The sequence below is a fragment of the Schistocerca piceifrons genome, chromosome 2 (genome assembly GCF_021461385.2).
Source record: "Schistocerca piceifrons isolate TAMUIC-IGC-003096 chromosome 2, iqSchPice1.1, whole genome shotgun sequence".
In the NCBI taxonomy this organism is placed as follows: Eukaryota; Metazoa; Arthropoda; class Insecta; order Orthoptera; family Acrididae; genus Schistocerca; species Schistocerca piceifrons.
The window spans coordinates 510178243-510239552 of record NC_060139.1 but is presented as its reverse complement, the minus strand read 5'-3'; the positions used below and the strand labels follow the sequence as shown (position 1 = coordinate 510239552).

The window sequence follows — 61310 nt, the reverse complement described above, 5'->3', positions numbered from 1 at the left end:
ACAGAGTCCCTGTGGGAAGTACGCATGGAGGACTGCCACATATTCGTGGTCTCCTTAACGGCACGTAGTTCATTGAGCGTGCTGAGGTTATGCCATTTCGTCTCCCAAAGCCGCAAAACCTTGAGTCGTAGTACTGAACGCAGGTCAGTTGGAGAGAAGCCGATCTCCATAAGAGGTTTCCGCGTAGCCTGTTTGGCCAGCCTGTCGGAAAGTTCTTTTCTGGGATTCCGACGTGACCTTGGATCGAGACAACTGGACCGTTCCAGGGCATAAATGGACTCCTGGATGGTCGCTACCAAAGGAATACGAGGGTAGCACTGGTCGATAGCTTGTAGGCTGCTCAAGGAGTCACTACACAGAAGGAACGACTCCCCAGGGCATGAACGGATGTGCTCAAGAGCACGGAATACAGCCACCAGCTCGGCAGTGAAAACTCTGCAGCCAATGGGCAAGAAATGCTGTTCAATATGTCCTCTATGGTCATACGCGAAGCCCACGTGGGCATCAGCCGTAGAGCCGTCTGTGTAAACCACTTCGTGGCCCTGGTACATGTCAAGAATCGGGAGGAGGTGGTAGCAGAGAGCCACGGGTTTAACTGAGTCCTTAGGGCCATGTAGAAGGTTCAAGCAAAGCCGCGACCTAGGTGTGCACCCTGGAGGTGCACGTGAATGGACCTCAAGAATAGGTGGTAGAGGCAAGGATTCCAGTTCGGAAAGAAAGGATCGGACACGAACTGCAATTGGAAGCCCATACCTGAGCCGCCGATGCGGGAAATAAACCGCCGTGGGTGGGAAAAGGATACGTGGATTCTGATGTGCAGGAAAGCTACAAACATGTACAACGTAACTCGCCAGCAGTTGTGGATGCCTAACCAGCAATGGAGGGACTCTGGCCTCCACAAGGACGCTGGTCACCGGGCTCGTCCTAAAAGCACCTGCCGCTAGGCGAAAGACACAGTGATGCACTGGATCGAGTAAATGCAACGCTGAGGTCGCCACCGAACTATAAACCAGACTCCCATAGTCAAGGCGGGATTGAACAAGGGCTCTGTAGAGCTGTATCAGCGTAGAGCGAACTGCACACCAGTTGGTACTGCTCAGGCAGCGGAGGGCATTGAGATGCTGCCAGCACTTCCGCTTCAGCTGACTTAGGTGACAAAGCAACGTCATTCGGGCGTCGAAACACAGTTCTAAGCATCGATATGTCTCCGCTACTGTGAGCAGATCGTCATTAAGGTAAAGTTCTGGTTCCGGATGAACGGTATGACGCGGCAGAAGTGCGTAGCACACGACTTTTCAGCCGGAAACTGGATACCGTGCGCTAGAACCCATGAAAAGGCCTTGTGGATGCCTCCCTGTAAGCGCCACTTAGCAACACCAGTACTGGTGGAACAGTAAGAAATGCAGAAGGCGTCCGCGTACAGAGAAGGTGAGATGGACGGCCCTACAGCTGCTGCTAGACTGTTAATAACCACTAAAAATAGCAACACCAGTACTGGTGGAGCAGTACGAAATGCAGAAGGCGTCCACGTATAGAGAAGGTGAGATGGACGGCATTACAGCTGCTGCTAGACTATTAATAGCCACTAAAAATAGAGATACACTCAGTGCAGAGCCCTGCTGGACTCCATTCTACTGGATATGGGGGAAGGGGGAGGGGGGGAACTGTGGGAGGCACCAACTTGAACATGGAAAATACGAAACGACAGGAAATTCTAAATAAAAATCGTGAGCGGGCCTCACAGGCCCCAATCGTATAATGTGGCAAGGATATGAAGTGACCAGGTCGTGTCACACGCTTTTCGTATACCAAAAAGACGACAACCAGGTGTTGCGTCTGGAAAAGGCTGTTTGAATGGCAGACTCGAGGGGCAAAAGATTTTCAGTGGCAGAGCGACCGTGGCGGAAGCCGCCCTGACGTGGAACCAGTAGGCCACGTGACTCCAGGACCCAACCCAACCGCCGGCATACCATACGTTCCATCAGCTTACAAAGAAAGTTAACAGGGCTGCTGGGCCGATACCTATCCACATCAAGAGGGTTTTTACCGGGTTTGAGCATAGGAATGATTGTGCTCTCCCGTCACTGCGACGGAAAGGTGCCATCGCATCAGATCCGGTTGAAGATGATGAGGAGATATCGCTTGTAGTTAATCATCTGACTGTGGATCCGATCTGGCCCAGGCGCTGTGCCGGGGCAATGTGCAAGGGCGCTGAGGAGCTCCCACTCTGTAAATGGGGCGTTATAAGATTCACTGTGGCGTTTTGTGAACGAGAGGACTTTCCCATCCAGCCACCGTTTGAGAGTGCGAAAGGAGGGGGGGGGGGGGGGGGGGGGCGTTGGGTACTCCTCCAACGCAGAGGCTCGAGCATAGTGCTAAGCAAAGTGATCGGCAAACGCGTTTGCGTCGTTTGATAACACGGCATTCATGTTAACACTGGGAAAACCTGTAGTGGTCTGGTACCCGAAAACACGTTTTATCTTTGCCCAGACATCGGAAGGTGACGTATGGCACACAATGGTCGAGACGTATCTCTCCAAACACTCCTGCTTCTGTCGTTTGATAAGCTGGCGAACGCGGGCACTTGGCCAATTAAAGGCTATGAGGTGCTCCAGGGAAGGGGCCGCTTACGTCGGTGTAGAGATCGCCGACGCTCCTTAATTGCTTCAGCGACTTTCGGCGAGCACCAAAGGACTGCCTTTCGCCAGGGGAAACCTAAGGAGCGAGGAATCGTGTTTTATGCCACAGAAACGATTGCTGTAGTCACCTGCTCAACCATCACATCGATGTTACCGTGCGGGGAGATTCAACGGTGACAGCAAAGGTGAAAGCGTCCCAGTCCGCCTTGTTTAAAGCCCCTCTGGACAAGCGTCCATACGCATGTCGCCGGGGCAGTTACAGGAAGATGGGGAAGTGGTCACTACCACACAGTCGTCCTCTCCAGTAGATAAATGGGAGAAGCCCTGCATTGCAAATTGCTAAATCAATGGCTGAGTAACTACCATTAGCCCACTAAAATGTGTGGCGGCCCCAGTATTTAAGAGGCAGAGGACGAACCGAGACAGTAAAGTTTCGACATCTCTGCCACGGTCAGTAAACGCGGTGCCACCCCACAAAGGGTTGTGTTGTTGTTGTTGATGTTGTGGTCTTCAGTCCAGACACAGGTTTGATGTAGCACTCCATGCTGCTCTATCCTGTGCAAGCTTCTTCGTCTCCCGGCACCTACTGCAACCAAGATCCTTCTGAATCTGCATAGTATATTCATCTCTTGGTCTCCCTCTACGATTTTTACTCTCCACCCTGCCCTCCAGTACTAAATTGGCGATCCCTTGATGCCTAAGAACATGTCCTACCAACCGATCCCTTCTTGTAGTCAAGTTGTGCCACAAATTTCTCTTCTATTTTACTCAATACCTCCTCATTAGTGATCTACCGATCTAATTTCTAGCATTCTTGTGTAGCACCACATTTCGAAAGCTTCTATTCCCTTCTGTCTAAATTATTCATCGTCCACGTTTCACTTCCATACATGGCTACACTCCATACAAATACTTTCAGAAACGACTTCCTGACACTTAAATTTATACTCGACGTTAACTAACTTCTCTTCTTCAGAAAAGTTTTCCTTGCCATTGGCAGTTTACATTTAAATGTTGTCTACTTCAACCATCATCAGTTATTTTGCTCCCTAAATAGTAAAACTCGTAAGTGTCTCATTTCCTAATCTAATTCCCTCAGCATCATCCGATTTACTTTGACTACATTTCATTATCCTAGTTTTGCTTTTGTTGATTTCATCTCATATCCTCCTTTCAAGACACTGTCCACTCCGTTCAAATGTTCTTCCAGGTCCTTTACTGTCTCTTAGAGAATTACAATGACATCGGCGAACCTCCAAGTTTTTATTTCTTCTCCGTGGATTTTAATTCCCACTCCGAATTTTTCTTTTGTTTCCTTTGCTGCTTGATCAATATACACGCTGAATAACATCGGGGTTAGGCTGCAACCCTCTCTCATTCGCTTCTCAACCACTGCTTCCCTTTGATGAACTCGACTCTCATCACTGCCATCTGGTTTCTGTCCTAATTGTAAATAGCCTTTCGCTTCCTGCATTTTACCCCTGCTACCTTAAGAATTGGAAAGAGAGTATTCCACTCAACATTGTCAAAAGCTTTCTCTAAGTCTACAAATACTATGAACATACGTTTGCCTTTCTTTAACGTATCTTCTACGAGAAGTCATAGGGTCAGTATTGCCTTGCGTTTTCTTACATTTCTCCGGAATCCAAACTGATCTTCGCCGAGGTCGGCTTCTACCAGTTTTTCCTTTCTTCTGTAAAGGGTTAGTGTTAGTATTTAGCAGCTGTGACTTATTGAACTGGTAAATCGTACTTTTCACATATGTCAGCACCTGCTTTCTTTGAAATTGGGGTTATTATATTCTTGTAGAAGTCTGGGGGTATTTCACCTGTCTCATACATCTTCCTCACCAGATGAAAGCGTTTTGTCATGGCTGGTTCTTCGAAGGCTATCAGTAGCGCTAACGGAATGTTGTCTACTCCCAGGGTCTTGCTTCGACTAGAGCCTTTCAGTGCTTTGTCAGATTTTTCATGTAGTATCATATCTCCCTTCTTATCTTCCTCTTCCATTTCCATAATATTGCCCTCAAGTACATCTCTCTTGTAACGACCATCTATATACTCATTCCACTTTTCTGCTCTCCCTTCTTCGTTTAGGACAGGTGAGATCCATCTCTTGATATTCATACAGGTGTTCTCTTTTCTCCACAGGCCTCTTTAATTTTCCTGTAGGGAGTATCTATCTTACCTCTAGTGATATATATGCTTCTACATCCTTACATTTGTCCTCTTACCATTCCTGCTTAGCCATTTTGCACTTTCTGTCGATCTCATTATTTAGACGTTTGTATTCCCTTTCGCCTGCTTCATTTACTGCGTTTTTATATTTTCTCCTTTCATGGATTAAATCCCATATCTCTTGTGTTACCCGAGTATTTCTAACAGCCCTCGTCTTTTTACCTATTTGATCCTCAGCTGCCTTCACTATTTCATCTCTCAAAGCTACCCATTCTTCTTCTACTGTTTTTCTTTCCCCTGTTTTGGTCAATCGTTCCCTAATTATCTCTCTCAAACCTTCTACAACGTCTAGTTCCTTCAGTTTATCCAGGTCCCATCTCCTTAAATACCTGCCTGTTGGCCGTTTCTTCACTTTTAATCCGTCAGAGTTCGCATCTACCGTGGAAATGTTATACAATTTAAAATCTGGTTCCAAAGTCTCTTTCTAAACATTATATAATCGATCTGAAACCTTCAGGTGCCTTCTGTTCGCTTCCAAGTATTCAACCCTCTCTCTTGATTCTTAAACCAAGTGTTAGCTATAATTAAATTATGGTCTGTGCAAAATTCTCCCAGGCGGCTCTCTCATTCATTCCTTGTCACCTATCACTTTTCCGTCCCTTTCTTTTCATACTATTTAATTCCATCCACCATGACTGTTATATTTTCGGCTCCCTGAACTATCTGAATAATTCCTCTTTTCTCCTCTTATATTTCCTCAGTCTCTTCGTCATCTGCGGAGCTAGTTGATTCATAAACATGTACTACTTTGGTGGGTGTGGACTTCATGTCTATCTTGGCTACAATAATGCGTTCACTATGCTGCTCGTGCTAGTTTATCCGTGTTCCTATTTTTTAGTCATTATTAAATCTACTCCTGCTTTACCCCTATTTAATATTGTACTTATAACCCTGTATTCACCTGATTAGAAGTCCTATTCCTCCTGCCACCGAGCTTCATTAATTCCCGCTATATCTGACGTTCCACGCTCCGTTCCTTAGAACGCCAGTTTTGTTTCTCCTGATAACAATGTCCTCCTGAGTATTCCCCACCCGGAGATCCGAATGGGTGACGGTTTTACCTCCAGAACATTTTACTCAAGAGGATGCCAGCATCATTTAACCATACAGTAGAGCTGTATGCCCTCGAGAAAAATTATTTTTCCCTTGCTTTTAGCCGTTCGCAGTACCAGCAAAGCAAGGCCGTTTTGGCTGATGTTGCAAGGCCAGTTCAGTCAATCATCCAGACTGTGGCTCCTGCAACTGCTGAAAGGCCTATTGCCACTCGTCAGGAACCAAACGTTTCTCTGTCCTCTCAACAAATACCCTCTATTGTGGCTGCACCAATGTATGGCTCTCTGTACCGCTGAGACACAGCCATCTGTGAAAATCAAATCAAGGTCAGTTACATCGTGAGTGCAACGGAATTGCACTTTTGAAAACAGGGGAGAGGACGGGTGGGTGGGAAGAATACACTGAAGGCCTCTATGAGAGGTGGGACTTGTTTGACGACTTGATACAAGCTGAAACTGATGTCGCTATGAATGACATAGGAAATCCAGTAGTAGAGTTATAATTTAAAAGAGCTTTAGACGACTTAAGATCAAATAAGGTGCAAGGGATGGATAATATTCTATCGAAATTTCTAAACTCATTTGGGTAAGTGTAACAAAACGACTATTCACGTTGGTGTGTAGAATGTATGAGACTGCCGATATACCATCAGACTTTGGGAAAAACGTCATTTACACAATTCCGAAGAGAGCAATCAGTTTTCCAGATCTTGGGTTCAGGTTACCGACAAGAACAGGATATGCAGAAGAATTAAAAAGGAAATTGACAATCTGTTAGATGACGATCGGTTTGCCTTCGGATAGGCAACGGCACCTTAAGAGGGAGTTTTGAAGCTGCGCTTGTAATAGAAGCAGCACTGAATAAAAATCAAGACAATTTCATAGGACCTGTCGACTTGCAAAAAGCGTTAGACATCGAAAATTGGTGCAAGACGTTCGGAAATCTAAGAAAAATAACGGTGAGCTATATGGAACGATGGGTAATATATCGTACAATCGTAGAATATGTACAAGGACCAGGAAGGAGCAATGAGGTTGGAGGACCAAGACCAAAGTGCTCGAATTAAAAAAGAGTGCAAGACAGGGACGCAGCCATTCGCCCCTACTGTTCGATCTGAATATTCATTAAGCAAACACGGAAATAAAGGAAATAAAAGAATGGGACTGAAATACAGGGTGAAAGAATATCAGTGATAAGATTCGTTTATGATACTACTATCCTGAATGAAAGTGTTTAAGAATTGCAAGATCTGTTGAATGGAATGTACTTTTTAAAGTACCGAATATGGACTGAAAGTAAAACGGAGCAAGACGAAAATAATGAGAAGTAGTGGAAATGAGGACAGCGAGAAACTTAACATGAAAATTTGAGATCACAAAGTAGAGAAAGTTTAACAATTTTCATATCTAGTTAGCAAAATAACTATAGACATAAAAAGTACATTGATAATGGCAAATAGGACATTTCTGGCCAAGAGAAGTCTACTAGTAGCAAACACGAGTGTTAAGTTGAAGAAGAGATCTCTGACAATTTACGTCCATCTTGGAAAATGTCTTGGAGCATATTATCAGTGAGCTATGTTTCTTCGTAAGGTGACGTAACAGAAGGTGTTGCGCTCATCTGTTTATTTCGCGGCACAGCAGGTCAACAAACTCATGGAAGCAGGAAAGTATGTATCCTTCCCCTCCTCCTTCCACGGCACAAGCCCACAGGTAGTACGGTTTCTCCAATACGCTGCAATCGTTACACTTCCTATTTTGGACCGCAACTATCAGGGGTAGTCACAACGTTTTAAGTATGTTAAGTTGTAGAATAAATTTTAATTCAGTTTCCGGTACCTATGTGCAGTCTACGTACACATTAAAATCCGTGCGCCGCATTACCGTAGCAGGATGCTATAGGAGTAAAAAAAAGTGGCAACCCACTGATAAATTGGACTCCCATGCGGTAACGCGTTTACTGTATTTGAAGAGGAACAACGTTGCGACAGTGGTGCTTAAAAGGTACACGTGTACGTCCAAAACGGACCTCATATGACAGCGCTCAGGTGGTGCAGAAGCCTCAACAGTGCTCAAACAAGTGTAATCACGAAGAGCGGAGTAGCAGACCATCTCTGTGTGAAGAGCCACGTGTAGCAAAACAAGTGGAGGTCCTGGTGCTCAAAGACCGACGTATCACAAACTACGAATGGTGGAAAAAGTAAAGTCGTTTATAGATCATTCTGCAACATAATGTACGACATTTTGAAAGATTACCGCCTGCAGGGGTCCGCGATTACTCACATCCGTTCAAAATCTCGCCGAACTAAGACTGAAGTGAAAATGTTGCAGCCCTGCCCATGCCAGTCCAGATGTTTTCCTTAGCTGCTTAATCACATGGACAATCACTAGAACGCTGGGGCAAAGGAGGAAAACAAACATGCATATTCACGACCGCAGGGGGAATCGAAAACCAAACCATCAGTGGGGAATATTTTTGGGGACTACCATTGTGGTGCGATCAGATTATGCCCGAAAGAGGCAAACCGTCTCAAGAGCATACTACCTAAATCTGATGGCAGGGTTACAGGTGACAGTCAATAAGAAGCGTTGCAGAAAGCTGCCCCAAAGGGTGTTTTTGTTCCACCACAACGTACCGGCTCTCTCCGCACGGGACACAATCACAAGTACTGCTTCTTTGAGGCTTCTAATTTTGCCCCCTCCCCCAGTATTATCCTGCCATGTCAACTAGATGATTTTTCCTCTCCCAACGGATGAAAAATCCATTTAAGTACAGGCACTTCGAGGATGACGAAGAGGTGATTTCGAGATGCAACGTTTCCTGGACAGTCAGAATTCCCGCTCCACAACCAAGCTATTCGCTAAGTCATTCATCCATCGTTGGAAAACATGAGTCGTATTCAAGAGCGAAGGACGAATAGCATCATGAAATTTTATGGTCACAGCTTTATATTTTTTCGAGGTGGAGATCTCTGATTATCCCCTCGTATCATCACCATACTGCCAGTTGGATTTCTGTCCTAGAGCATCATTTCGTACTGTCTTCCTATTGATGTGTTTTCGCTGAAGTTTTGAGATGACAGCAGGACGAACTGTATAAGTTAATAAGAGGGAAAAGTAGTCATCTCATCTACCCTAGTCTCTGCGTAGCAAGAAAAGCTGTGCAAAATTGGTGAAGTACGATAACAGAATCTGAGATGATAGTGCCGTGAGCTTACGTGATGAATACTTTCAGGGTGGCACCGCTTTTATCTTGTCGCTGTTATCAACAACTGCAAGAGTCTTCAAAGGTTTCTTCTTACTGTCCAGAAGAAAGGGTTTGTTACATGTTTGTAGGCAATTTTGCAATGTTAAAGCCTTCTTCTAAGTTGTAGCTTACAACCCTCCCCCACTAAGAGGTGCTGCTTATTTATGTTTTAAACAGGCTTCCACCGTTCCCAAAGCAATTCCAACAATGTAAACAACGTCCACAGAAAATAAAATTTACACCTGTGAGTTACAACCACGTTCTCCGAAATTATTTAAATATACTTTTAGGTTACTGATCTTTCTCGTGCACTCTTTCTACGTCAACTCGTATATGTCTAAGTGGCTTATACCAAGGGTTCGCCGATGCTTTTATTTCTGGATTGAGCATAAGGTGTCACTCAATGTTAAAGGGAGTTTTAAGTGGACGTAACAGCATCATAGATTAAACTTTAATGTATAAAATCGGTAGCAAATATTTGAAGACGTCGGTTGTAAGTGCTACTCTCAGATGTAAAGCTGGCAGAAATGAGAAATTCAAACAAGCCACAATTTCGACATACCTTGTCAACAGGTGAGTACTCATATCTGGAGAATCAAATTTTTAATTACGAGTAATGATGTTTTAAATACTTATTTTTGTGTCAACCTTTAGAACTGAATTAGGTAATTGTTTTGCACCGGATTCCTTGTTGAAGCTAGATAATCGCTGTATCAAATTAGAGTTGTAATCCTTGTCATTTTAGAATTCTTATTACATCTGTCTAGCACAATTACGAGTTTCGAACATTTGAAAGAACCGCCTCCCTATAAATAATTTATAGCTATTAAAATTAAAACCTCATGAACACATGCTAATGATCCTAATATTGTCCATATCATGTGTACACAATTCTGCAAGCCCAATCTTATTTATAAATATACTGTCAGGAAGAGATTTTGCCTTTTTGTTGCAGTTTTGACCATTTCTGAATAGCTCTAACACAAATCATACTAGCCGAACTTTTTTTCTCGTTACGGATAAACCCCTGAATAAAACTCTCTGTATGTATTCAGTCTGAGAACCTTTATTTAGCTAATGAATATCTTAACTATGCGCTTTAAATCTAGTAATTATTTACCTGGAATCAGGCTCCCCCCATCCCAATCAATAAAACACGGCAAATGTAGCCTCACTGTTAGATTTTAATAATTTATACTCCAGTCAATTTAATTTTAATGATTAAAACACAGTAAAAAAGACTTGAATGAACTGTGACAGGAGCCTGAACAACAAGGGACTGACGTAGTAGGACATATATTAAAACTGTGAAGTATAGCATTGATAATGGCCAGTTGCTATCCGAAACTTATATTTGCTCTAATAAAGCCTGAATGGACAGGATGACTTACTGCTGTGCGCCATCGTTTTGAAAGAATAAGTTGATCCAAACACCCCACTCCTATTACAGTTTCCGTGCTCGGCCCACTACAGGTTTCCATATATTGCCCATATTTGCCACATTTTGGTAAAGAGCGTCAGTGGATACATTTATGACTATAAACTTTATTTCCGTCGATACTTTCTTTGGGTGGGGTGATAAATCTTCTACAATGCGACCCACCAAGGCGTCATCTCAACCCACGTCCTCGATTATTTTTGGGTATATTCCAAGCTTTGTCTTGCTCTAGAGTTTTTATCATTTACACTTAATACTAGTACCATGAAAGTTATTCCCTCATATCTTAACATGTGTCCTACCGTCCTGTTCCTTCTTCTTGTTAATTTTTGCCACATACTCCTCTCCCAATTCTACGAGGCACTTTTTTTCCTTTTTTGAGTTTCGATTCCCTCAGAAGGGGGGCGGGCTGGCAGCAGCTTAGTACGCCGCTCTTCAGCCTACAGATTTTGTTTTAAAAAGACTTAAACGGTAAAACGGCGGAAAATCGTGGAACTTGAAACATAGCCACACAAACAAACTTGTTATAGAACAAAGGGTTGATGATGCTAATAAAATACATATGAAGTAAACAGGTAAAAGAATAGACAGACAATTACAAAAACAAGGTGACCGTCTGGTTTCTGTTTGCAGAAGGTATAAAATTTACACCCAGCGACAGCATGGTTTCTGTTCGCAACACTTTGGAAAGACGAACATTACTGAACATTTACTTGAACACTGCACTAAAAAATTGACACAAATATGATAAACAACAGCTGAGGGCAGATGGAGGGAACCTGGACAGATGACGGGAAAGGAAAGGGGGGTGGGGGGAGGAGAGGAAAAAACTAAGTGGAGGGAGGGGGGGGGGGGAAAGGAGCCCCAATGGAGGACGAGGACCCATAAGAGTGGGCAGGTGCTGGGTCAACATGACAGGGGAAAGGCAAAGGAGGGGTATACAAAAGGACTTGGGGGGGGGGGAGGGGAGGCAGAGAGAGGTGAGGTGGAGAGAAAACGGGATGGAATGGGGGGGGAAAGGGAACCTGGGGAAAGGACTGAGGATCAGAGTTGATAGGAGAGATAAATGGAGGGACAGAAGGCATCATCTGGGAGGGTGAATTGATGGAAGCCACCTTGGGAAAGGAGATAAAGGGTGTAGAGATGGAGGGTAGGGGAACACAACAGTAAAAGAGTGGCAGAAGGCAGGGATTGAAGAGGAGAGGAGCAACCAGAGGGAGAGGGGGATCAAGGTGGCGGGAATTGTAGAGTATACGGATATGTTCGAGGATGAGGAGCAGATGGGGGAATGGAATGAGGTTGTAGAGGATGCGTGTGGGGGACAGGAGGCATATATGGAGGGCGAGGCGAAGTGCATGGTGCTTGAGCATCTGGAGGGACTTATATAATTTGGGGGGGGGGGGAGGGGGTCCGGATATCCAGGTGGGACTGACATAATAGAGGATGGGATGGATTAAGGATTTGTAGGTGTGGAGGGCGGTAGAGGAGTGCAACCCCCACGTCTGGCCATAGAGGAGTTTGAGGAGTCAGAGGCGGTTGTGGGCTTTGAATTGGATGGAGCTGAGATGAGGGGTTCAGGTGAGGTGACGGTCAATGCTGAGGCCAAGCTAGGTGAGGATGGGAGAGAGGTGGAGAGGTTGGGCACAGATGGTAAGGGAAAAATCCAGGAGCTGGAAGGAGTGAGTGGTACGACCTATGATGATTGTCTTGGTCTTGGAAGGATTGATTCTCAGAAGCCACTGGCTACACCATGCAGCAAGAAGGTCAAGGTGATTCTGGCGTTGGGACAGTTGGAGGGTAGGAGCGAGGGCAAGGAACGAGGTGTCATTGGCATACTGCAGAAGGTGTAATGCGGGGGGGGGGGGGGGGGGGATTGGGGCATATCTACCGAGTACAGGAGGTAGAGGTGAGGGGAGAGGACAGAACCTTGGGCACACCTGCAGAGGCAGAGGCTCTCTTTATTCCTTTTCTTATCAGTGAATTTTCCGTACCATTCTGTAGTAAGACACAGCAAACTCTTCGATTCTTTTTCTTTGTGGTTTTCCTTCGTTCCATGATTCACTTTCATATAACGTCGTGCTCCAATGTGCCGTCTCCACACCGTTGCGTCCTCATGGTAAGATCGACGTCTGAGACTAGTAGAATTCTTTTAGAAAATAACGTCCAATTACATAAGCTAGTCTGCTTTCTACGTCCTCCTTGCTTTGCCCGCCATCTGTTGTTTGTTTCAAAGATACTACAATTCCTTCATTTCGCGTAATTCGCAGTCACTAATTTTGATGTTTTATAGCTTATCTCATTTCAGCTAGTCATCATAGTTTTCATCTTCCTTTGTATCAGTCGCCGTCCAGATTTTGTGCTCAGTAGACTGTTAATTGCAGTCAGTATTTCTTGCGTCCTTCCTCACTCGCACTGAGGATTGCAATGTCGTCTGCCAAGTATGTCATCAATACTCCATCACAGTGAATTTCAACCCCAATTCTGAACCTATCCTTTATCTCCGTTATTGCTTCTTCATTGTACAAATAGAACAGCAGGGGAGAAAGAGTGCTTCCCTGCGTTACAACCTTTTTCATCCGACCACATTACTTTTGATTTTACGTCCCTCCCGGTTGTTATTCATATTGCACAGTGCACACATTTCCCAAAAGCATGCACCTACCTTTATTAAAACTTCGACAGTCGCCACCATTTTACATAGTCGAACATTTTCTCTAGGTAAACAGATCCTTTGAAAGTATGTCGATTCTTTTTAAAATTTGTTTCAGCTGTCGAGCGCAACGTCCCAACTGCCTCTGGATACCTAAAATGAATCTGATAGTCGGTTATAACAGATTTCAATTCTCTTTTGCAGTTGTTCACATATTATTAAATTAAGAAACATGTGTATGAGCTGTTAGGCTGATGTTCCCATAATTCTAACTATTTTCGGCCCTTGCTGTCGTCGGTATTGTGTGGATGATATTTTTCCAAAAGTCGTATGGTACGTCCCCAATTTCGTACGTTCCACATAATAATTTTAACCGTTGTGTGGTTTTCATTTTCCCTAGGACTTTTAATGTGTCTTCCCATCCCTGACTGTCTTCCGAATGAACTATTTCTTCTGTCATCTCCGCATACTTACTTCCGCTCGCAGAGGCCGTCAGTGTATTCTTTCTACCTAGATGCGATCTCATTAAAATTATTCCGCACTCTTAATGCTGCATCTTTCGTTCACACAAAGATAACTTCTAATGGGAATTAGAACTTTTTAACAATATGTAGAGACAATTTCATTTTTAGAATGTTCAAACGGCTCTGAGTACTATGCGACTTAACTTCTGAGGTCATCAGTCGCCTAGAACTTAGAACTAATTAATCCAAACTAACCTAAGGACATCACACACATCCATGCCTGAGGCAGGATTCGAACCTGCGACCGCAGCGGTCACGCGGTTCCAGACTGAAGCGCCTTTAACCGCACGGCCACACCGGCCGGCTCAGTTTTAGAAACTTGATGCAAACGTTCTGTTTTAACACAGGGTTATCATACATAGCGTAAAAAACTGAATAACAGTTGGTCATTGAAATGTGATTAAATGTAAATTAAAGAGATGTTAGTTTAAGGATGAGAAGTTTCAGGACGAGACACAGACAGGTTGTTGCGAAGTTACAGTTTCGGGAGCTACGGCGAGAGAAAGTTAGGTACTTCTTCTCATTGTTTGACGTTAGGACAATGGTGCTTTCCATCGCTTAAATTTCCGCTATACTTATGAACAAGGCCGGCAGGTTAACAACGCACCTTCCAGAATTTACGTCATAGCCTTTGTTCGCTTGATTGCAAGGAGCCCTGGTGGAGTTGCACAGTATCCAGCGCCCGGGCGACCTCCTAACAGCCCCTCCTTTTGTCTCGGCCATAGATCAAGGGGCCAACACTTGTGCAGCGGTTTTGTTACGGCTTACATATGAAACTAACGGTTTCTGAATCTCCTTCATCACTAGCATAATTGCATCTGATATATTTTCCCCTGGATCAATATTTTCTATTTCTTGGATACTGGGAATTTCTGGTGCACCACTTTTATGATGATTTTTTTATTCTATTCTTGACGCGTGTGAAAAATTAGTCGTAGAAAGAGAAAGAAGTACAAATGGTTCCTGAAAAATCAGTAAAATGTAGCATTTATATCCTTGAGATTGGTGGCAACACATCAGTATTAGAAGTTAAAAACGAAAAAGCGTTGCTAGTACTGATGCCCAGCTGAAGCTGCTGCTATTGTGTTCCTAGATAAAAACAGTCCATTTTCGTAGGGTAAAGTGACAGTGTGAAGAACATTTTATACAGAAGTTCTTTCCTTTAAAACTCCTATATTCGGACCATTGTAGGTTTCGTGACCTGAGGTATAGTTCTTAAAGTATCACGTAAAATAGCAAGAAGCGTTATAGGCTGTATTATACCAAGAGCAAACTGTTATCGAGTAAGGGCGAGGTTGAAAGTGAGTGTCATACTTTTCTCCAAACACATAACTTTATTTCCAAAACTCCCATTAATCGAAAATAATATTCAAACCTACATTGAATCTAAAAATAATATAGCTTTAATCCAGTGAAGTGGATACACCTCGTGCACTTCATGACCAATTACAAAATGCAACTACAATAGTAGATAGTAAGACAAGTTCAAGAAAAAAATTTATCACTTCCCGATTATCCATTCATGGAAAAATACTGCTGTGGCATGCATGACAATAAGCCTCACTAAGATTAAAATCAAGTTGTAAACACTTGTTGCCGGCCGGATTGGCCGTGCGGTTCTAGGCGCTACAGTCTGGAGCCGCGTGACCGCTACGGTCGCAGGATCGAATCCTGCCTCGGGCATGGATGTGTGTGATGTTCTTAGGTTAGTTAGGTTTAAGTAGTTCTAAGTTCAAGGGGACTGATGACCACAGCAGTTAAGTCCCATAGTGCTCAGAGCCATTTGAACCATTTTAAACACTTGTTGCTTTACATAAACACCCACATTTAAGATAAGTGTCAATAAAATTTATAATGACTTGTTCTCAAACTGAACTCCGATATGGCTGCAGGCACCACAATCGCAAATTAAAGGCAACCAACTTGCCATTGACTAGCCAAACCAACGGTTGTAAGATGACGAGAGACTTTCTGGATAACGAACAAGGCATCTGACACTTCTGTGCACACAATGAGGAACACCAGGTTTCACAATCCCGGGCAGGCGATCATTAGCGCACTGAGTGAACCGATGGTAGGCACCGCCATTGAAGATACTGCCCCAGCAAAAAGTAACAGTGGACCACTCGCTGCGGCGAGGACTCCACTGATGGTCGCTGCAGGCGTCAACTAATGGCGGCAGAAACCTACGTTCAGGAGGCGCCACAGTCGCGCTGCCCACGGGGCTACCAATAGTGGCGGCAGAGGCGAGCTCGTGAGTTCAAATGCATTGGGACAATGGCGACTTTCGTGTCGCCACATAAACATTGTCTACCATCAAGTAATGCTCGTGATAAATAGCGAGTGAGAGCTACGTTGAACAACGACATGAGGATGCAGAAAGCAATGGAAACCACTGCATTAAAGACACGTAACGGGTATCCACAGGACATGTGGCCTGTAATTGAAAAAGTGTCATGATGATCTCTCCATTGGCAAAAGATTCCGGAATAGTCCCCCATTCGGATCTCCTGGAGGGGACTGCCAAGGGGGAGGTTACCATGAGAAAAAGATTGAATAATCAACGAAAGGATAACGTTCTACGAGCCAGGGCGTGGTATGTCAGAAGCTTGAACGTGGTAGGGAAACTAGAAAATCTGAAAAGGGAAATGCAAAGACTCAATCTAGATATAGTAGGGGTTAGTCAAGTGAAGTGGAAGGAAGACAAGGATTTCTGATCAGATGAGTATCGGGTAATATCAACAGCAGCAGAAAATGGTATAACAGGTGTAGGATTCGTTATGAATAGGAGGGTAGGGCAGGGGGTGTGTTACTGTGAACAGTTCAGTGACCGGGTTGTTCTAATCAGAATCGACCGCAGACCAACACCGACAACGATAGTTCAGGTATACATGCCGACGTTGCAAGCTGAAGATGAACAGATAGAGAAAGTGTATGAGGATATTGAAAGGGTAATGCAGTATGTAAAGGGGGATGAAAATCTAATAGTCATGGGTGACTGGAATGCAGTTGTAGGGGAAGCAGTAGAAGAAAAGCTTACAGGAGAATATGGGCTTGGGACAGGGAATGAAAGAGGAGGAAGACTAACTGAGTTCTGTAACAAGTTTCAGCTATAGTAATAGCGAATACCCTGTTCAAGAATCACAAGAGGAGGAGGTATACTTGGAAAAGGTCGGGAGATACGGGAAGATTTCAATTAGATTACATCATGGTCAGACAGAGATTCCGAAATCAGATACTGGATTGTAAGGCGTACCCAGGAGCAGATATAGACTCAGATCACAATATAGTAGTAATGAAGAGTAGGCTGAAGTTTAAGACATTAGTCAGGAAGAATCAATACGCAAAGAAGTGGGATACGGAAATACTAAGGAATGACGAGATACGTTTCAAGTTCTCTAACGCTATAGATACAGCAATAAGGAATAGCGCAGTAGGCAGTACAGTTGAAGAGGAATGGACATCTCTAAAAAGGGGCATCACAGAACTAGGGAAGGAAAACATAGGTACAAAGAAGGTAGCTGCGAAGAAACCATAGGTAACAGAAGAAGTACTTCCGTTAATTGATGAAAGGAGAAAGTACAAACATGTTCCGGGATAATCAGGAATACAGAAATACAAGTCGCTGAGGAATGAAATAAATAGGAAGTGCAGGGAAGTTAAGACGAAAAGGCTGCAGGAAAAATGTGAAGACATCGAAAAAGATATGATTGTCGGACGGACAGACTCAGCATACAGGAAAGACAAAACAACCTTTGGTGACATTAAAAGCAACGGTGGTAACATTAAGAGTGCAATTGGAATTCCACTAGTAAATCCAGAGGAGAGAGCAGATAGGTGGAAAAAATACATTGTAAGCCTCTACGAGGGTGAAGATTTGTCTGATGTGATAGAAGAAGAAACAGGAGTCGATTTAGAAGAGATAGGGGATCCAGTATTAGAATCGGAATTTAATAGAGCTTTGGAGGACTTACGGTCAAATAAGGCAGAAGGGCTAGATAACATTCCATCAGAATTTCTATAATCATTGGGGGAAGTGGCAACAAAACGACTATTCACGTTGGTGTGTAGAATATATGAGTCTGGCGATATACCATCTGACTTTCGGTAAAGCATCATCCACACAATTCCGAAGACGGCAAGAGCTGACAAGTGCGAGAATTATCGCACAATCAGCTTAACAGCTCATGCATCGAAGCTGCTTACAAGAATAATATACAGACGAATGGAAAAGAAAATTGAGAATGCGCTAGGGGACGTTCAGTTTGGCTTTAGGAAAAGTAAAGAGACGAGAGAGGCAATTCTGACGTTACGGCTAATAATGGAAGCAAGGCTAAAGAAAAATCAAGACACTTTAATAGGATTTGTCGACCTGGAAAATGCGTTCGACAATATAAAATGGTGCAAGCTGTTCGAGATTCTGAAAAAAGTAGGGGTAAGCTATAGGGAGAGACGGGTGATATACAATATGTACAACAAGCAAGAGGGAATATTAAGAGTGGACGATCAAGAACGAAGTGCTCGTTTTAGGAAGGGTGTAAGACAAGGCTGTAGCCTTTCGCCCGTACTCTTCAATCTGTACATCGAGGAAGCAATGATGGAAATAAAAGAAAGGTTCAGGAGTGGAATTAAAATACAAGGTGAAAGGATATCAATGATACGATTCGCTGATGACATTGCTGCCCTGAGTGAAAGTGAAGAAGAATTAAATGATCTGCTGAACGGAATGAACAGTCTAATGAGTACACAGTATGGTTTGAGAGTAAATCGGAGAAAGACGAAGGTAATGAGAAGTAGTAGAAATGAGAACAGCGAGAAACTTAACATCAGGATTGATGGTCACGAAGTCAATGAAGTTAAGGAATTCTGCTACCTAGGCAGTAAAATAACCAATGACGGACGGAGCAAGGAGGACATCAAAAGCAGACTCGCTACGGCATAAAAGGCATTTGTGGCCAAGAGAAGTCTACTAATATCAAATACCGGCCTTAATTTGCGGAAGAAATTTCTGAGGATGTACGTCTGGAGTACAGCATTGTATGGTAGTGAAACATGGACTGTGGGAAAACTGGAGCAGAAGAGAATCGAAGCATTTGAGATGTGGTGCTATAGACGAATGTTGAAAATTAGGTGGACTGATAAGGTAAGGAATGAGGAGGTTCTACGCAGAATCGGAGAGGAAAGGAATATGTGGAAAACACTGATAAGGAGAAGAGACAGAATGATAGGACAACTGCTAAGAGATGAGGGAATGACTTCTATGGTACTAGAGGGAGCTGTAGAGGGCAAAAACTGTAGAGGAAGACAAGAGATTGGAACACGTGAAGCAAATAATTGAGGACGTAGGTTGCAAGTGCTACTCTGAGATGAGCACAGGAAAGGAATTTGTGGCGGGCCGCATCAAACCAGTCAGTAGACTGATGACAAAAAAAAAAAAAAAAAAAAAAAAAAAACATAAAGAGCAAAGAGCAACGGAATAGTGAACGTCTGTACGTGTTCTAATCTCTGTTATATTATTCTCATGGTGCTATCTCATACTTATGATGGTGGCTGTAGAATTAACGCAAAATCTACTTAAAATGCCCATTACCTAAAATTACCTCCAAGGTTTTGCCTGCGCGTATACTGAACACACCTCCTCCTCTGTATCCGTCTCTTCCGCCCTATTTCCGTCCACCTCATTCTCCCACCCTCCCAACTCCGTCTACTCCTTCTCATCTGTCTATCTCTTCTCTCTGTCTGTCTGTCTGTCTCTCTCTCTCTCTCTCTCTCTCTCTCTCTCTCCCTCTCATGTCCTCCACTCCATTTCCTCCACCCACTATTTTCCTTCTCTTCCCTCTGACCATATCCTCCTGCTCCTCCTCCTCTCTCTTTTGATCTCTGCCTCCTTCCCTCTGTCTTCTGCACCTCCCGGTCAATCCTCTATACTTTCCAGCAGCGTCCTGTATCTCTCAATCCTCCCCTCTTTCGGATCCCTCTTCCACCTTGCCCTCTACTCATCTGAACCTGTCCCCAGCAGTGCTAATCTGCAAACGTAGCCCCTACAATACAGTTTAATAAAGCAGGCAACACATCATTTGCTTACCCCTGACATACAAGCTGCAGTGCAAAACAGATCAATGAAGCAGGCCAATACTATTTCAACTCACCTGTCACGCAGGGCATTCTCCATGTGTGAGCCAGGTAAACCATTTCTTGTAATCGACATGTAGGCTGCCCTGCAAACCACGTTAATTTGACAGTCAGATGCTATTCCCACACATGTCTGTAATACAGGGCAGCATGTATTCCAGTGGCTGCGAAAAACACACTTTTCCCATATCGTCCCTCACATTGTAGCTAGGAGGTTATTAGCCACACAGTGCTGATATTCATGAGGCCTGCTGTTCCTGTGCCCAATTTGGTTGAAACAAATTGAGCGGTCTGGGACGAGACCTTGTATAAACATACACATCTACCACCTGCATTTCAAAGTAATAAAGGTGAAAGTTGCTTTATATCTCAAAGAAAATAGTTTTAACGGCACATTAGTTAAAGTCACGTATACCGGAAAGGGCAGTACCATATAGCATCAAACTAAAAGGAAACTGACGAGCAAAGAGCCGGTGCTTTCATTTTTGGTGTAGATCTATTGCATCTTCTACATGTTTGGGCAGTAAAATTTAGTCTTTGGCTTGCCATACCACATGAATGATGTATAGGGTAGTCACCCTTTTCCTGTGTATATACGTATGTTGTTTAGGACAGTGATTACTAACTGAAAACGAGGGATATTGCACATTAGGCATGTTGAGAAAAGAATTACGAATGCCATTGATCGAACCCAGAACGTCCCTGTTTACGTGTAGTGTTTTACTGTGATGTGATCATTACTCATTTAATATTGAGAATGTGAAAGGTAGTCCTGTGGACTAAAAAGTCAACTGATTGCCCCATTGCTACTGGGTGGATCGTGTGTTTGCATGCAGTAGCCTGCCGTGTTCCTGTCATTGGCCTAGCAATCGTCTAGCTGCGGTTACTGCAGAAGGATGAGATTCATGGTGACGGCAGCTAGCCGCAGTGCAGGGTGAATTTAGACCACATATTGCTGACCACGGAACTAACTCACCCACACCTTTATAGTGATTTATAATAACGATGTCGTTATCGGTCCTGTACTATGCTAGTGGACATAGTACATGCGTGGGATATTGGTGCAATTTATTGATATCTTGTGTAAGTGTACATAATTGCCTATACAATAGCTTCTTCCTGGATTTCCGACCGTTATTTACAGCTCTATTATAATGTAATAATATTGGACTCCCCTAAGGCAACCTGATATTGATGTATATAGTGCACATTTTTGACCTTGTAGTCATTGTAATATTATGTGAGCAGTATGTTGTTTACACAATTTTGTGTAAAAAATATATGTCCTCGACTTTGATATTTCTTTGATATTGTACCAGAGGTGTTTGTGCCTTTGACTTTCAAGTGAAGTAATGCCATTTGGCGCCATTTTTAAGCATCATTATAATACTTTGCTGTGACAGGCTGGAAAGAGGGGAAGGGAGATGTGGGACACGTAGCACAATTAAGCTAGCTCCACCATATCGCGATTTTTAAAATTTCCTACTTATTGTTAAATTTCCCACCATCTTCGTTTTTTTTAATTTCCTGCTGTTTTATAATCCTGCTTCCGCCCATTTTTGAATTTTAAATTTGCTGCCATTTTACGTTTATGGAAATCGCTCTATTTTACGTTTCCCGCCAATTATTTTGAACTTTGAGCAACATCAGCGATTTTTAGTTTCTCGCCTAAAGCGATACTTCATGACTGTGGCGCCAACTAGGTACAGAAACAGGAGCTGTGTGCTAAATATTTGGCATCTATACTACTCACCAAGTTTCAAAAGTGAATAAGTTTTTTCTATAAAGAATCCCAAAGCATGTTCATTCAAAATGAATGTAGGTACAAACAATAAAGCATAAACAGTTACCATGCTGTTAACAAGTAAAACGTGAATATACTATATTAAGTGCAATTGGTCAGTCTTCATATATACAGCTTGAACATTAATAAAACTGACAAACTGCAGGGACGGATTTCTGACTGGAAATGGAGGGGAAAAGGCCCTATGAACATGTGTCTAGAAATACATCGTGGCCACGGCAGATGGCGTTGTCTAATGACAGTTCCTGTGACCATGTGTCGTGTGCTTCTTGTGTGTTGAAGACTGTGTGATTTACGCGGAGTGCTGTAAGCAGCAGAATGGTCCGGTATTCACGTAGAGAACAAGCTGAGATGGTGTTTGTGTACAGCCAAGTAGATGGAAACATGATGTGGAAACAGATACCAACCACATCACACAACATTTCAAGCCCTCTTTGGGGCTTTGAGTGATCATCGATCCTTTCAGACAGACGAACGTGCAGGGAGGCATTGGACTGCATATTTTGGTGCAATGTACTGTTTTCTGCAATTATCTCCTCACAGCTTGATAATGTTCATGTGTCAATGTACCAACAAACGTTTCGTTTGTTACGAAAAAGTAAAAATAACACCACAGAAGACACTGATCCAGACAAAATACGTAGATTGGTTGCTTGCTTGTAATGAGTTATAATACGAGACCCAATATTTCAGATTATCGGTCTCATGATAAAAACCAGGTGACCAAAAAGTCAGTATAAATTTGAAAACTTATTAAACCACGAAATAATGTAGAAAGAAAGGCAAAAATTGACACACATGCTAGGAATGGCATGGGGTTTTATTAGAAGCGAAAAACCACTTCATATTGCTAGACGCGTGAAAGATCTCTTGCGCGCGTCGTTTGGTGATGATCGTGTGCTCAGCCGCCACTTTCGTCATGCTTGGCCTCCCAGGTCCCCAGACCTCAGTCCGTGCGATTATTGGCTTTGGGGTTACCTGAAGTCTCAAGTGTGTCGTGGTCGACAGACATCTCTAGGGATGCTGAAAGACAACATCCGACGCCAATGCCTCACCATAACTCCGGACATGCTTTACAGTGCTGTTCACAACATTATTCCTCGACTACAGCTATTGTTCAGGAATGATGGAGGATATTGCGCATTTCCTGTAAAGAACATCATCTTTGAAACTTCGTGGCAGATTAAAACTGTGTGCCCGACCGAGACTCGAACTCGGGACCTTTGCCTTTCGCGGGCAAGTGCTCTACCAACGGTCGGGCACACAGTTTTAATCTGCCAGGAAGTTTCATATCAGCGCACACTCCGCTGCAGAGTGAAAATCTCATTCTGGAAACATCATCTTTGCTTTGTCTTACGTTGTCATGCTAATTATTGCTATTCTGATCAGATGAAGCGCCATCTGTCGGACATTTTTGAACTTTTGTATTTTTTTGGTTCTAATAAAACCCCATGTCATTCAAAATTTATACCTTTCTATCTACATTATTTCTTGATTTATTCAGTTTTCAAATTTATACTGACTTTTTGATCACCCAGTACGTGGATAATGAGGGAACAAATGTGTAAATTGCGCGAAACATGCTCTAACTTTTGCTGTCGAAGTTGTGTTTCAATGGTCCCCAACAACCTGCAGGCTCTTCAAAAACATATTATACCGATGAGGTTATACGCTTCTCTCGATCACACCTTTTGTAGGGGAAGGGAAGAGAGCTGCTATCAGTGTATAGAAGAGTTTATGCCAAAATACAAAGGGAAATCTGCTCTCAGGTAACCTATTAAAGGAGGTATAAAAATTCGAGATCGTTGTGACGCTGTAACTGAATACACGTATAATGTCAATGTTTATGCGCATTAAACAATCAGGTAAACTGACGCCACAACAAAAGGGAACGGACATGTATAGAGACTAGAAAATAGTCCATTGATAATGGCTAGGCATTAGCCGAAATCTGGATTTGCCAAATAAAACCTACAAAAAAGGATGCCTGATTGCTGCACTTTATAATTTATAAATTTATAAATTAGGTAAAAGGTTACCAGGGAAGACTCACTTTGGAAGGGAGTTTTCTTGACACTGTCAAATACAGTCAGAAAGGAAGAGGTCATACTTTTTATTGACAGCTGTTCCACAGGCGTCAATTTACTGAATATTATCAAATTAGCTTCAGTGAGCACTGCCCTCAGATACCAAAGTTCCGAAGAAAACTGGAAAGAGTGGGCTGCGAATTTATTGTGAGCAGACAACAAACATTAGCAGCAAGATGGCAAGATAGTGAACCAGTAGTTGTTCCAAGCATTTGTCGTGAGCCTACATTAGGCAAAGGTAATCCCAAGCAAAATGATGAAACTAAGGTAAAAGCGTTACACCTAAACCCGATCTGTTTCCATAGTAAGACTATGGGAGCTGTTTATTTTGGTTTGTATGACTCTGATCGATGCTTTAACAACTGGTGGGAGAAAGTACTCTACAAATTGTCGACGGTGTCTGTTGTTAATGGCCGGCCTAGTGGCCGTGCAGTTCTAGGCGCTGCAGTCTGGAACCGCGGGACCGCTACGGTCGCAGGTTCGAATCCTGCCTCGGACATGGATGTGTGTGATGTCCTTAGGTTAGTTAAGTTTAACTAGTTCTAAGTTCTAGGGGACTAATGACCTCAGAAGTTGAGTCCCATAGTGCTCAGCGCCATTTGAACCATTTGTTGTTAATGTGTAGGTACTGTTTAGGTACGCAAATATTAAACATGAACCATCGTAAAACATCAGGTAGCAAGTGTTTAAGCCTTACTGTAACGATTCACTTTTGGTGGCCACAGGCATGACAAAGGACATTCGTTAAGTAGCTTTACATTTGAGAACCATTTCACTTATACATTTTAATTCTGTCATAGATCCTTACATGCTGAATTTTTAATATTATATATATGAATTTCATATAATATACTAAAACCGTCAGTCATACAAATGACATTTAACCGCAACGATGGGCAAATGGTTTACGCTCTCACTATGGACAACGTAAGTGTCGGAAAACGCTCTGAGAACATGCAAGAACCACCTGCGTGCTACCCTTATCATCCAGCAAAGTAAATTCCACTTGCTGAAAGGGTACATATTAATTGCAACGAAACAATATAAATCAGAAAACGAAGCAACTTTACTGAAGCCTAACTGTTAAAAAAAATAGTAAGTTAGTGAGTTAGGGGAACTCATTTCTCAAGACATCCCTACTCCGCGGGGCAGCAGCATTCAGGTGAATGCTTGTCATAATTATCCTCGTGAAAGAATGCAGCGGAGAGCTCACCTGATGGTCTTAAGAATTCCTTTACTTTTCGCATCGTATATTCCTCAGCGATTCTTTTCTGGGGGTACAAGCTCAGCGGCACAACTTAAGTTGACACCAAACTTCCAGTTCAGTCACTGTTACGTATCACGAATAGCATTAAGGACGCCTTTAGCTCTTTTGCATTCGTTCGAAATATCAGTCAGGCCTTAGAACCCTCACGCTCTTAGAGAAATTCATCAGCAACAGAAATTGCAGGGTGTATATCGATAAATTGAAACAGTTTGTTCTACTTTGAACAACTGACAATTGAACGACTTCATCAAATGACAGAAGTGTGCGTCGCTTCAAAACTTTTCGGATAACATTGAACCATCATATGACCAAGACTCCACAGCTGCTACAAACAGTAGAGGCTGTAGGAGACAGGTGAAGCATCCGGGTCCACTATCCCACACAGCTGAAGATCCGGTTCAGATATTACTTTGATAAGGAGGAAAATGTACCTCTGAGATGTAAGCCGTGTGCAGTGATGCGTCACACGTTTGATATCAGAGTGCTTGGATTGGCTCCTGACACCTTGCTCTGCGCTTATCGTCGCTGGTATTAAAGCAGTGAGACGGCTGCCCGTCATTCTGCGAGTCAGTGTGGCTCAACATGGAACGAATGGGCAGCGCGGTGACCGTCAGCATCCCCCAGGGTGCGCTCAGAGGCCGCAGGCTCAAGACACCCTCCGGCAGAACCTACTGCAGCTTCCAGGGTATCCCTTATGCCAAGCCACCAGTCGGGCCGCTCAGGTTCAAGGTCAGTCGAAACACTTCCTATAATCAAAGTTGTGTCTTACAAGGAAACACTGAATTGAGCTTGAGGTTGATATTGGGGTCGTTCAAGACAATGGAAACGCACAGCGCAAAAAGTAGGGAAAAATGTGGCACTGCTGACTGAGAGAACCCAAGCGGTAAGTAAAACAGTCGCACAAAGGCTGAGCATCCTTGTGAACTGTGAAGCTCACGTCTGAAGTACGAGCAAGTAGGTGACTATGGCAACTGCGTGTGTAGTCAGTAGTCTTGATCGGCAGTCGCACCCAACTTACACACACGATGGATGGATCACAACAGAGTGCGTTATACTCTCAGTCCCTGAAACATTAATTTAAGATAAGGGTGTAAAATTTCTTTTGAGGAACTTCAGACCACCATGTCTTCCTCCCTTAGCAAATAGCGACAATGAAACTTTCTTCTACTGCGGGGAATACCGCCAAGTAGGGCAGCCACAGATATTCAGGTAGCAAAACGATAGTGTGATGAAGGTATTGAAAGTAGTCTTGCTCAACGAACCAACTCAGTCATCTATTACGTCGTTCGAAACTAGAAGGCCGGCCGGAGTGGCCAAGCGGTTCTAGGCGCTTCAGTCTGGAACCGCGCGACCGCTACGGTCGCAGGTTCGAATCCTGCCTCGGGCATGGATGTGTGCGATGTCCTTAGGTTAGTTAGGTTTAAATCGTTCTAAGCTCTAGGGGACTGATGACCTCAGCTGTTAAGTCCCATAGTGCTCAGAGCCATTTGAACCATTTGAAACTAAAGGCTCTTCCTTTGTTTTCGAAAATAGGTTAAAACATAGTTACGACATTTATATTTTACGACCGATATTGGTGAGCTTGTTTATGATTAAGTAAACGTATTGATTGCTGGCAGAGCACTGCTAGCTTGAAGAGGAAACCAGATTGCGCTATGATTGGCCCGCTAGATGGCGCTGCCATAGGTCAAACGGATATCAACTGCGTTTTTTTAAAATAGGAATCCCCATTTTTATTACATTTTGTGTAGTACGTAGAGAGATATGAATGATTTTAGTTGGACCACTTTTTTCGCTTTGTGATAGATGGCGCTATAATAGTCACAAACGTGTAAGTACGTGGTAGCACGTAACATTCCGCCAGTGCGGACGGTATTTGCTTCGTGATACATTACCCGTGTTAAAATGGACCGTTTACCAATTGCGGAAAATGTCCATATCGTGTTGCTGTATGACTATTGTGATCAAAATTCCCAACGGGCATGTGCAATGTATGGTGCTCGGTATCCTGGCCGACATCATCCACGTGTCCGGACCGTCCGCTGGATAGTTACGTTATTTAAGGGAAAAGGAGGTGTTCAGCCACATGGGAAACGTCAATCACGGCCTGCTACAAAAGATGATGCCCAAGTAGGTGTTTTAGCTGCTTTAGCGGCTAATCCTCGCATCTGTAGCAGACAAATTGCGCGAGCATCGGGAATCTCAAAAACGCCGGTGTTGAGAATGCTACATCAACATCGATTGCACCTGTACCATATTTCTATGCACCAGGAATTGCATGGCGACGACTTTGAACGCCGTGTACAGTTCTGCCACTGGGCACAAGAGAAATTATGGGACGTTCACAGATTTTTTGCAGGCGTTGCATCTAGCGACGAAGAGTCATTCATCAGCAGCGGCAACGTAAACCGGCATAATATTCACTATTGGGCAACGGAAAATCCACGATGGCTGCGACAAGTGGAATATCAGCGACCTTGGCGGGTTAATGTATGGTGCGGCATTATGGGAGAGAGGATAATTGGCTCCCATTTTATCGATGGCAATCTAAAAGGTGCAATGTGTGCTGATTTCCTACGTAATGTTCTACCTATGTTACTACAAGATGTTTCACGGCATGACAGAATGGCGATGAACTTGCTACATGATGGATGTCCGGTATATAGCTCGCGTGCGGTTGCAGCGGTATTGAATAGCATGACAGGTGGATTGGTCGTCGAAGCACCATACCATGGCCCGCACGTTCACCGGATCTGACGTCCCTGGATTTCTTCCTGTGGGGAAAGTTGAAGGATATTTGCTTCGTGATCCACCGACAACGCCTAATAACATGCGTTAGTGCATTGTCAATGCATGTGCGAACCCCAGATCACGTAAGAAACAGATTGCCCGATCGCTTGGTCTAGCAGGCAACCCTTGTCAGGGAACGACCACCAGGTGGCAACAGTGTCACACCCTTACTTGTGGCACCAACTACTAGATGGCACTCCGTTCTGAGAAATATGTGGCAACATCGTCAGAACGCGTGTAGCTCTCCACCATTTGGCGTCTGTGAAGTACAGCTGTTTCTGACATACCGGTGGTAGTGGATCGAGTCGTCATGCCGAGGGCCTGCGAGTATATCAACTGTGGAAGGAGTAGACAGACAAATCCTGAACTAAAAATGTAGTAGAACTGTCTCAAAACTGAAAATTATAAAATATGTACTTTATTCATATTGTATTTAAGTACCAAATAAAGATTCTCCGTTAGGCTGCACAAATGTTTCGTTGCCTTTCCTTGATCACTCTACCGCGTTTAACTAGAAAGAAGTAATGTCTTAAATCTGAGCAAAACAGTACTGCTTGCGACAATAGTAGATGTGCTGACCGCAAAGTTAAGACGTTTACCATCACAGAATTTTTTTTTTACTCACGATATTTAAAGTTCCACAATATTTATTTTTTTCGAAGATATTGTTGTTAAGTTATATTCGTTTACAACTAACAGTAATCATATGGAAAATATGATTATACTTAAGAACGCTTACTGAAATACTTAGAAAGGATGCAAAATCTGTTTCTTTAACTTATTTACAGTTTCAATGTGAAAATTATATTGTCGTTATAACTCACCTAATCCCTATAGATAATCTATGCAAAATACATAATTATGTCGGTAATGTGTCGGGACGCGAAACCCACTGCTCAGTGCAATATTTGTCAGTAAATTAACTGATTATATTTCAAAGACATTGAGAAGATTTTGAAAACTTTCTAGTGTTAACCTGCATGTGGAGATCTTTTTTACCACTATAATCCGTATCAGAAGAGCTGTATAATAAAGAGGAAATGTGTAAAACCTATGCGACTGCAATACAGTCTGCATTTAAACAGTAACTCGCGAGAAATGTTTGTGTGTTACTTCTCATTTATCTCATTTCGCATATGACTGTGAGAAATATCCCTACAGTAGAAATAAACTTGGTTTGTAGAATTACTGGAGGTAATCTACATTCTTCGATTGAAAACTCGTGAAAAACCACAGCCGATCATGAGCTACAGTCAGCTGTGTGACGAATGCATTTCGCGCGTAGCGCTCAAGCCGACCACAAATCAGCGTCATTCACGTCTCCGAAGATACAGCGTTGCCAATTCCGCGACATGGACAGGTCAGTTAGCATTGTAGCGTCGCCTGTGACATCTGTTGATCGACGGGAAAACTACACTCCTGGAAAAGGAAAAAAGAACACATTGACACCGGTGTGTCAGACCCACCATACTTGCTCCGGACACTGCGAGAGGGCTGTACAAGCAATGATCACACGCACGGCACAGCGGACACACCAGGAACCGCGGTGTTGGCCGTCGAATGGCGCTAGCTGCGCAGCATTTGTGCACCGCCGCCGTCAGTGTCAGCCAGTTTGCCGTGGCATACGGAGCTCCATCGCAGTCTTCAACACTGGTAGCATGCCGCGACAGCGTGGACGTGAACCGTATGTGCAGTTGACGGACTTTGAGCGAGGGCGTATAGTGGGCATGCGGGAGGCCGGGTGGACGTACCGCCGAATTGCTCAACACATGGGGCGTGAGGTCTCCACAGTACATCGATGTTGTCGCCAGTGGTCGGCGGAAGGTGCACGTGCCCGTCGACCTGGGACCGGACCGCAGCGACGCACGGATGCACGCCAAGACCGTAGGATCCTACGCAGTGCCGTAGGGGACCGCACCGCCACTTTCCAGCAAATTAGGGACACTGTTGCTCCTGGGGTATCGGCGAGGACCATTCGCAACCGTCTCCATGAAGCTGGGCTACGGTCCCGCACACCGTTAGGCCGTCTTCCGCTCACGCCCCAACATCGTGCAGCCCGCCTCCAGTGGTGTCGCGACAGGCGTGAATGGAGGGACGAATGGAGACGTGTCGTCTTCAGTGATGAGAGTCGCTTCTGCCTTGGTGCCAATGATGGTCGTATGGGTGTTTGGCGCCGTGCAGGTGAGCGCCACAATCAGGACTGCACACGACCGATGCACACAGGGCCAACACCAGGCATCATGGTGTGGGGAGCGATCTCCTACACTGGCCGTACACCACTGGTGATCGTCGAGGGGACACTGAATAGTGCACGGTACATCCAAACCGTCATCGAACCCATCGTTCTACCATTCCTAGACCGGCAAGGGAACTTGCTGTTCCAACAGGACAATGCACGTCCGCATGTATCCCGTGCCACCCAACGTGCTCTAGAAGGTGTAAGTCAACTACTCTGGCCAGCAAGATCTCCGGATCTGTCCCCCATTGAGCTTGTTTGGGACTGGATGAAGCGTCGTCTCACGCGGTCTGCACGTCCAGCACGAACGCTGGTCCAACTGAGGCGCCAGGTGGAAATGGCATGGCAAGCCGTTCCACAGGACTACATCCAGCATCTCTACGATCGTCTCCATGGGAGAATAGCAGCCTGCATTGCTGCGAAAGGTGGATATACACTGTACTAGTGCCGACATTGTGCATGCTCTGTTGCCTGTGTCTATGTGCCTGTGGTTCTGTCAGTGTGATCATGTGATGTATCTGACCCCAGGAATGTGTCAATAAAGTTTCCCCTTCCTGGGACAATGAATTCACGGTGTTCTTATTTCAATTTCCAGGAGTGTATTTTTACGGTTGCCTGTTCCGCCGTAAGGACGGTCAACCTGTTTCATACGTGATCAGGGGTGCGAACATTGCGGAAGGCGAACTACTCGCTGTTGAGAGGAATGTCGTTACACTTATTGCCAAATACAACTGGACCAGCTCGTCCGATTCATCAACTGGGACGACACGATTGAGATGCGTCCGCACGTTAACGGCGAAGTTGGTGTGGAGCACCATCACGCAGCAGCCACATAACCCTTCGAATCATCAATGGCATTTCTTCCAGCGGGAGATGCAAAGTCAGTCGCTAGAAATGCCGATAGTTCCCTGCCTGTTAGGTGACGTGGAAGAAAGCTAGTCCCAAAATACGGTCATCAATTATCTTGGCCCACAGTTTCCGACCACACCGATGATGATGATGATGCGCTGTCACTATGCCACGGGGGTTCTGCATATTATCCCATAGATGACTGTTATGAATGTTGAAGATACCACTTTGGTAGAGGTGGCCTGATCTGCGACTTGGTTGGATGACACAAATCGCGGAATCGTGGTTTCCTGGTGAATAAACCAGTTACAAAACTAATTTTGATATGGGAAGTCTGTCGCTAGTAACTCTGCACGTGCTGTAAGTGATAAGGGTAGTAACAATTGTAGTGGAGAATTGTCCACACGCTCGTCTGGATTACGCTGTGTTGGCGGACGAACTTCCTGGTACTGACATAGCTGCCGCCTTTCACTGTGTTAATCACATTTTTACCAAGTCTGGTGTACGAACATTTCAGATACGCCCTTCATGATTTCCTGCTCCCTAAAACGACCCTGTCTTAGACAAACGGTGAAACACTACTGCAAATATTGAATGCTGTGGTTGTTGGCGTGGATAGGTCTCCTGATACAACCTTGCTGCCGGGCGCCAGTTTCCATTTGCCTTTCCGTAAGTAGACACCGCGTCGGCAAGCTCTCGATTCGAATACAGAACCATTGTGTACAACGCGATATCACATCCACTACAAGGTGAGTCAGCAAGAGAAGTGAACCGGACACAACATTACAAATTACTATACGAGGAGAAGGCACTAGGGCGTGACGCATGACAAAAAGTGCCACTCTCTAGAAGGAAACCATGCGTGCTGTAACTGTGCCTGCGTGGTACAGCGCGTGTTACACGGCAGTCTCTGTAACAAAGTATGAGTGAATAATTGACCTATAGTATGGAAACCAGTCGTTTCCGGACATAAGTTCATTACACCTTTTTTGTTCTGTATCCTCTCATCGATCAGTCCCTAGAGTTTGTAAACCGTAAAAAAAAATCGCCCTGTATAAATACGCGCCGCCACATATCCGACCGAGCGACGTGGCACAGTAGTTAGACACTGGACTCGCATTCGGGAGGACGACGGTTCAATCCCGCGTCCGGCCATCCTGATTTAGGTTTTCCGTGATTTCCTTAAATCGCTCCAGGCAAATGCCGGGATGGTTCCTTTCAAAGGGCACGGCCGAATTCCTTCCCCGTCCTTCCCTAATCCGATGAGACCGATGACCTCGCTGTCTGGTCTCCTTCCCCAAAACAACTCAACCACATATCCGACGCCTTACAGGAGCCAACTAGGAAGTTGAGACCGAACTTCACAAATAACACATTAGGAGCATTAAATGAGGAATCCAAATTGAGCCTAGAGAAAGAAGCGATATCAATAGAGTCTTATACGGATGCAGGTGTGAACCCCTATCAACCGGAAAAATACCGAACTAAACATTAAAATACTGCTACATGAAGCGGCAATTATAGCTACGGTCACACGCATCTGATAAACCAAATAGGAAGCGCACCAGACGTATCTGTTCAAAGATCCAGAAAGGATATTGTGGAGCCAACATACATTTTCAACATAGCAACGACGGTCCGGCGCCCCCTCCCACCCCCTCCCCCCCTCCCTCTACTGGTCCGGTCAGTTGCTGAAACACTCAACACGCTCCTTCCCTCAGTACAAAACATCCAAAGGTTTCCAGCCGGCCACAACCGAGGTAATAATGGTTGGCAATACAGGAGCCTGCCTGGGTGTCACTTACTGGTATTGTTGCTACACTCAGAGCCGGTGACTGTTAACTACCAAAATTATACCAGCCATCAAATGATGGCGCAATGCTCGCCCTCGCCGCCAGGTTTCTGCTCGGACGCCGCACCACGAGCGAACTGTTTCACTTCCCCAGTCCTACAGTCACCGGCATGTCGCCTCCGATTTCCACGCTAACCACACCCTCCCATACCAATGACGCTCTACTAGAGACTGTGAGCACGACCTATTGTTGGCGCAACGGTTCAGTATCATTGTACGGCACAGTGTTCAGGAGACGTGACGACATAGGGATTGAAATGTGTGCATTCCAAACTACAGGGGGAAATTCGCTACAGATAAGGTGAAAAATAGGTGTAATAGTTTAAATATATGTCAAATATATGTGAGATATGCATACTCTGGCAAAGCTGCGGGTGGAACGCTCAGCCAAATGTTGTTTACATATTACCATCAGGAAACAAATACTGAAGGAGTAAGAATCAGCAACCAGCAATTTAGGTGGAGGTGATAACGTGGAGAGAGGAGGGGGCAAGAAAACAAAGATAGACAGATTGAGGAAAGAGACTGACTCTGTCCATGGACAGAGAGAGGGAAGGAAGGTATGGTCACAGATATGAGGGAATAGGAGATGGACACAGTCAGAGGAATGGGGAAATGGACACAGAAATGGAAGCAGAGGAGATGGACAGAGAGCGGTTCGAGTAGGAAATGGATATAGAAACGAAAGAGGAGGAGATGAACAGAGACAAGGAGAAGGAGGAGACTCAGAGAAGCTGGAGGAGAAGATGGGTAGACTGGGAGGAGCAAATAAACGAGAAAGGGAAGGGTAGATGGACTGAAAAATTGTAGGAGAGAACAGGGATAGGAGGAGATAAACAGAGCGAAGTGGGAGGTAGAGATAAAGGGAGTGAAAAGGATGTAGAGGGGCAGGAGGAGATGGACTCCGACGTGGGCCGGATGAGACGGAAAGACTAGGGAAGGAGCAGATGCACAGAAAGATTGAGGAGGAGCAGATGGGCACAGAGATTGGGGAGGAGCAGAGGGACAGTGAAGGATGAAGCACGAGGTGGACAGAAAAGGGAGAGAAGGAGATAGACAGATAGGAAGGCGAAAGAATGGACAAGTAGAGGGGGCAAGGAGGAGATGGGCTAATAGAATTGCAATGAATAAATACTCAGACAATGCCGGGGACTCAGCCAATCTATGTGTAAAATGAAGTTCTTGGAGGTTGTGTAGTGAGGTGTCCTTATTCTAATGTCTTTGCGTTTCCCCACTTAGTATAACTATTATATGCTATCCTGTTATCTTTGTGTTTGCCCACTGGATGTAATTACGCATGTAATCTGTAGTAACTCATTTGGCTTACAAGGAGACGACAAGGCACTCTCAGAAAATCTAGAGAAAATCGAATTTAAAATTTTGAAGTTTTCAGAGTGCCTGTAGTACCTGAAAGTAAGGTCAATTTTGCGACTTACAGTGTGGCCCTGTGGTGGACTGATCGTTACCTAAGTGGAACGACTGGATTCGATTTCCCGCCGATGAAAATTTATAAACATAGTTGAATTGTAAAATGCATTAAGACGAATAATAGCAGTAGCGCTCGAGACTGGTAGTTGCCGGTAAGTATCTGGTTTCGGTCATTACTTCCCTCCGTTCAATTTTTGTTTTTTGGTTGCGTTAACTTTAAGTATAAAATTCGTCAAAAACATGGTAATTAACACGTATCTGATTGTCATGAAGCTTCCTGTTGAAAAAGAATCGTTCTTATTTCGTGACATAAAAGTCGTTCGGAAACTTCAGTGTCGATCTTCTCTATTACTTTTTAGACAAGGATTTCTGGTCAGGTGAGTGTAGGGTAATATCAACAGAAGCAGAAAACGGTGTAACAGGAGTAGGATTCTTTATGGATAGGAAGGTGGAGCAGAGGGTGTGTTACTGTGAACAGTTCAGTGACAGGGTCGTTCTTATCAGAATCGACAACACACCAATACCGGCAACGATGGTTCAGTTATACATGCCGAGGTCGCAAGCTGAAAATGAAGAGATGGAAGTGTATGAGGATATCCAAAGGGTAATGAAGTATGTAAAGGGGGATGAAAATCTAATAGTCATGGGGGACTGGACTGCAGTTGTAGGGGAACGAGTAGAAGAAAAGGTTTCAAGATAATATGGGTTTAGGGCAAGAAATGAGAGAAGAGAAAGACTAACTGAGTTCTGCAACAAGTTTCAGTTAGTAATAGAGAATACCCTGCTCAAGAATTACAAGAGGAGATATGCTTGGAAAAGGCCGGGTGATACGGGAAGATTTCGGTTAGATTACATCATGATCAGACAGAGATTCCTAAATCAGATACTGGATTGTAAGGCTCAGATCACAATATAGTAGTGATGAAGAATAGGCTGAAGTTGAAGACATTAGTCAGGAAGAATCAATACGTAAAGAAGTTGGATACGGAAGTACTAGGGAATGACGGGATACGCTTGAAGTTCTCTAAGGCTATAGATACAGCAATAAGGAATAGCGCAGTAGGCAGTACAGTTGAAGAGGAATGGACATCTCTAAAAAGGGCCATCACAGAAGTTGGGAAAGAAAACATAGGTACAAAGAAGGTAGCTGCGTAGAAACCATGGGTAACAGAAGAAATACTTCAGTTGATTGATGAAAGGAGGAAGTACAAACATATTCCAGGAAACTTAGGAATACAGAAATACAAGTGCTGAGGAATGAAATAAATAGGATGTGCAGGGAAGCTAAGACGGCATGGCTCTAGGAAAAATGTGAATACATCGAAAAAGAAATGACTGTCGGAAGGACAAGCTCAGCATGCAGGAAAGTCTAAAGAGCCTTTGGTGACATTAAAGGCAAGTGTGGTAATATTAAGAGTGCAACGAGAATTCCACTGTTAAATATAGAGGAGAAAGCGGATAGGTGGAAAGAATACATTGAAAGCCCCTATGAGGGGGAAGACATATCTGATGTTATAGAAAACGAAACAAGAGTGGATTTAGAAGAGATAGGGGATCCAATGTTAGAATAAGAGCTTTGGAGGAATTGAGGTCAAATAAGGCAGAGGAGATAAATAACATTCCATCAGAATTTTGTAAATCATTGGGGGAAATGGGAACAAAACGATTTTTCACATTTGTGTGTAGAATGTATGAGTCTGGTGACATACCGTCTGACTTTCAGAAAAGCATCATCCACACAATTCGGAAGACGGCAAGAGCTGACAAGTGCAAGAATTATCGCGCATCCAAGTTGCTTCCAAGATTAATATACAGAAGAATAGAAAAGAAATTTGCGGATGCGCTATATGGCGTTTAATTTGGCTTCATGAAAGGTAAAGGCACGAGAGAGGCAATTCTGACTTTGCAGTTAATAATGGAAGCTAGACTAAAGAAAACACAATACACGTTCATAGGATCTGTCGACCAGGAAAGGGCACCGACAATTTAATATGGTGCAAGATGTTCGAAATTATGTGAAAAGTAGGGGTAATCTAAAAGTAGAGACGGGTCATATAGAATATATACAACAGCCAGGATTGATTAGTAAGAGTGAACGACGAACAACGAATGGTCGTATTACAAAGGGTGTAAGACAAGGATATCGTCTTTCACCCCTACTGTTCAATCTGTACATCGAGGAAGCAATGATGGAAATAAAAGAAAGGTTCAGGATTGGAATTAAAATTCGAGGTGAAAGGATATCATTGATACGATTCGCTGATGACGTTACTATCCTGAGTGAAAGTGAAGAAGAATTACATGATCTGCTGAACGGAATGGACAGTCTAATGACTACACAGTATGGACTGAGAGTAAATTGAAGGAAGACGAAGGTAATGAGAAGTAGTAGAAATGAGAACAGCGAGAAACTTAACGTCAGGGTTGATGGTCCCGAAGTTGATGAAGTTATGGAATTCTGCTACCTAGGCAGTAAAATAACCATTGACGGACGGAGAAAGGAGGACATCAACAGGAGACTAACTGTGACAAAAATGGCATTCCTCGCCAAGAGACGTCTACTAATATCAAATATCGGCCTGAATTCGAGGAACAAATTTCTGAGAATGTACTTCTGGCTTACAGAATTGTATGGTAGTGAAGCATGGACTGTGGGAAAACTGGAACAGAAGAAAATAGAAGCATTTGAGATGTGGTCCTACAGACGAATCTTGAAAATTAGGTAGCCTGATAGGTTCTGCGCAGAATTGGGTGGAAAGGACTAGGTGGAAGACACTGATAAGGAGAAGGGACAGGATGATAGGACATCTGTTAAGACATGAGGGAATGACTTCCATGGTACTAGAGGGAGCGGTAGAGGACAAAAACTGCAGAAGAAGACAAAGATGGGAGTACATCCAGCAAATAACTGAGGACGTAGGTTGCAAGCGTTACTCGGAGATGAAGAGGCTTTCACAGAGAAGCATCAAACCAGTGAGAAGGTTGATGATAAAAAAGAAACAAAAAAAAATAGCGCCAAAAGATAGTGGCCCAGCGACAAGAGGCAGTTGAAGAAAGGGCCTAACACAGAGTAGTGTGTCAATCAGCGAACAGTTACGATGCCCTATCGTGGTGCTGATTACAACATGGCCCAGAGACCACATTGCATGGCAACACAAGGGGAAAAAGCAACGAGTGTAGCTCAGGAGTTTAGTAAGTTCAGAGCCTTGTTTCATATGGATGGGGGAGTGTTCCGAACAGCAGGCTTGCTCCCAAAATAGAGGAGGTGGTGAACCACCGTGAACTGCAGCGGCAGATGACTGTTTCTTTGAGTGCAATTGCTACTACATTTAACAGGACTATAAGGCATACAATTTCGCACTTCACATTTGCATGGCGACAGCATGAGGGTGGTCTGATTGTTCGACGATCAGTACGCCTACGTTGTGCTTTGTCGACACCAACATTTCGGAGACACTCTTTGCGATGGTGCCAAGACCATAAGATCTAAACCAATGAGGATTTGGGTTATGTGTTCTTCTCGGATAAGAGCAGATTCATTCTGAGTAGTGGTTTTGGAGATACGCACATATGGAGACAAATAAGAATACCTAATGCACTCAAGAGCACTGTCGAGCATGATCGTTTTAGTGGTCCTGTTGTCATCATGTGAGTGCTTGGGCGTACTGACCTCTACATCTTAAGAAACGGCACGCTCGCAAGTCAACGTTCTTATGATACCATACTCCTTCCCTAAGTGCGGCGTTTTAGGAGGTGCATTTGTACCTGATTTTATTTTTATGGATGACAAAGCGCGATTGCATCAGTGAAGGACAAGGAGCTCTTTGGACGAGACGACGAGAGGACAGTCACCGAATGGACTGGCCTGTCCATCGTCCCGAGTCGAATCCCATCGAGAACGTGTCGGATACATTGGAGGGACGTATTTCAGCATGGACACATGCGCTAACTACCATCCATCAGTCGCTAACCGCGCTAGTAGAGGAATGGGACGCCGTACGACAAGAACTCCTCACCAACCTTGTGGCCAGCGTGGAGTCAGTCAGCAGAGCATGCATTGCTGTCCCCGGTGATCGCATACCCTGCTAAGAACCATGTCCGGCCTATTTCCGTGTCCAAATGACCATGATAAATCGCGGTGATTTCACTGTAACTTTTATCTCTGGATGAAAGTATCATTTCTGTGAGTCTCACTGTGTGTTTCTTTCAGTTACCGTCCCTACTGGTCTCTGATAGTTCCTTCTATGTAAGGAACAAGTTTCGTAGAATTATGTTGCATGGAAATGACTCATTTAGTGAAAGATACTTTCCTCCTTAAATTTTGCACACCAATGTAGTATTGTCGCCGAATAGTTTGGTATTCGCTTTATAAACTTTTTCTTTGCATAGAGAGTGCCCAGGAGGTATCGACTTGAAGAGAAAGCCACTTCCAAAAGTGAACACTCTTTCGAGTCTCAGAGTCAACAACGTGAATGTAACTGTTCTCATGTCTCATATGAGTTGTGCAAAAGTTGTATAACAAAACACTGTGACTTCGTAACTTACTGTATTTGCAAGCAATTATAAAAAAACCATGGTAACAGTGATAAATGTCCTCAGTTATTGCAATAGTCGATAGGTATGTGAGCCATATATAGAAACACAGACCGTGAGGGTATACCTTAAGGTTTAAGATTGCCACTTTACAGAAAATGGATTTATTTTATAAAATTAAACTCTGACAAAATTTTTTATTGAAAATAACAGTACACCGCATTAACTTCTAATGTAAGACGTTTGTCCATAATTGTGATCACTGCGATAAATATTCACTCGAAAATATGAAATAACTGGCATTGATAAAATTCAATAAACATCAACTCACAAAATAACGGAATTTTACCAAAGGGCAAAGAATAATTTTCCGTGGTTTTTTAAAAGTTTCTTATAGAAGTTATTAAAAATGAACGCCACATTAATCTGTAATGAATAAACAAATATGCACCTCTAGAGCATACAATATTCGGTTTCCGCGTCAAGTATATTTTCAGATGTCATTTTAGAGGTTTCTTTAAAACTATAGATCAGCTGCGGGTTTCCGCTTGGCTTGTGGATTTTAGGTTAGATTTTCACAATCCGTCGCAATAGTCCAGTATTAGTCGGCCATAATAGCGGGGGCCGTCTTCCCTACTCACCTATTCTTCACAACTGCTATACTGTATCCTGTTTGAATCGCTCGCCACGTTCATCGGAAAGTACTCCGCAGTATTCAGAGAAGAAGTCCAGGTGGGCATACTGGAACTGTATTTCTAAAGACGTGTTACAGTCACGCTTCTCATAACATGGCAACGGAACACGGAAAGGCTCCTTAAAATTTGTTACTCTTTCATGAAATGCTCGTACTGTGCCTACACGATCGAGAGTATCATAAGAAAATTGATTCCTTTTGGTAAATATATTTGCTACAGAGTTAACTATTACCTTATAAAAACAGATAAATAATTTTATGCCTATTTAACTGTCGCATCTGTTAGTTTCCCCTTTTTTCAAAAGTGACTAGTAACTTAACATTTCTAGACTTAAGAAACATTAATGATTTGATAACGTAAGCTATAAATTTGTAGTACTATTTGTTTCAGTAACGATTTTTCGTTTCAAAGTAGTTCCTTATTGATTACATTCACTCCTAGTGCTTTCATTTCTTCTGTTTAGTTAACTTTTTTCGAATTCTTCTACTCTTAACTTGCCAAAGTGCGTGCCTGATATGGCTCCTTTTCTGATGGTTATCTCTCATTATCGTTCCATAGATCACTGTAATGGTGAATTCTCGTCCTTTGCAATTTTTTGATTTCTGTTTACATATTTTAATATTGCTTTCTTTCAGTCACCGGAACCACCAGAACCATGGAGCGGCATACGAAACGCAACAAAGGAAGGCAACATAGCCCCGCAGATAGACTTCCTTATGAGAAGCAAGACGGAATATGAAGGAGATGAAGACTGTCTGTACCTAAACGTTTACACTTCAAAGGTTGGTATTGGTTCAAATGGTTCAAATGGCTCTGAGCACTATGGGACTAACTTCTGAGGTCATCAGTCCCCTAGCACTCAGAACTACTTAAACCTAACTAATCTAAGGACATCACATCCATCCAGGCCCGAGGCAGGATTCGAACCTGCGACCGTAGCGGTCGCGCGGTTCCAGGCTGTAGCGCCTAGAACCTCTCGGCCACTTCGGCGGGCCAAAGGTTGGTATTAACTGCAGTAAACAACTCTGCGTGACCACTTTTGGTATGGAGTTTGCTTGCTATGTCCTTATGCGCTTGGTCTCTATTTTATCGATTTTACATCTGACTTTATTTATCCTGCTCCTGGCTGACCCTATCCCTCCAGTCTCTTTCTTTCCCTACTACTGTGTATCGCAATGGAATCTGTAGCAGCTTTTACCCATTGTGAACTGTTTCCGAAATTTGTGATTGGAGTAACAATTAATTTAAAATATCTTGTTTCGCAACTTACATTCAATCAATCTCTCCCTATCGTTACGAAGTATTGAAAACATGTAAATCTATCTGTCTCTCTCTTCATTATAGCTCTATGCATCTACTTCATTGTTCCGTAAAGGACTCGATTTGCATCTTCCCTGTATCCACACATTCCGTATTACTCATCAACCATGTTTAAAGTCGTCGAGACTTTGTTAAGGTTTATTATTCGTTTCTTTCACCGATGTGAGGTTCTGTGAAATCATTGATGAATGACAGCGTCATTAATTCACCAGCAATAGATATGAACATCATTTTCTCAGAAGCTTACTGCAATTCGTACCTTTGCAAAATAAATTTAGTGCATATTATTTTATTGTAGCTAATTTCACAGAAAGACAGTTCTTAGAATTCCCTTGCTGTAGATGCATTTCGTGTGGAATTCTGTGAGACCCTCAATAATATACGCTGTAATGCACCCACTTGTAGCTAATAACTTTAAACGACGTTTCTCTCCACTAATTACAAACCACCGTAGCTTTCCTTTAACATTTAAGACTAAGATGACGAAGCAGTCGAACTAATTAATCTCTGTTGAGTATCATGGCTATGAGTGTAACTTTAAATACAAATAGTATACAAACTTTTTTTTCTCTAAGTACTTTAAAGGAAAAGTACTTCGTACCCCTTACCGCTAAAGCATCTTAATACTGTCGCGCTTGACCTGATGATGTTTGAGTCTTGATGATTACAGATGTACAAGTAATTTCAAGAGTGAACCGTTGAAGTATGTTGTGAGTCTATCGGTATGTTAATTGCCCCACACAACCCTGTCGCAGAAGCAACGAAAAAAACATGCCAAATTTAAAAGAATGCTAAGTCCCCAAGACTGACAGCGTTTTACGCAAGTTCGAAATTCAGCTAGAACTTCACTGTGAAATTCCTTTAGCAGTGTCCACAACGAAACTCTGTCTCGAAATCTGCCAGAAAGTCGATAGAGATTCTGATCGTATGGAAAGTACACCAGCGGCAAGACACAATCCATACCTTCACTCAGTGATAGCTACCACTCAGTGATGCAGAGTTGATTTTGGTTCTTATTATATTATGTTTTATGTTTTTATGATTTTGGCTTTTTTAGTTAAGATGCCTATAAAAGTTTTCCGTAATTGGCTGGCTCTGAGCACTATGGGACTTAACGTATATGGTCATCAGTCCCCTAGAACTTAGAACTACTTAAATCTAAGGACATTACACAACACCCAGTCATCACGAGGCAGAGAAAAATCTCTGACCCCGCCGGGATCCGAACCCGGGAACCCGGGCGCGGTTTCCATAATTCCTTCGCCAAACAAGACGAACTAAATATTCAATATTTCGGATGAAAAGCTACTGTCGCCATGAGTAACTTAGATGTAGATATCGTCACTACAGTGAATCAGCTTAAGTCACTCAATAAAGGTAATATTTCCGGTTCAGTTTGTATGACAGTCAGGTTCCTTTCGCAGTATGCTGAGACAATAGCTTCCTATTCGCAATCATATACCAACGGTCAGTCGTCGATAGATCCGTACCTAAAGACTGCAAAGTACCACACCTGACATCAGTACCAAAGAACGGAAATAGTAGTGACCCACTGAATTACAGGCCGGTATACCTAACGTCGATTGCAGTCGGATTTTCAAACATATGCAGACTTCAGATATTACGAATTACCTCAAAAAAAAAAAAAAAGATTTATTGACAAATAGCCAACACCGATTCAGGAAATATCGATCTTGTGAAACATAACTAGCTTTTAGCACTCGATCTTCACAGGTAGCCCATGAGTCGACGACAGTCCGGCTCCTCAAAGTGAACTATGTTCATTTTCCAGCATCCGTGGCTCCTCCATAGCTTCTGATGACGGAGCGAGACAGAGCAGATGTATACGCTATGGTCGGAAAAGCCAAATGCCATTTTCCTGCTACCAACGTCATTGCAGCTAGATCAAGAGAGATATAAATGCGAGCGAAGCGACTCGCAGAGTGATCCGTGATGCATGTGCATTCTGGACGGTCGCCATGCACCCTTTCCCAAGTGTCTAAAAGACGTAGTTCTTGCAATAACAGACGGAGTTCGGGACGTGTGGTGTAATTGGAGTCCTGATCTTTCTGCTGAAGCACTAAGGATGCTGTTGTCATAGCGTCGCAGGAAGAGAGGCGTGAAATCCTCTGAATAGCAGTGGAACTGCTGGTGACTCTTGTCCGTGCCAGAGCGGGCATAGATGTTTAAAATCCATATACTTTGTGTGATTATCGCCAAACCTCCGGTCGGCGATAAATACGTCAAGTCGTTAATTCTATGCCTTCTCGCACCAGTATGGCCTTACTGCTACCGCCATCATCGGCAGGAATACGTGCCAAGCATAACCTTAGAAGTCCGGAAGGTCTCCAAAAGAACTTCTTGCATAACTGCATTGTCCATATCTGACAAATTTGGCATATGATGCATCAATTGAAACTTCACTCTTGAACCGATGGTGTCGAGATTGATAGACTCAATCTGGAAGACCTGTGGCGGGTCTGCAGGCGTACGGACAGTCATTGCAATAAATGTATGTGATGGTTCGATATTTTCTGCAGTGTACATGCCGATGTCTTTCTCCACTTCAACAGAAATTTATTCCAGATTGAGATTGTCACTCTGCAACGGAGTGTGCGCTGATATGAAACTTCCTGGCAGATTAAAATTCTGTGTCGGACCGAGACTCGAACTCGGGACCTTTTCAAAGCCATGTCTCCGCAACATCCTTTCTTCCAGGAGTGGTAGTCCTGCAAGGTTCGCAAGAGAGCTTCTGTAAAGTTTGGAAGGTAGGAGACGAGGTACTGGCATAAGTAAAGCTGTGAGGACGGGGTGTGAGTCGTGCTTGGGTAGCTCAGTTGGTAGAGCACTTGGCCGCGAAAGGCAAAGGTCCCGAGTTCGAGTCTCGGTCCAGCACACAGTTTCAATCTGCCAGGTAGTTTCAGAAATTTATTAATCACAGGCCGCCGAGGCGTTGAGCGCTAGCGGAACTTCAGTCGGAGGATCTTCGTCATCATGGGTTGTGGGTGGTTTCAGGTGCTAGCATCCTCGAGAGGGTCAACGTCGGTGTTGGAGCTGGAGTGGCAGGGAAGCGTTGTTACCTCAGCGAACATCAGACTGAGCCACTTTTGACAAGGGCGCATCAGTGTCTGGTCCAGCGTCTGGGAATAGGGTGCATGTTCCCACGGCTTCTATTATCGTCTAGCTCAAGTGGGAAATCATCTGCCCGGGAGTGTGTCGCGCGGTCGTCAATCGATGTGCTCCGTCTCCTCTCGCGCTTCTTCTGCGATCGTTGTTTACATGAGTGCGCTTCCGCGTCAGACGATGGTAAAGAGTCCCGATGGTCTGGCACGAACGCTGCCTTAGGCATTATCATGGTGTCAACGTATATGTCTCCATCGGCGTTTCGTCGTCCGTCGACAAAGCAGTGGTGGCAGAAGGGGGTTGTAATGGGGGTGGGAGACTCTTCTTTCCTCTGTAGTGCATAAGTTAACTGCAGAGCGTTGCAAGGGACCATCAGAGGCAGCAATGTGGCGACATCGTTCCTGCTCGTTGCCACATATGTCATAGGTAGGGATGTCAACAAAGGTGAGAGATCGAGATTGCAGGTGGCAGTTGTGCTACCCTCTTCTTTGGACATTCGGAGCGCACATGATCTTCTTTACTGCATCCCGAGCACGTCTTCGGCTGTCCGTCGTAAATGATGACGGCTCTGCATCCTCCAATGTGTAAATAAGACGGTGTGTGTTTATTTAAAGTTATGCGGGCCTGACGCATCTCCTTTACGATCAATTACGTGCTGAACTGAGCCCATTTCACAGCACCATGTCCATGCTGTGGTCCATACAGGCGAAGTGCACTCACCATCTCTTCCGCTGGCAGTTCAAAAACGAGTTCGGAAAATCTATGTCCTGTTTCCAAGGCACCCTCGTTACTATATGAGTGGCGGAAATTGAGCCCGTTTTTAGTCTCTAGTATCCTGTCGCAGATTGCGTCGTTGAGTAGATTGACATACACAACACTGCTGACTATGGAAGAGTGTGTGTCAACCAGTTCGTATCTGAGAAAACGTTCTACTTCCAGAGCTTTTGATCGAGCAAATGCACTGTTGAAACCGAATTTCAGTGTCGGTTTTCAGTAAGAATTGGCCAATCTGCACGCGAAAAAATGCCGAAGCAAGTAGACAAACACAGAGCGCGTGCTCCCCGGCAGGAACGTCAGCTCTAACTCTGATGTGACATCATCCCTTCTGCACGATCAATGCTACGTTGCTCACAACCCTAGGTCACTGTACTTCTATGAATATGCGTGTTGTCCAAGTGTAGAGTTTGAGGGATTTTTAAGCAGCCAATGTAACCACGCTATGCCCGAGTAATCTAACACAATGACTGGCTATTCGTCGACTCTTATTCGATCCCCGCTGTTATAATTTTTTTCATTTTTTTAACACTAGAACGACGTTGATTCTAACATTCCTAAAACGGTGGAAAGGGGTCATTTTGACCCCAGATAAAACATTTTCATATTTGACTTAAACAAGTGCCTTTTCTAGTGTTTGTTAATCCATTCTTTATATCAAGCAATCACAACAATTATTTACAATTATAAATAATAATTACTAATTTATTTTGACAACAATGTATCATACTAATTTTTTGTTGCTACTGCTAATAAGTTTCTTAACTATAGATTTTAATTTATTAACTAATCATAAACCTTCTAGACACATTTAGTATCTTGTTGTTGTTGTGGTCTTCAGTCCTGAGACTGGTTTGATGCAGCTCCCATGCTACTCTATCCTGTGCAAGCTTCTTCATCTCCGAGTACTTACTGTAACCTACATCCTTCTGAATCTGCTTAGTGTATTCATCTCTTGGTCTCCCTATACGATTTTTACCTTCCACGCTGCCCTCCAATGCTTAATTTGTGATCCCTTGATGCCTCAGAACATGTCCTACCAACCGGTCGTTGCTTCTTATCAAGTTGTGCCACAAACTCCTCTTCTCCCCTAGTCTATTCAATACCTCCTCATTAGTTATGTGATCAACCCATCTAATCTTCAGCCTTCTTCTGTAGCACAACATTTCGAAAGCTTCTATTCTCTTCTTGTCCAAACTGTTAATCGTCCATGTTTCACTTCCATACATGGCTACACTCCATACAAATACTTTCAGAAACGACTTCTTGATACTCAAACCTATACTTGATGTTAACAAATTCCTCTTCTTCAAAAACGCTTTCCTTGCCATTGCCAGTCTACATTTTATATCCTCTCTACTTCGACCATCATGAGTTATTTTGCTTCCCAAATAGCAAAACTCCTTCACTACTTAAAGTGTCTCATTTCATAATCTAATTCCCTCAGCATCACCCGATTTAATTCCACTATATTCCATTACCCCCGTTTTGCTTTTGTTGATGTTCATCTTATATCTTCCTTTCAAGACACTGTCCATTCCGTTCAACTGCTCTTCCACGTCCTTTGCTGTCTCTGACAGAATTACGATGTCATCGGCGAACCTCAAACTTTTTATTTCTTCTCCATGGATACCTACTCCGAATTTTTCTTTTGTTTCCTTTACTGCTTGCTCAATATATAGGTTGAATAACATTGGGGAGAGGCTACAACCCTGTCTCACTCCCTTCCCAACCACTGCTACCCTTTCATGCCCCATGACTCTTATAACTGCCATCTGGTTTCTGTACAATTGTAAATAACCTTTCGCTCCCTGTATTTTACCCCTGAAAGAGAGTATTCCAGTCAACATTGTCAAAAGCTTTCTCTAAGTCTACAAATGCTAGAAACGTAGGTTTGTCTTTCCCTAATCTTTCTTCTGAGATAAGGCGTAAGGTCAGTATTGCCTCACGTGTTCCAACATTTCGACGGAACCCAAACTGATCTTCCCCGAGAACGGCTTCTACCAGTTTTTCCATTCGTCTGTAAAGAATTCGTGTCAGTATTTTGCTGCCGTGACTTATAACTGATAATTCTGTCATTTTCACATCTGTCAATACCTGCTTTCTTTGGGATTGGAATTATTATATTCTTCTTGAAGTCTGAGGGTATTACGCCTGTCTCATACATCTTGCTCACCAGTTGGTAGAGTTTTGTCAGGGCTGGCTCCCCCAAGACTATCAGTAGTTCTAATGGAATGTTGTCTACTCCCTGGGCCTTGTTTCGACTTTAGGTCTTTCAGTGCTCTGTTAAACTCATCACTCGGTATCATACCTCCCATTTCATCTTCATCTGCACCCTCTTCCTTTTCCATAATATTGCCCTCAAGAACATCGCCCTTGTATAGACCCTCCATAACTCCTTCCACCTTTCTGCTTTCCCTTCTTTGCTTAGAACTGTGTTTCCATCGGAGCTCTTGAGATTCATGCAAGCGGTTCTCTTTTCTCCAAAATTTTCCTGTTGGCAATCTGTCTTACCCCTAGTGATATATGCCTCTACATCCTTACATTTGTCCTCTATCCGTCCCTGCTTAGCCATTTTGCACTTCCTGTCGATCACATTTTTGAGACGTTTGTATTCCTTTTTGCCTGCTGCAGTTACTGCATTTTTTTGTTTTCTCCTTTCATCAATTAGATTCATTATTTCGTCTGTTAGCCAAGCATTTCTATAAGCCCTCGCCTATTTACCTACTTGATCCTCAGCTGCTTTCACTATTTCATCTCTCAAAGCTAGCCATACTTCTTCTACTGTATTTCTTTCCCCCATTCTTGTAAGTCGTTCCCTAATGCTCTCCCTGAAACTCTCTACAACCTCTGGTTTTGTCAGTTTATCCAGGTCCTATCTCCTCAAATTCCCACTATTTTGCAGTTTCTTCAGTTTTAATCTACAGTTTATCACCAATTGATTGTGGTCAGAGTCCACATCTGCCCCTGAAAATGTCTTACAACTTAAAACCTGGTTCCTAAATCTCTGTCTTACCATTATATAATCTATCTGAAACTTGTCAGTATCTCCCGGCTTCTTCCATGTATACAACCTTCTTTTATGATTCTTGAACCAAGTGTTAGCTATGATTAAGGTATGCTCTATGCAAAATTCTAACAGGCGGCTTCTCTTTTATTCCTTAGCCCCATTCCATATTCACCTACTACGTTTCCTTCTCTTCCTTTTCCTACTATCAAATTACAGTCACCCATGATTCTTAAATTTTCGTCTCCCTTCACAATCTATCTCATCATACATTTCATAAATCTCTTCATCATCTGCGGAGCTAGCTGGCTTATAAACTTGTACTACTGTGGTAGGCGTGGACTTAGTATCTATCTTGTGCACGATAATGCGTTCACTATGATATTTGTAGTATTTACTATTTTTTATTCATTATTAAAGTAACTCGTACATTACCGCTATTTAATTTTATATTTATACCCCTGTATTCACCTGACCAGAAGTCTTGTTCCTCCTGCCACCGGACTTCACTAAATCCCACTGTATCTAACTTTAACCTATCCATTTCCCTTTTAAAATTTTCTAACCTACCTGCCCGATTAAGGGATCTGACATTACACGCTCCGACCCGTAGAATGCCGTTTTCTTTCTCCTGATAACGACGTCCTCCTGAGTAGTCCCCGCCCGGATATCCGAATGGGGGACTACTTTACCTCCGGAATATATTACCCAAGAGGACGCCATCATCATTTAACCACACAGTAAAGCTGCATGCCATCGGAAAAAATTACAGCTGTAGTTTCCCGTTGCTTTCAGCTGTTCGCAGTACCAGCACAGCAAGGCCGCTTTGGTTAACGTTACAAGGCGAGATCAGTCAGTCATCCAGACTGTTGCCCCTGCAACTACTGAAAAGGCTGCTGCCCCTCTTCAGGAACCACACGTTTGTCTGGCCTCTCAACAGATACCACTCCGTTGTGGTTGCACCTACGGTACGGCCATCTGTATCGCTGAGGCACCCAAGCCTCCCCACCAACGAGAAGGTCCATGGTTCATGGGAGGGACCTTTAGTATATTTAGTCCATTTTACTCTCAAATGTGATTTACAGACACTTCTGTATTCATTTTCATTCAAGTCGGTTGACGCTTCTAGACGCACTTAGCACATGTGATTTCTGTTGTACGTGCACATTTTCCTCACACGGCTTTGTGGCACTTTTCACAATTTTCGCTGGTGTTGTTGCCTTTGCAGAGGCTGTTTTGGTACATCCTCCGCTTTGTAGGTGATTTCAGTCCCATATCCTCTTCCTCTGCCTTATGTTCTTGCTCTTTCGTTTCCTTGAGTTCCTTTGCCAGTTGAAGTATGAACTTCTTCCTTTCCATTTTCTTGTTCGTTACCACGCTATAGGTGATCCATGCATTTATTGCCGCCATGTCCAGTATGTTCTAGAATACATTCATTGACCATCTTCTACATGCAACCTTCGTAAGATATTAACATATCATTTGATCAACCATGCCCACCCTATTATTTGTTTCATTGTAGATTGTTACGGTTTCAGGTTTTTTCATTCCTTCCTTTCTTATTGCTAGTTCAGCATGCATCGTACTCAAAAGAATTTTCTTAGTCTTCTTTCCTTGGTATACAGTCAAGGAGCAGTCTTTGTTGCTCTATTGTGTAGTATTGTGGTGGAGTGTTTTTCAGAATTAGGCTTCCTTACTTCATCTGGGCTTTCACGGCGGATCTTGTTCTTTGAGTTTTTTAGCAACTTGAAAAGACGTAAAGAAGTTGTCTGTGGTCACATTTCTTCCTTGATTTACAAATGGCTCCATGAGACGCAGAACGACAGACTCTCCAAGTGGTTGTTTCTGTCAATGTTGTCCTCTTTGCCGAGGTATGGGAAAGCATTACGTATATACTTTGTCGTTCCTCAACAACCAACCAGAATTTGAGACCATAATTGTATGGTTTGTTGGAGATGAGTTGAGTAAAGTTGCATCTTGCTTTGTTTGGTAATAGTTGCTCGTCAATGGTTATATTTTCACCAGGCCAGGAAGCGCGAATACTATTTTCAATGAACTTTCCCCAAATTTCAGATACAAGAGCGAATTTGTTGGCTGCCAGGCGCTCATCCCGTGTTGTTTTTTCATCAAAATCGATAAATCTGAGGAGCTCCTGAAATCTGTCCCTTTGCATAAAGACCTTAATAAAAGTAGGCCCGCTAGAGTGCGACCAGAGATCAGCCTGAGACATACATTTTGTGCACAATACACCCCGAACATTAATTATGGCTATCAGTTTCTCCAGTTCCTCAAGTGACACAGTCCAGTCATTGTTTTTTAGTACTTTTCGAGCATTTCATTCTGTGTATGTCTTCATCAGAAATAAGACGGAAGGCACTGATGACAGAGCTGTCTACTCGTTGGCAAGCATTAGTAGTTGGGCCTCCTCTCTCCTTGAGAACATTCCCAGCTGACCGCCTTCAAGAAGATGAATAATTTCCAATCTCCCGCACGGTTCCATCCCCTGCAATCATCTTTGTAGACGCTAACAACTGTACCTGCTGTGGTGAAAGAGGTGATGACTGACGTATATCGGCATCTGAATCCTCTTCCACTAATCGCCCGACGTTCAGAACGTCTTCATCTTCACTTGTGACAGGTACATAATCATCATATTCATCAGTGAAGTCAATTCCGATTCAACTTCGGAATTCTGCAAGAGATGTAACACTTCTTCATTTGAAAGTCCACTACTGACCATACATGTTCGAAAACGTGTTTCACGGACAAAGACTGCCTGAGTGACACAACATAAGCTGTGGCAGACTGAAATGTACGCGTGCCAAGTTGCAACATTGAGCAGCAACTGTTCTGCGTTACTGCTCACTGTTGCCATTGTATTGTTAGATAATTTGCATATATTCAAAAGATAAATCCCAGCGGGGTGAAATTGACCCCTTCCGCCGTTCTAGGTATAAAATTCAAATGGTTCAAATGGCTCTGAGCACTATGGGACATAACATATGAGGTCATCGGTCCCACAGAACTTAGAACTACTTAAACCTAACTAACCTAAGAACATCACACACATCCATGCTTGAGGCTGGATTCGAACCTGCGACCGTAGCGGTCGCGCGGTTCCAGACTGAAACGCCTGGAATCGCTAGGCCATACCGGCCGGCGAAGAAAATTAAAACATTTTGTAAATACTAAATCATATTCAAAAAGACGAGAAAAAATTAGAAAGTCATATAATTTCAGTAATGAAGGAAATATATTGGATATGAAACTGAACGAGAAAAGTATGTCAGGGGTAATTTTGACCCCTTCCGCCATTCTAGTGTTTTTATTTATTTTTATTTACACGTCAAGTTCCGTAGGACCAAATTGGGGAGCAAATCTCCAAGGTCATGGAACGTGCCACCACATGAAATTACAATACAAAAGTAAACCACAGGCCATTAAAAGTGCTATACTAAGAAGAAATGCAGATGATAAACGGGTATTCATTGGTCAAACATAATATACTAGAACTGGCACGTGATTACATGTTCACGCAATTTCGGTGCCGAGATCCTGAGAAATCAGTACCCAGAACAACCACCTCTGGCCGTAACAACGGCCTTGATACGGCTGGGCATTGAGTCAAACAGAGCTTGGATGGCGTGTATAGGTACAGCTGCCCATGCAGCTTCAACACGATACCACAGTTCATTAAGTGTAGTGACTGGCGTATTGTGACGGGCCAGTTCCTTGGCCACCATTGACTAGACGTTTTCACTTGGTGAGAGATCTGGAGAATGTGCTGGCCAGGGCAGCAGTGGAACGTTTTCTGTATCCAGAAAGGCCCATCATACAGGACCTGCAACATCTGGTCGTGCATTATCCTGCTGAAATATACGGTTTCGCATGGATCGAATTAAGGGTAGAGCCACGGATGGTAACACATCTGAAATGTAACGTCCACTGTTCAAAGAGCCGTCAATGCGAACAAGAGATGACCGAGACATGTAACCAATGCCACCCCATACCATCACGCAGGGTGATAAGCCAGTATGGCGATGACGAATACACGAAAATGCCTTTTTGCATTCGTGCACCCAGGTTCGTCGTTGAGTACACCATCGCAGGCGCTCCTGTCTGTGATGCAGCGTCAAGGGTAACCGCAGCCATGGTCTCCGAGCTGTTAGTCCATGCTGCTGCAAATGCCGATAAGATGCTGTCATCTCGACTGCTAGTGATACGAGGCCGTTGGGGTCCACCACGACGTTCCGTATTACCCTCCTGAACCCACCGATTCCATATTCTGCTAACAGTCATTGGATCTCGACCAACGCGAGCAGCAATGTCGCGATACGATAAACCGCGATAGGCGCAATCGCGATAGGCTACAATCCGACCATTATCAATGTCGGAAACGTGATGGTACGCATTTCTCCTCCTTACATGAGGCATCACATCAACGTTTCACTAGGCAACGCAGCCGGCCGAAGTGGCCGTGCGGTTAAAGGCGCTGCAGTCTGGAACCGCAAGACCGCTACGGTCGCAGGTTCGCATCCTGCCTCGGGAATGGATGTTTGTGATGTCCTTAGGTTAGTTAGGTTTAAGTAGTTCTAAGTTCTAGGGGACTAATGACCTCAGCAGTTGAGTCCCATAGTGCTCAGAGCCATTTGAACTAGGCAACGCCGGTCAACTGCTGTCTGTGTATGAGAAATCGGTTGGAAACTTTCCTCTTGTCAGGACGTTGTAGGTGTTGCCACCGGCGTCGACCTTGTGTGAATGTTCAGAAATGCTTATCATTTGCATATCACAGCATCTTCTTCCTGTTGGTTAGATTTCGCGTCTGTAGCACATCATCTTCGTGGTGTAGCAATTTTAATCGCCTGTAGTGTAATAACAGATAAAAATAAATGTTCGTGAACCTGAAAAATGTCAGTCCATAAGTTTAAGTAAACGCTATCAGCAGTACAATAAGAATCAGCTTAATTTTTCAAGGAACTCCTCGACAGAATGGAAGGAATGACCCATGAGGAGACTCTTCAGTTTCCATTTGAAAGCGCGTGGATTACTGCCAAGATTTTTGATTTCGAGTGGCAGCTTATTGAAAATGGATGCAGCAGTATACTGCCACCCTTTTGGTACAAGATGTAAGGAAGTCCGATCCAAATGGAGGTTTGATTTCTGCAGAGTATTAACCGAGTTAAAGCTGCTTATTCTTGGAAATAAACTAATATTGGTAACAAGAAACGACTATAAGGAATATAGATATTGAGAGGCCAATGTCAAAATACCCAGACTCGTGAAGGTCGACAAGAGGTTCGTGAACTCACACCACTTATTGCCCGAACCGTCAGTTTCTGAGCCAAAAATATCCTTGTAGAATAGGAAGAGTTACCCCAAGAAATAATTCCATACGACATAAGCGAATTAAAATAAGCAAAGTAGACTAATTTTCGTGTCGAAGTATCACTCACTTTTGATACAGTTCGAATAGTAAAAATGGTGTATTAAGTCTTTGAACAAGATCCTGAACGTGGGCTTTCCACGACAGCTTACTATCTACTAGAACACCTAAAAATTTGAACTGTTCGGTTTCACTAATCATATGCCCGTTCTGTGAAATTAAAAGGTCAGGTTTTGCTGAAATGTGTGTTAGAAACTGTAAAAACTGAGTCTTACCGTGATTTAACGTTAGTTTATTTTCTAGAACTGAGGTCATGTACTGCACTATTCGAAACAGAGCCAATGTTGCACACAACATCCTTTACTACCAAGGTAGCGTCATCAGCAAACATAAATATTTTAGAGTTACCTGTAATGCTAGAGGGCATATCATTTATATAAATAAGGAACAGGAGCAGCCCCAATACTGATCCCTGGGTCACCCCCCACTTGACAGTACCCCACTCAGATCCCACATCACAGCCGTTGTCAACATTGTGAATAATGACCTTTTGCTGCCTGTTGCTAAAGTAAGAGGTGGACCAATTGTGAGCTACTCCCTGTATTCCATAATGGTCCAACTTCTGGAGCAGTATTCTCTGATCAACACAATCAAATGCCTTAGTTAAATCAAAAATACGACAAGCGTTCGAAACTTTTTGTTTAGCCTATCCAGTACCTCACAGAGAAAAGGGAATATAGCATTTTCAGTTATTAAACGACTTCTCAAGCCGAACTGTACATTTGATAGCATATCGTATGCTATAAAATGATCAACTATCCTTACATACACAGCCTTTTCAATAACTTTTGCAAACACTGATGACATAGAAATAGTTCTAAAATTATCTGCATTATCCCTTTCTCACTTTTTATAAAGCGGCTTTACTACTGAGTACCTTAACCGCTCAGAAAACTGACCATTCCTAAAATATGGCTAAATACTGGGCTAAAATGTGCAGCACAGTACTTTAATATTCTGCTAGACACTCCATCATAACCATGAGAGTCCTTAGTCTTCAGTGATTTAATAAATGACTCAATCTCCCTCTTGTCTGTAGCGTATTTCAGACATCAATCTCGGAAAGGCATTTGCCAAGAATGTTATATGATTTCCTGTAGAAACTAAATTTTTATTTAATTCACCAGCAATCCTCAGAAAATGATTGTTAAAAACTGTACACATATCGGATTTATCAGTAACAGAAATACTTTTACAGCGAACTGACTTTATATCGTCGACCCTGTGCTGCTGACCAGACACTTCCTTCACAACTGACCATATGATTTTAATTTTATCCTGTGAATTAGCTATTCTATTTGCATATCACATACTCTTTGCCTTCCTAATAACATTTTAAGCATCTTAATATACTGTTCGTAATGGGCTACTGTAGCTCGATTGTGACTACTTCTAACATTTTGATATAATTCCCGCTTTGTTCTACATTATATCCTTATCCCACTAGTCAACCATCCGGGCTGCCCATTACTGCTAGTACCCCGTTTAGAATGTTCTAATGGAAAGCAACTCTCAAAGAGCATGAGAAATGTGTTGTGGAAAGCATTGTATTTACCATCTGTGTTATCGGCACTATAAAATTCCTGCCACTCTTGTTCCTTGAAAAGTTTTAAAAAACTCTCTGTTGTTGTTGGATTAACTTTCCTACATAGTTTGTAGTTAAATATGACTTTGGTTTGAAGCCTTTAAGTGTTAAAATTTATGCGTCATGGTCTTAAAGGTCATTCACGCTTTTGCTAACAGAATGGCCATCTAGTAATGAAGAATGAATAAAAATATTGTCTATGGCAGTGCTACTGTTCCCCTGCACCCTAGTTGGAAAAAACACAGTTTGCATCAGATCAGATGAATTTAGATCTGCCAGCATCCTTTTTCTTGCACAATGATATCCGAAATTAATATTGAAGTGACCACATATAATTAGTTTCTGGTACTTCCTACAAAGTGAGTGTTAAAGTATTGATTATAAAAATTAAATATATACGTAAAATTAATGACTCAATTTATTTGTAGTCAAAATGGCCCAACCCACCACGTTGTAGCACGTTGATAAAATTTTTCACGAGCTGCCACTGCTTCTTTGTAAGGCGCTCGGCCGATACCCTTCCCCACTCACCTCCACCTGAGCTTGTACTGGGGTCTCTAAATAACCTCGCTGTCAGTGGAACGTTGTAGTCTAAATCTTCCTTCCTTCATGCAGGTAGTGAAAGATAATATTATACCAATTACTGCTCGTGCAGACACATTTCAGAAATCATTTTTTCCACTGGCCCAAATTGTAATGGACCCTCAAGATACCCTAATACATGTTACAGTACAGTGCAGATAAACATATAAAAGAATCGGATAAGTGGTATAGCTACAAAACATTGCATTTATGCTTCCCACAACAGTCCTCCATCTGTGGTTAAGGTGATGGACAGATATTCAGGAAAAGCAGCTCTCAAACCATCTTCGTCATTATCTGCCTTTTCCCTCAGTGGCCTAGTGAGCTTCGTGCCAATGTTCGTGCCAATATTACGTGGCGTCATTCAAAGGACTGACTTCATCAACAAGATGACCAGCAATCCATTTTCGCTGATTACACTAACTCCGCTGTGGCCCCACCCGCCCCTAATGACTTCGATACTAACAAGATTTTAAATTCCCAATTCTTTTACGTTAAGTCTTTACAACAAACATAGTACTTTACGTGAATGGTTTTATACCTGTGAAGCGATATTTAACAAGTAATATTTTTAATTCCATTCCTTTCTGATCATGTACATCAGTTCCATACAAGGTGCGAATAATTTGTCGCAGAAATCTATGAAGGTTGCTACGAGGAACTGTTTTAGAAATTCTTCAGGTTGTCCACTATCTTTTACCTTTTTCTTGTAAAAAAGAACCTGTTATTAGAGGTACTTGTAAGGTAATAAGAGAGGATTTGTGATGTTATTCAGTCAATGAGATAATTTTAGAATGATTTATGAAATTATGGGTAGAAGCTGTATATAAACAAATTATCAACAGCAAGCTCGTTTTTGAGGGAGTCACATGACATTGGTCCACACTTTCTCATTACTTTCTATTGTCTGTTGTACTTACTGATAAAATAATAATGACACGAAATCCTGTACACCAACAGAAAACTAATTTAGTAAATAAAAGTTAATGCCTATTTCAAGCAACACACAGCAGCTTCCACTGTCTATAAGCATAAAGTTATGAAAGAATGAAGTTATTTAACACGTAAATGCAAACTACCAATATTCAATTGAAAATGTAATAATATTTTTCTTGCTTATTAAGCACTGCTTGTTTTTCAGTAACTATGTCCTTCATTTACGTTTCAGCTTCCAACAGGAGAAAATGCACAACTCATCCCCGTTATGGTGTGGATTCATGGAGGAGCATTTTTGTTAGGTTCTGGGAATACAGAGCTTTATGGGCCGGATTATCTCATGGAACATGATGTTCTGTTAGTGACGTTCAACTATCGTCTTGGAGTGCTTGGTAAGCTTATGTCCTAGTCATAACGCACTTTGTTTTGCTTTCTGGGTTATGTGTGTTTATCAGGAAATGAGTAAATGCGATTTACATTTTACCAGACGCCTTCCGACTTAATTTATTGAATTCTCACCTTTGTCCTCAACGTCGTAGAGTTTACTCTTAATACAGCACTTCTAACTTGCATATTCTACCATAGTACCTATAAGCTACAAGTGATTTCCGTTTCGGCATTTTGTTTCGCAGTACATATGTTTCATTACTTCCTCTTAGTGTTGCTGTTGTTTTACATTTGTGCTGGTTTTTCTTTTTTTTTTTATGGAAATATTATTCTCCCTAAATCACTGATAATTCGTGTCGGCACAGTGCATGAACTGCTCACGCACCTTTGTACCATGTATTTTGTTTGTTTTGTGTAGTGTTGTATTTACAGGATGCCTATGGTAAAGGATTATATTTGTTTGCGAGTGCGCACGCTTTTGTGTTTGTGTGTGTGTGTGTGTGTGTGTGTGTGTGTGTGTGTGTGTGTGTCTGTGTGTGTGTGTGTATGTGTGTGTGGGTCTGCGAGTATGCGTAGTATGTATTTAATTTTGTTTTGTTAGGTTTTATGGTGAGATGTTATTTATGTGCATGTTATCAATTATTAGTTGCTGGGCTTCTACTATAACTTTTCGTAAATATTTCTCTACCATCAGGATTAGACATTTACTGTAGTTCTTTATTCTCATAATTTTGATATCTTCTGCTACGTCTTTGAGAGATCCCTATGTCGTAAACTTTCTGTAAATGTGAAACGATTAACGTTACACTTCCCACATCTGATATGGTTTTTGTACTTCGATTTAAAATTCATACGGATAAAGACAATTAAATTTTCTGTCTTGAATGTTTAGTTGTTGGCGTCTGCATGCAGAGAATTTGTTTCCTTATACTTTCTGACGCACTGTATGATTAATTTGTGTATGTATTTTATCGTGTACCAAATCGTTTCCTTTCCTGTTTAGTAGTCAATCTGTTTGTATGTGTTGTCTTTATTTGTTGTCTGCTGCTTTGCGTATTTTCCCGTATTGTGTCATATATATTGTTAACTGCTGTTTGTTTTATTGTTTGCCGCTCCTTCCCATACTTCTCTCGTTATGTAGAATTCTAGTTTATACAAGTCTCTCAGTACAGCTTACTTTTGGTTGTGGGGATGATCAGAATGAATCTTAGTAATTTAACTACATCTGTAGGTTCCCTAATTAACTTGAAATAAGTATGAAGGATTTCCTTTCGTTATTGTTAGATCGAGAAAGTTGTTGAAAACTGTATGAAATTTTCGCCCTTCTTGTGATCCAACTTGTGCACAAGTCATGTTCCCATATCTGTACCAGTATACGAATTACTCTTTCCCTTGTGTGTTGATTTTTTCAAAGAATTTATTTTGTTAGTGGTTTGTGCAGATATTGGTTAATGTTCCTGATGACAGTGAAACCATTCTGCATTTTGATTTATTCTACCATGTCTCCTGTGTTTTTAACTCCCAAATCCTTGACTGTTTTGACAAGACACATAATATAAAGACATTATACATGCGGAAACGCTGCCCGAAACAAACACAAGAAAACGAATGGAAGATGCATGTACAGAATGTTTGCTCTAATGAGAATTTTTGGAGGAGTAGACAGAAGAATATCTCACCAGCAGATCACTTGGCAAAAATGTAAACGAACACCAGCATGTAAAAAAAAGGAAAAAAATATTACTAGCAATCGAAAATCTAAAAGAAACACATACGGTCTCATGCGCAATTGCCGTTAGGCGTATTTGCAAAACACATTATTCTAAGGCATCTTTTGCACAGTAGCACGTGACCTCTCAAAATAATATTTCTTGCAAATATGCTTAAAGGCATCTGCACATGAGATTGTACGTTTTTCTTGTATTGCTCACTTATATGAGATTTTCGACGCATATTTTATCTGATGATGATTACTCGAAACGCTTCATAAATGAAGTTTTTAGCGATCAAGACTTTTCCAAGGAAATACTACATACCAAGTCTGTATAGTCGCATACGTTACAAATGGATGACTACATCAGTCAGATGGAAGACAATCGGCTAGTCAATGACAAGAAAAACAATTGATGGAGAGTCTCATGTTCGACGGTTTTGTAATTCGCATAATATGCTGAGAAGTGTCTTCAGTACAGAAGGACTGGAACAATCACATTCTTTTCTCTCGCGCAGGATTTCTATCCACGGAAGACGAGTTGGTCCCCGGAAACGCAGGTCTCAAAGACATGGTGATGGCTCTGAAGTGGGTAAAGAGCAACATCACCAGGTTTGGCGGTGACCCGGGCAACGTCACCATATTTGGCGAGAGCGCTGGTTCCATGTCCTGTCATATACTCTCCATATCTTCTGCGGCCAAAGGTAAGTTTCCTTCAGCCGTTGGGTAGTATGTTTACCTGCATACTTTCAGATACTGCATGTCATGGAAAAGCAGCTTTTATCGAACTGTGATTTGGAAAGGTAGCTAGAGTTACGAATAAAATAGATGTTTTTTCAGTAGGTGACCGGTTTCGGGTTAATACCCACCAACCAAAGCTTGCAAACTGAAATGTAAGCATTAAATAATGTCCATACTCTTCTGCCCGGTCCGAAGAGGACATCAGTCGGAGGTTATCATTTATTAAAGAAATGTGTGATATTCATCGCAGAGGCAAAACATGAACGTATTCATCTTCTTGTGCCCTGATTACACGTTCGGTAGCAATTACAATAACCTAGCAAAGAAACATTAAAAGATAATTAACAAAACAGTGTTGCCAGAAGAAAGCATTATACAAACATATGCCGTAAATAACGTAATATCAACAAAGAACAAAATAATTCAAAATCTGATAGGTCCTTTTTAAGCTTAGCCGTTCGTTTCCATTCTGTGTAAATAATATACAGGGTGTTTGTAAATTAGTTACACGAAAGTAACCTTTAATTGTTAACAGGATAAATAACTTACAAAAAAAGTTTTAATACAGCGCTGACTGCAATATATCTTTTTATTCTCGCCTAACACTGTTAGTTCCAGATGTTTCAGATAGATGGCATGTGCGAATGAATTACTACAATGTTCGTCATGGTGTCGTATAACGGTGCAGAGTGTGCGCAGTGTTATTTATGATTTCATGAAACCAAATCCACTACTACAGTTCAGAGAAAATTCAGCAGGAAATATCGCAAGCCATCATCTCAAACAAAAATTGTTATTAATAGGTAAACTGTGGCTGTGTATCACGTAGTACGCCGGGTCAGGGTCGCCCAGCAATCTCTGACGCAACAAATGATCAAATTCAGTAGAATTACATTCGTAGCCCCTGTAAATGAACCAGACGTCCCAGCTTAGAATTGAATAAACATAAGCCTAGTGTTGTAGCGTGGAGGGTATTACGGAAACGCCTGCCATTCAAACCCTGCAAATTGGAATTGGTGCAAGCCTTAAGAGAAAACAACAAAGGAAAACTAGTAGGTTTTTGCGTAGAAATGTTTAACAAAATCCAAGCTGAAGACGATTTTCTTAATAAAACTGTTCAGCGAGGAAACCACCTACGGTAAAGTGAATATTCATTATGTTGGGATATGAGGTGAGCAGATACCACGTCACGTCATTGGACATATACGGTACTCCCCTAAGGTAAGTGTCTTTTCTATATAGCAGGCGAAGGACAGCTATGTAAACCTAAATATCTGCTATTAAGGAATATTTGTTGCTAAAATAGTATGAATGTAATGATCACAATACTGCAACTCCATGTACTATCATACAAATTGCTCCTCTTAGTCAAGAGATAATGAGATCAAGCGGCAGACAAGGTGAAGCTTCACTGAGACATGTAGGTATGAAAACGAAGACATTTATTTTACGTTGCTGCCGCCATGTGACTATAACAATTTTTTGTTTATAGTTATGTGATCCACATTTTCAAGTACAAAAACTTATTTTGTAAGTCAAGAGATATCATATTGGTACGAAATACAAATCCCTGTCGAAAAACCATGTTTGGCCTATATGACCACATATACTTTTTCGACAATGACATATTTCATTCCAGTCTGATGTCTTTTGACAAGTAGATACGTTTATCTACTTGAAAATAGCCTAAAGTCGAAATGTGTAGCGTATAACAATAAAATATAAATTTTACTGACGGATGGTTGCTGCAACATACAAAAAATTTACAATGACTATGGCTGCAGCCAAATTAAAAAGAAGATAGTTTTGTCTGCTCATAGCAGAATCCTTTCTCTAAACACATTCATTTGTAAATGCATTCACCTGCAGGTTTATTCCAACGTGTAATTTGTCAAAGTGGAGTCCCAATCAAAGGTCTGATGGGTAGTGGTGGTAGAGAACAAGCATTCGGCTTAGCCAGAGCCCTGGGTTTCACCGGGAACACCACGGAGGAACTGGTCGCCTTTTTGATGGAACAACCGGCAAGAAGACTCGTCGAACATGCGCCTGAGGCAGTTACGAAGGAGGTAAAGACTTACAATCAACAAATAAACAGTATAAATATTTAAAGCAAACATACACACTGTATGGCTCCTCAAAGTCGTCATGCGCATTTTTTCTGGTATTTTTCGGCAGCTATTTGCAATTTCGCTTTTGCAATGTGTTGCTGGAGACAGACCAAGCGAATACTGCTCATCATAT

General features: G+C 42.7%; 1 protein-coding gene across 1 annotated transcript; it reads left to right on the top strand.

Moving 5' to 3' along the window:
* The first annotated feature begins 25659 nt into the window (after window positions 1-25659).
* Window positions 25660-59357, top strand: LOC124775521 (juvenile hormone esterase-like). The gene is made up of 5 exons (XM_047250353.1): window positions 25660-25806; window positions 40096-40242; window positions 56463-56622; window positions 58847-59032; window positions 59320-59357. Exons 1-5 carry the CDS (start codon window positions 25660-25662, stop codon window positions 59355-59357), a joined length of 678 nt encoding a protein of 225 aa, XP_047106309.1.
* Window positions 59358-61310: the final 1953 nt, after the last annotated feature.

Coding starts and splice junctions, on each gene's coding strand:
- LOC124775521 (XM_047250353.1), top strand. CDS start 25,660: ATGGAACGAATGGGCAGCGCGGTGACCGTCAGCATCCCCCAGGGTGCG. Junction 25,807..40,095: donor TCGGGCCGCTCAGGTTCAAG/GTCAGTCGAAAC, acceptor GCTTTCTTTCAG/TCACCGGAACCACCAGAACC. Junction 59,033..59,319: donor CATATCTTCTGCGGCCAAAG/GTAAGTTTCCTT, acceptor TATTCATCGCAG/AGGCAAAACATGAACGTATT.